A 72,089-nucleotide genomic window follows, 5' to 3' on the forward strand; every position below is an offset into this window, starting at 1 on the left:
ATACCCAATTCAGAGACTATTATGGATCGGGATGCTTCTAGCTCAAATGCCACATTTACCATTAATTTAGCTGGTAACCTGGGGCTAGCCACTTTGTTTAAATTTCTACATTCCAAGGAGTGCTATCTGATGTTCAGGTCCTTCTAAAGATGCAATTGGTTACTTCATGCAAAGGCCTTGGAACATTTAGAAACACCCAAAAGTGTGGTCTTACCTGATACTAATTGAGGTCGACAATATTGCTACTGGAGATGATTTTCAAAGGTCTTTCAGATATAAAAGGCTACCATAAAAATGGATTAAAATTAACCATTGTTTGGTGGTTAAGAGTTGACAGTGATTTGATGGCACAGATAATCAGCTGGAAAATTAGGCCTATTTAAGAATAAGTGAGGAGAAGAAGGTGGTTTTACAAAAGCATAGAATCCCCGAAACAGCTAAAGGCAAATGCTGCTCTTCAACACTGCTAAATCTCCAAGCTGGAATGATAATTTAAAAAGTGGATGGGGTAGCCTTTCTCCTTGTCTGTGACAACCCTTATTATAAACTTGGCCTATTTTGTATTTGTGCAGTTGTTCACCCATAAGATTGCTTCAACTCTCACAGTCCTCTGGATCGATGCCTTGACATCCCAAGTTTAAAATTAGTTTTCTCTATATGAGTGTCTAAACTGTAGAGGATTTCTGCCTTTTTCAAGTTCAGATTTTATGTTCCTGGTTGGCAGACAAACATAAGAGCCATCTGTGTTGATGGCAAAGAATTATTGCACATTTGGATATATAAAAAGTATATTCTGCAGAAGGAGGAGAGAAAGGGTGCACTTAATACACTTTTCTATCTGCATGCAGTGCTGCTAATGGAAGAATAAAATCTACTCTGGAATAACTTCTGCAAAATTTGGTATCCAGCTTATCACAGTAGAGTCCAATTGAGTGATCTAGAGCAGAGGTCCCCAACCTTTTGGGCACCAGGGACTGGTTACGTGGAGAGAGGTTTTTCTGCGGACTGGAAGGGGCATGATTTTGTATGCTGCCTGCGGATGGGGCTTTGCTTGTTTGTGCGGCCCCGTTGCTGGCATGCCGAGGCCTGGTACTGGTCCATGGACTGGGAGTTGGGGACCCCTGATCTAGAGAGCTGACTCTCCTCAAATAGGGCTACAACATCTGAATACAAGTAGTTGTGTGGCCACTAGATAGCAGTAGAGAAGTATAGAAAACTCTTTGCTGCCATCAAGTTGCAGCCAGACAATACATTTTAGGATCATGCTGCAACAAAATTTTGTGTGTCCGTGCAACCTCCAGACACATGGAGAAAAGGGGCAGGGCTTGGGCTGCAATGCCATAATGCTACCTTCACCAGTTTGAGTCCTTTGCCCCATTCCTACCCATGAATGGTGGTTGCTCAATTGATTCTGACTCCGGGTAATCTGATATCGCACCAAGAAGAATGTTGTTATAAATTGAATTGGTAGCATAAAAATCCAATAAATAGTCATTAAATACTTATTTGTATTCTTGTGAGTTCATGCCAGATTATCAAAGATAGAATTTCATCACCTGATTTTTTGCTAATTTACTTTTCAATCATCTTTGATTTTTAACAAGCTTCAGTAATGCCTTCACATTAAAATAGCTAAGCTTTGGCTTCATGATTAAGTGAATAAGTTTTACATAATCTCTAGCATTGAATGATTTGCTCTTTAGCCTAGCTAAGAAGAAATCTTGAAAATCCTTGGCTGCTTTATTTTCCTCATTTCCAAGAAAGTATTGTAACTTGTGTTTTCCCAATACTTTTTCTGAGCTAGTAAATTTTGCCATAACTTACGCAACTATGTAACATACAAGCTATTTCCCTTATGTCCATAAAGTACAAAACGATTAATACAAGAATATCTATTTTTATAAATACAGATCAAACTCATGCTTCTCCTCAACATATACATTTCCTGATGATGGTTCTTCAAATCCATATGCCTTGATGTAAGTTAGAAATCTTTAACAAGAAAAATAAATTGCATTGTTTGGTTTGTTTGCAGATTTTTATTGGAGAAAGGCAATAACTGAAATGTTTCATGAAAGCAGAATAATCAAATTTGTTTGTAGTGGAAATAAGTATTAAGATGTCTTTTGACAAAACTTTGGCTTCAACTTGGAAATGGAGTGGGTGGAGGGAAGAAGGGAGGGAGGAAAGAAGGAGGGAAGGAAGGAAGGAAGGAAGGAAAGAAAGAAAAAAGGAAGGAAGGAAGGAAGGAAGGAAGGAAGGAAGGAAGGAAGGAAGGAAGGAAGGAAGGAAGGAAGGAAGGACTCAGGAAAAAATTGACACACAAGTTATCTTCTTCAAATATACAGAGATAATAATCACAACTACTGTTTTGCTGAGAAACAAACTGCTAAAACCTATTGGTAAAATGATACTATTCAGCCAGAAATTCCTTGGCATATCTACCTTCTCCACTGTCTCTCCCTGTGACTCACATTAAAAAAAAAAAAAAGTCATGCAGAAGAAGGGAAGAAGAAGACTGCTTACATAAGTTTCTAATTCTAGCCATGAGATTCTCCAGCTCAGTGAACGTTGTTGCTCAGCTGGCTAAAAATCAAACCATCACAAATCAAACCAGCTATTCATTTTTATTTATTTATCAAATTTATATGGCTGCCCATCTCACAAGAATTGACTCTGGGCAGCGTACAGCAAAAAAAAAAGTGCAAAAGCAATAAACATGTCAAACACATTCATATTAAAAGAAAGAAAGAAAGAAAAAGCACACTCGTGAAATTCGATCAGCCACGGAGCCACCTCAAGCTATGCCTGGAGTTTTCAGCAAATGTCAACGTGCTTGAAGGATGGCCGAGAGCAGCATTACTGGGACCTCTCTGATGACATTCCAGGCAGGCACAGGGCATTCTCATCAGGAACACGAACCCGATCTCTCCCCTAAGTCTGATGTGCTGTTGGCAAATACAAACATTAGCCGAGGTGTTTGTGCGAGAGAGAGAGAAAAACCTACGTTCCGATAGAGCTGTCAAAACCACATCTGAGTTTTAAAAGGTCCAAAGGATGTCTTTGCATTTCAAATATATCTATAAACCGGAGCCTTCTGGCTTACATGTAAGGCAGTGTTTCCCAAACTTGACAATTTTAAGGCATGAGGACTTCAACTCCCAGAATTCCACAGCCAGCATTGCTGGCTGTGGAATTCTGGGAGTTGAAGTCCTCATGCCTTAAAATTGTCAAGTTTGGGAAACACTGATGTAAGGTACCAATCGTCCTCCTTTAGGGAGGACAGTCCTCCTTTTGTAAGTTCTGTCCTCCCTCAAAAAGTGTCCTCCTTCATGTCCTCCTTTTCGATATTTGAAGACTAATCTGCAGGGCCTTTTTTTTTCCCTCATAGAACTCTCAGAATGGCATTCTGGCACCTTTTTTTGATGGGTTTTGTTTTCAACTTTTGCATGAGCTGGGCTACTCCCACTATTGGCTTTCGGAAAGCCAATAGGAATTGCTGCTGAGTGCACCAAAACACCCGACTGGCAAACTTTGCACATGCAAGTTGTCTGTATTATTGTTGCAATGAATAAAATGTTTCTTTTATTTACGATATTTTTTTCTTCAATTTATTTGTGTCCTCCTTTTCATTGTAAAAAAGTTGGTCACCTTACATGCATAGTTTGATTTTGGGTTCGCTGCTTTAGATTATAAGAAAGTGTGTCTCTTATTATCTTGTGCAAACTATCCTGGAAGTTAAAAAGTCTGACCATTTTCTTTTTTTAAATTGATGGCTTAAGAAATTGTAGCTTGACCCCCCCCCAAGTGGGTCAGAAAACAAGCCCTGCTTCCTGAAAACTTTGGATGGGGAGACTACTTAAGCAGTGAAATAGTAAGAATTGTTATATTATACAAACACCGTATACATAATGTTTCGAAGGCCTGAGCATGCAGAAATACAGGTAGTCCTTGACTTACAACAATTCATTTAGTGACCGTTTGAAGTTACAAAGGGCACTGAAAAAAATGACTTATGACTGTTTCTCACACATATGACCTTGCAGCATCCCCAGGGTCATGTGATCACAATTCAGATGCTTGGCAACTGACTCATATTTATGACGGTTGCAGTGTCCCGGGGTCATGTGATCTCCTTCTGCAATCTTCTGACAAGCAAAGTCAATGGGGAAGCCAGATTCACTCAAGAATTGCGTTCCTAACTTAACAAGGGTGGCGATTCACTTAACAACTGTGACAAGCAAGGTTGTAAAATGGGTCAAAACTCACTGAGAGACTGTGTCTCTGTTTAGTAACAGAAAGTTTGGGCACAACTCTGGTCATAAGTCAAGGACTACCTGTGACATATCAGCAGCGCATATCACTAGTTTTGGCTTAACTGACTTGCATAATAAGCCAAGACAGAGAGCAAGTTCAAACTAAAGGTAACAAAAAGAGGACAATAAAATGCCTCCTAGGCCCAAATCCTCCCTAAATTTACTTCCTGGACATCCAATAGTGTAGTGCAGGGGTCCTCAACCTTGGCAACTTTAAGACTTGTGGACTTTAACTCCCAGAATTCCTCAGCCAGCAAAGCTGGCTGAGGAATTCTGGGAGTTGAAGTCTACAAGTCTTAAAGTTGCCAAGGTTGAGGATCCCTGCTGTAGTGCCTGGATTCCGTCTAATTATCTGCCTGCTGAGAAATCCTTTATTGCTGCCAAACAGCCCTTTGTGGCTAACAGCTGTTCGGCTTTTTCCTTCTCCCCTGCTCCCCCCCAGCCCCCTCCTTCTCCTCATGTGGAAGTGTTGTTATCTCTTTTGCAGACTTTAGTGATCCTGTCTGTCATTTCAACAGCTTTGTTTTCTTGTGCTTGTCAGATGGGAAATGGGGTTTTCCTTTTGCCGCAAACTTTGGAACAAGGCCAATCTATTTCTTATTTAAGTCTCCTCCCTCCCTCCCCCCCCCCCAAATGGCTACTAGACTAGGACAACAGCTCATGGAAAGGATCAAGATTACCCGAGTTCCAATGCAAAAGCCTAAATGATCTGATTCATGGGGGGGGGGAAGGTGGGGGAGACAATTTGGGTGGAACACCCAAAAGTGATGGCATTTCCCACTTTCTAAGTCAGAGGTGTCAAACTCAATTTCACTGAGGGCCACATCAGCATTGCGGTTGCCCTTGGGGGGGCGGGTGGGTGTGGCCAGAGTGGGTGCAGCCTACTGGGTGGGCATGGATGGAGTGGGTGTGGCCTACTGGGTGGGCGTGACCAGTTCTACATCATTCGTGTCAAGGGTGCCTGTAGGGGTCTGGGCAGGAGTGGGACAGATCTGAGGGTCTCTGGCAGAATGGGGTGGGACTGGGGCAAGTGCCAAAGCATGGTCCACTGGGGCAAGTGCCAAGATGGCATCACAAAATTGTACATTGGCTCCCAGCTGGCCAGGGCCAGGGCCAAGGCAGCGGGGGCTGTTCCCTCACTGTTTCCAGGATGGTTTCGCGGGCCACATGAAACCACTTCATGGGCCGCATCCGGCCCCCGGGCCTTGTGTTTGACATCTGTGCTCTAAGTTTTTGCTTCTATGAAAATAGCAGTTAAGGCCCATGATGGTCTTGGCACTAGGAGGGCCAAGGCCATTCTCTGTCCTCCATTGTCAAACATTTACACGTCAGTAGCTTTCAAAAGTCAATGTTTTGACTCGAATGGCATTTGAGATGTAGGTGTAGGTTCTGCTCACCCATCTTTACCATTTTCAAGTGGTCCAAAGTTTGTTTCAAAATGATTCACACTGCTACTGCAATCTCACATGTCTATGGAAGCATGATTTGGATGCTTCAGGTGAATGATTATTGTGTAAACAATGGACAACAGCTGGAACAGGCCTTCAGTATATTCAATAAAATTTAGTTTCATCTCCTTCCCTGCAGCCTGTCATTTTCCTACCATAAAAATCGCTATTGTGGGCCCCCTCTTTTGTGGAACAGATTCCTCTAAGGCTGCAGGACAGAAGAGAATTGTCTCCCTATCCATCCTGCTCTTGGAAGTACAGATATCCTCAACTTATGACCATAATTGAGCCCAAACTTTCTGTTGCTGAGACAGTTGTTGAGTTTTGCTTCATTTTACAACCTTTCTTGCCACAGTTGTTAAGTGAATCACTGCAGTTGTAACATTAGTAACATGGCTGTTAAGTAAATGTGGCTTCCGCATTGACTTTGCTTGTCAGAAGATCACAAAAGGTGATCACATGACCCCAGGACAGTACAATCATCATAAATGTGAATCAGCTGCCAACATCTGAATTGTGACCACCTGATCGTGGGGATGCTGCAATGGTCATAAGTGTGAAAAACTGTCATAAGTCACTTTTTCAGCGCCATTGTAACTTTAAATAGTCACTAAACAAATAGTTATAAATCGAGGACTACCTGTAGAATGTGATACATGTGGCTTTCACCAAGTGGATAAGCTCCTGCATTTTTTTAAACAAGAAAACCAGAAGGCACATAGTTTGCATAAAACTACAACAATAATTGTTTGCAACTATCAATCTGATAAACACATCATTTAGTCATTTAAGTATATATGTATACTAAATTTCAACTTGTCCATCAGTGCTCTTAAAAGGATAGTTGTCATACCTCTCTCATTTTTATATTCAGTTGTGACTGAGAATTAGATGAAATCTTAGTTTGCTCATGCAGATCAATAGGGATCTTTCTTTTAGGCTCACAAAGATGATCCAATTTCCACCACTGAGAACACACACACACACACACACACACAGAGAGAGAGAGAGAGAGAGACAGAGACAGAGACAGAGACAGAGAGAGTAAAAGACAAATATAACTGTGATGGACATGTAGTAATAATGATAGTGATAATGATAATAATAATAGTAGTAGTAGTAGTAGTAGTAGTAGTAGTAGTAATAATAATAACAACAACAACTCAGTAGGTAGACAAAATGCCAAATCCAGTCTGAACATCTAGCTGACTGTGCGATGATCCATAATAATAATATAGGAAACCCTATACCATTTCAGACAAATGGCTGTCCAGTCTCTTCTTAAAAACTTCCAGTGCTGGAACATTCACTGCTTCTGGAGGCAGGTTGTTCCACTGGTTAATTGTTCTAACTGTCAGGAAGTTTCTCCTTAGTTCGAGGTTGCTTCTCTCTTTGATTAGTTTCCATCCATTGCTTCTTGTCCTGTCTTCAGGTATTTTGGAGAATAGCTTGACTCCCTCTTCTTTGTGGCAGCCCCTGAGATATTAGAACACTGCTATCATGTCCCCCCTCATCCTTCTCTTCATTAAACTAGACATACCCAATTGTAGCAACTCTTGGGAGAAAGTTAACATGGTCTTCCTGCATGGTTTTCCAAATCCAGACCAACTTCTTGCGGTGCACTACTAGGGGGATGCAATATTTATTTATTTAGAAAATTTACATTGCTGCCTACTCACACATGACGACTCAAGGTGGCTTACACATGACATAAAAACACAATATAAAAGAAATAAAAATAATAAAAGAGGAAAAAAATAACCCCTCTACCCTCCCATCCCAGCAATAACACACACTCATATCAGCCATTTAATGGGCTCTGTCCCGCTCTGGGTTCCCCAGGCCCCGCTGGCAGAACCAAGGTTTCTGGGCCTTCCGAAAGAATGTTAGAGTGGGAAGCAATCTAATTTCCAGAGAGTTGATGTTCCAGAGGGAGAGACACTACAGAGAACGCCCTTCTTCTGGGTCCCGCCAGATGTATCTCCTTAGGGGATAGGACCTGCAACGTTCCTTGCCTCCCCACTCTAGCGGGTTCAGGTAGATGTGACTGACAAGAGACAGTCCCTCAGATAACCTGGTCCTAAGCCATGAAGGGCTTTAAAGGTGACAACCACCATCTTCGATTGCACCCAGAAGCAAATCGGTAACCAATGCGGTTCCCACAGGAGAGGTGATACATGTGCATACAAGGTCTGCACAAAACCATGCGGGCCGCTGCATTTTGCACCAACTGGAGCTTCCAGATGCTTTTCAAGGGCAGCCCCAGGAAGAGCACATTGTAATAGTCAAGACAGGAGATGACTAGGTCTTGAGTGACCTTGAGTAGGGATTATTGGTCCTGGAAAGGGTGTAACTGGCACACAATATACTGTGTTTCCAGTTTTACAGAAAATAACTTCATCCACAAATTGCCTATAACAATAAACATTCACAGTTAATTTTACGCACTGTATAAGGAAGAGGCAGGAGAAGGTGACAAGAGTTCTTAACCTTGCCCTAATAATTGATATGCTATTATATCCTTTAAAATGTTTCAGATGTTAAATACTCACATACTATAGGTCTGCCCCCAAGCTTAGGGGAAAGAGTTGCCTGTTATCACTAGCATGTCTGTCTGTCTGTTTATCTGTTTCATCTTCCAACTTTTTTTTTAGGAGCTCAAAGGATATTTTCTATATGATTTTATCCGGTGAACTGTGAGTCTTCCATGTCTGAGAATAGACATGGACCTGTCTGGCATCAATCCAGCACTGTAGGTATTTTCCAATATTTTGCTAGACAGGATTTGATTGTTGTTGTTGCAGTTTTCTGAACTAAGATAATGTTGCCTCTATGAGACTGACCAGACCAAGAAATAAGCTCTACAGAAGACTAAAGATTACTTTAATTTAGATTGGCTGCAGTAACATAATCTTGCAAGTCTGATTGTGCTCTCTCTCCTCTCTTTCTATAATAACGTGAATTAGAGATATCTGAGATGTTTGCTCATGCTTTCTACATGTCCTGGACTTTAGATTAAGTTTTTAAGATTAATGTTTTTCTTCTTGACTCTGTGATAACAGTTTCTTCCTCAAGGCCATCATCCTCTTTGATCTCTGCAGACATGATAAAATGCAAATACAGTTTAAGCATGTTTATCACAACTGTTGAGGAACAGTAGGAATGGAATCAGCCTTGTTTGCTAGAATGTAAAATCTGCTACATATAATCTTTTCATGGTACACTGGACTATGGAATTCATTGATGAATAAGCTGCACCTGGTCAGATCCATATCCTAATTCTGTGAACCAGAAAAGGATTTACCAGTGTTTTGTTTCAGATATTTCTATTCCTTGGATTGTAACATAATCAAGCAAAGATATTACAAACATCCGCAGGAAAATATTCAAGAACACACACACACACACATTTTCTGTTTTACTTTTTTGCATTTTAACTTGAAGTTCAGCTTCACTTTCAATTTCATTCTTACTCTACTGCATTCATTCTGAATACCATAATACCTTGAATGTTATTTATCAATGTGGCATTGGAAAACCATGAAGTGTAATATTTGTCTTGTTATTGATTGTTATTGAACAAGATAGATTTCAGTGGAAAATGAAAGCATAGCAGCAGTGGAAGCTAGGACATATGTTGTGAAATTTCTGTTTATTCAAAACAGAGTTGGGGCACATCTTTGAAAGCCCTCATCACCACCAATACACAAAACTTCAAAGAAATGAATTCTGGCATGACTAGCAAAGAACATCAGCCAAAGCCAATAAGGAACACACTACAGGGACAGTGTAAGTCATTCAAGTACAAGAGTTTCAATTGGACTCCATTGGTGGAACAACATATGGCTGACAGCAAACTCTGGAAAACCTCCAGGTGAGTTTCAGATTTCAATTGCCATTTTGATCGTTGAAGAAGCACCCATTCAACATGCTATTTGCATATGCAAAACAGGACATTTGATTGAACTTTCACAATTCACTAGAGAAAAATCCACTGATTGGGTTGTTTCTGCATCTGCTAAAGCGAATGTTAGACACTGATTGGCCCACAGTTAAGTCAGAGAAAATCTCTTTTGCTGGATTTCCTAACTGAGATCTGTTACAGTATAAATTTAATCTTGTTTGTGGCTAAAGGAATGCAATGTATATCTATATTCACCTTCCTTCCAAATTAAACACATCCAGGAAAGGATTTGTATATTGTGATACATTCTTTTTCTTCTCTGTAGTAGAAAAAAAGATTATTTCCGTACCGAGTATAAATTGTAAACTGAAAACTTATTATGAATTATATATGCACATCTATAATTCATCCTGATGTTATCTTCACAAAGGAAGTGGCCAATTAAGAACAGTTTACTAAACAATTGAATGTTCCAGATAAAAACTTATAATATTTATTTATTTGATTTACATCACTACCTGTTTTAAATGCATGACTCTGGGTAGTTTACAACAAATAAAAACTGGAAACAGAAGAAAGTGCAATTTTGAAACATACAAACAACAAAAATACAAATTAAATAGCAGAATCTATAGCTGGTCTGAAAAACAATTTACCATCAACAGATCCACTGTATGGGTTCTACCTGGATCTGGATAGTTTCTCACCAGAGGCATTGTGCTGCGTACCCATGTTTCAATTATATGAATAAATGCTGTGTGGGTTTGTTTTAGTGGAGAACAGATGTGCCACACACTGCTATGCAGCCTGCTTCTCTGCTATTCGACTCTATAAACAGCTTTGGGCATGCTTTAATGGGCAATTGTGCACAGCTGTGCTGGCAGCCATTGTACACATCTGTATTTTACCTTGTGGGCATATCTACATATATTTGTACACCTTTGAGTAGTTAAAATTGCATGTGGCTCAGAACATTTGTATGAGCTGCTGTGCATTGCTATGTAAACAGCTGTGAACAGTCATTGCATATTAGCAGTTTATAAGTGGTTGTTTGTTGCCTACATTTGCACAATCTGTTACAAATACTTGTCAAGGTTGACACTGTGCTTTGTGGACAGTTGTAGCTATATCTGTGTACCTTTTTATGCACTGAGGGGCATAGCTATGAAAACAACTGTAGTTTTGAATTTTCTGTTTAGGTGAAGTTTGTGTATTTATATAGCCGGCTACAGTTCATAGCTGTGCTTTCTATGGGAAGTTGTGAATTTGAATTTGAGAATTTGAAAAAAAAAATCCAGTGTGTAGTGGAAAACTATTCCTTGAGCCAGTGGTCAGGGTCATTAAACAATTTTAACTTGGGCTAAATGGTATGAGCCCTTAACTGAAATAAAGATGCAATATAAATTCGTGAAGTAAATTGCTAGTCAATTCTGTCCTTGATAAATTATTAGTGTTGCTGCTCATTATTACTGTTCTTAAAAAGTTGCTTGCTATCTTGCTGGATATGATCATTTATTTTAATAAAGTGCCTAAACTATTGTAATAAACAAAGACCTTATAAAAATAGATAACAAGTGCTATAAATAAGTGAAAAAGATACAACAGGGGGGGAAAGTATGTGTCATTATGTACTTGAGCAGGGGGCTAGACTAGAAGATCTCCAAGATCCCTTCCAGCTCTATTCTATTTTATTCTATTCTATTCTAGTCTAGTCTAGTCTAGTCTAGTCTAGTCTAGTCTAGTCTAGTCTATATATTCTAATGCAAACATACAAGTGTGTATATGTTTGTGTGTGTGTGTGTATACACATGTGTGTATGTGTATGTATATATGGATATAATCAAATCTTCAGTCTATTGAGTAAATGTTGCCATATATTTATCTTTTCAATGTTGCAATATTATTCTTTTATTTATAGCAAGGGCATGGAGAATTCATTTATCTTGTCCAGTTGTTAAATTCCATGTACTAGGTATATAATTCAAGAGTACATTAACCTCTGAAAAATATTTTTCTTATATATAAATGGCCTCAGATTTGATCGGGGTCAGCTGATAGGTGCAAAAAGCTGAGAAAGCAGCCGCCATTTTCAGGGCCCTGAAAATGTCGTCTGCTTCCAAGAGGCATGGGGAGAAGGCCTAAGCCTTGCAGGGGTCCCATCTGGGTGGATGGGGGAAAATGGGGTGGGCATTGCAGCATCCCCATGGTCTGTCATAAGCATAAATGACCACGGGGGTACTGTATCTGTCATAACTTTGAAACAGATTCATATGTAGTGGGGTGCTGGTCATTAAGAGTTTAGTCATTCTCAAGGACTACCTGACTGATACCTTTTCAGTCTGGCTTTCTAGGAAGGATAAAGAATTTTCTTTGCTCTCACCTGAAGGAGACAAAATTTCAAAATGTAGATTTTCTTTTGAAGTATATTTATGTATTAAACTTATTTGCTACCAATCCAGACTTTTGGGAGCGTGGGAGACCTTACACATTTCTCTCTAAACTGAAGCATTTCGAGCAGGGCCTTCTCTGGTAATCCCGTTAAAGGAGTTGTGATATGTACTTTAGGCTTACACATTTTCAGATTAAGATTAAACAAGTTTCCATGCTAGACAAACAGGAAACAATGTCAGGAATGGTTGAACATACAAGATTATAAATTTAGCTTTTTGAAAGCAATAGAAGAGCAGACAATGCAGCCTCCTTTCCCCAGAATAAGCATATATGTAAATTAATCAACTGTCTTGCTTGAGTAATGTCAACATAAACAGGATGAGTTATATGAGAGAAGCTCACACAATAAAAAAAAAAAAGTCCAAATATTGATTTGTGCTTCAGTTGACTGCTCCACATAAACCATTCATCAAACAGAAACAGTTCTGGTATCAGGAAAATTGCTTACATGTAAACATAGGGAAATTACACAATATTTTTAAGCAAATGGTTTTAAATATTTTTTTTTTTCTCAGCTCAATCGTGTCCAATTCTTGGAGACTGCCTGGACAAGTCCATGCATTTTTCTTGACAAGGTTTTTTGGAAGTGGTCTGCCATTGCCTCCTTCCTAGGGTTGAATGTGTGTGACTGGCCCAAGGTCACCCAGTTGCTTTGTGCCTAAAGCAGACCACTGTTTTCTAGCTTGATGCCTTAACCACTACACCAAACTGGCACTCTTTATTAATACAATTTAAATAATAAGAATTTGGGCTGATCTGCATGACCAGCTTGTCTCAATACCACTACAGACTACTGATAATTTCTTGAGGGCAGGATTGTCTTTACCAGCCCACCATGCATTTCATTTCATTGCCTTGTATTTGTTGGCACTTGTACAACATCTGCCCAACAATTTTAACATTGACTCCCAATGGAAAGCCAAATGGATCACTGAATGGAAGACATATAAATGAAAAAGACATGTAAACAAAAAAAGTATCAGGCTTTTAACTACCATGCCAGCAATAGGCAATCCTAAATAGAATTTGCACCAAGTATGGAGTTTGCCAGGACTCACTGTATAAATGGGGCATAGTATCCTCCCCTCAGTGTGACTGTGGGGTCCCTGAAGCCACATACTAATCCAGTATGATTTTTTTTTATATAAACGATGCTGCATTTCAGTGGTTAGATGGCTAGACATTGGTATTTGAACATAGATCTTTTTAACATTTACATTTTATTGTGTTTTACTAATCTAGGTGAAATGTTAATATATATTGCTAATCCACATATGATATGCCATACACTAAATAAATAAAAAAATAGCCAATCAGGAAGGGAATCCTTTTTCTGCTAAGTTTTTTTTAAAAAGCGTTTCACTGTATTCATATTTTCCTTTGAAGATTTGGGGGGGGGTTAATAATTTAAAAAAATTAATGTACTTAAAATATTTCTCTGATTCAGTTTCTCTAAATTTATTAAATAAATCCAGAATATCTGGTTGCAAGAATTTTCCCCAAGCAGAAATGGGTTATAAAGAAGAATAAAGTTAGGCAAGAAAATTGGAAACACTTAATAGAATCATATTTGGACTGAATTTGAACTGGGAAGAAATCTATGGGGAAAGAGAAAAGAATAAGCAGAATAAAGTACATATCAGAAACATGAAGTTATAGCTGGTGATTAACCACATAAAAGCATACAATAATAGAGGAGGAAAGATAAAACGTACTTTTTATGAAAGAATCGCATAGGATCCCACGAAACTCTAAGAGATAAAGGAAAAATTAGATTAAGATATACTTAAAATACATTCTAAGGAGATATGTTAATAATGACATAATTGAAAACATCATGAAAGTAGATAGGATCAATGCATTTGTTCATAGTGGTGGGAGACAAATAAGGAAAATGACTGCAACAATCATTTAGTACAAAATCCAAAGGGGATGAAATACAGGACGAATAATCAGAGAGGCTTTCTCCCATTTGCTGAAGGCCTAATCTTTGAAGAAAGAACATTTGGAACAGAGAAATGGGGGTAGTAACACTAGATTTAAGAGGTCAAGATTAGTAATAATCTTTGAAGGAAAAAGAACAGAGGAAAATAGAGGAGAGATATATAAGAGATAAAAGTAAAGAAACCAAACCAAAAAGAAGGGATTAAAAAATAAGAGGGTTGTGAAGGAGACAAAACAAAGTTAAAGCATACAATATAAATTGGATATAAAAAAATATCATTTGGCTTTTTAATAACTTGTATATAAACTTTAATATTTTATAGATTGCACTTTTTTATATCTCTTTTCTTCTTTCTCTTTTCTTTTTTTTATTATCTCTTTTTCTTTTAAGTACTTTTTCTTTTTAATACTTATGCTTTTTTCTTACATATATTTTATTGTTAATTACTTTATAAGTTGTTTATGTAAGGTATTTAGATATATTTATGATTTATACTTTTTCAATTTTTTTAAGATTCTTAAAAATTTTAATTAAGCCTATATTCAGCTCTGGGAAGGTCGGGGGGGGGGGTGGTGGAGAGGGAGAGTTGGGGTGGGTGGGTTAGGGTTGTTTTTTTTTGTTTTTTGCTTTTTGTAAAAATATTTAAAAATTTTCAATAAAAAAAAAAGTTAAAGCACAGAAGTATGAAACAGGAAAGATTGGTTTTAATAATATTATGAAAGAATTGTGTAACTAACTAAGAAGACACATTAAAAAGGGAAGGTAATTAACTGAACATGCATCTTGGGAATAAATACTAGAAACAACAAGAAAAGCAAAATAAAATTAGAGTTAAAGAAAAAATAGCATTGTGACAGGTATGCAGATATGTGTGTTAGATGGGTATTTTCTTTGATTTAGTCTGATGTTTTGGACTACTGATGTTTTTTTGTCACAGAACTTAAAATGTTTAGAAACAGCCCCATAGAATGAAGATCTTGGTTGTTCCCACATAAATTGCTAGCTTAAATGTTCCTACGTCTTTTTAAATAGCTCTTTCCATTCCAAAGTGTGGTAGGACCTCTTTTTAAATCTATCTTGTAACATTTGCATTGTAGTTGTAGTTTTATAGTAATTATACACACTAGAGGGGAAAGACTCATATAAAAGTGAAATAAGCATGCATAAGCATTAATTTTCTAGTTTGGACTGATCGACAGATTTCATCCTATCATCACATCTTTTGGAATGAGTTCAGACATGTGGCAAATAGCAGGAATCTGTTGGGAACTAGCACAGCCCTGCAAGACATTCATTCCTGTGTTCCAAATAAAAACCTTGCCGATTGGCTGTCAACATTTGGCTCTTCATATGCCCGACATTCATCACAGACTTCACCTTCAAATGACAACAAGGGACAGATAGCAATAGGTTTAAAGCTATTAAGAAAACCACAAAAAGACAAAAAGAGAGAGATACAAGTAACTTCAGCTGAAAGGGTTTTTTTCTGATGCTAGATTGTCTTGCCTCTTTGCAACCATTCCCTCGTCCTACCTCCAATCCCTGTAATTTACAGCATTTATATCCTAAAAAAGCAGCATATTGGCTTCAAATAAGTCTTTATTTTCCCTCCTTAGCATGTTAAAGGATTCTATGAAGACAATTCAAAGAGTCTTATTCCCAGTTGGGCTATTATCTTTTAGAACTTGAAAATTTCTTAAAAGACTGTTATATTGATGTTAATATTAATTAAATATATTTAAATAATTTACATTCTAATGTAAACTTCTCTAAGAAAAGGTGGCATACAGATATTAAGTGAATAATTTGTCTAATTGTCCGTGTGTTTTCTCTGTCCCTCTTGAAATAGACAGTACTAGAAACCTCATTGCAGGCTGTTGAAAATCAAACTATTTAGTACTGTAAAAGAATCCCAAAGGTCAGAAATGTGCATGAAGGGACTTCACATTTGATGCCAAATATATTCCTAAATGAAATTTCTATTTCAAATAATAACCTTCACCATGCCAGACATATCGGAGAAGTTATGTTGGTATACAGTAAATGCAACATATAAACATAAATGATATTTTTGATGACATTACCATGAATGTGTTTTTCTCAAAAGTATTTTATTTTAAAAATTTAATAAAAAGTGTTTTAGATACACACTTTAATTTCCATTCTTTAGCTTTAAAAAAAGAAAAGAAAAAATACAGCAAAATGTAATGATAGATATGCTGCTTATTTGACATTATATTCCATAAAATTGGACTTGGTAATCATGTAACGATATTTTAAGTACAAAAGGAATTGCATTTTAAGAAAAAGCTGTTTTAATACAATACAAACTTTCATATATTTGAAAAACTACTGCAAGGCAGGATAATGAAAATTCAAGAGTTACTGTTATCACTAATGCATAGAGCCCCAGTAAATTCAGTTGTATCACACTTTGTATGACTGCAAACTCATTTGCTTAAATAGTGGCTCTTCACCTGAAATGTCCCTTAATATACGAACATAAAACCTGACATTTTATTTTGAATTGTGTTAATTCTAAGCTTTTCAGAACTGATTCAAATTTTCACTTCATTAAGATCTCTTACAAAATATTCATCAATATCTCTTGGGACACTTTTAATTCCAAATCAATTAAAAGGATTAAAAAACACAGCAACATTTTTCCAAGTTGCATCCAGAAGTCCCAAATCTTTACTGAAAGAAAAATATATTTGACAATATTAGGTTTGCTATGTTGTGTTTATGTTTCTAAGCACTGGCATTAACACTTATGTTATAGCAGCATATTATAGCCCTGAAGCTTCAGAGGAATCCCACTGAAATAAAAACAGTACTGAAAGGGAAGAAGCCAGATTGTTCATTTCATTGTTTTTACATTGCTGCATTCTTTGATAATTCCTAGATTTACCATACAATCATGTGGGCAACAGAATAGTTTCCAACATAAGAAGCAAACTTTTTCAAACAATTATGTAATATCTGGGTCACGAGTGTGCACAATACACTGTACTGGCCAACAGCCAGAGATGTTTAAGTTTGTAAATACTTTGAATTTTCAGTATGTCAGCATAAATTAAGACATAAAACATGATCTGCTCTCTGCACAAATCCTACAACTAGATGAAGAGAATATAATTAAACAAATGAGTAAAAAACATAACCCTTCTTCATATTTGGTTCATGCATGGTAAAAATATGTGAACCTTTGCTTTTATTAAATGGTGTGCAATTGCCCCTCACCTCTTGGGGCAGCAATAACTGCAACTAAATATTTCCAGCAACTGTTACTAAGTCCTGCTTATCTTAGAGAAATTTTAGCCATTCCTCCTTATAGAGCAGCTTCAGTTCAGGGATGCTGGTGAGCTTTCTTATATGAACTGACCGATCCCTGTTTCTATTGGCTTATGGTCAGGACTTTGATTTAGCCATTCCAAAATATTAACTTTCTTCTGCTTTAATCATTCTTTGTCATACAGTTTGTATATTTTGGGTCGTGGTCTTCCCAAATGACCCACATACACTTGAGCTTTAGTTCACAGACATTTCCCTGTATAACTGCTGATACAATTCTAATTCAATCAATGGCAGGGCATCCTAGGCCAGACACAGAAAAACAGGCCCATGATACTGCCACATTTCAGATGGGATGTTTTAATGCTGGAATCCCATCCCACATTTTATTCAAGTCAGAAAATTCTAGTTCAGTCTCATCTATCCACAGAACATTCCTCCAATAATCTTCTAGCTTATCCACATGGCCTTTTGCAAACTGTAGATGGGCAGCAATGCTCTTTTGGAGAGTAGTGGATTTCTCCTAGCATCACTGTAATCAGTACTCGCTTGATGGAAGTCTCGTAGGTATTGACATTTATCTGTGCAAAAGAGGCCTTTAGTTCCTTCAATGTTAGCCTGAGGTTCTATGAGACCACCAAGAATATTACAAGCCTTGCTCTGCGATTTTGATTGATTGACCACTTCTGGAGAGGGTAATAATGGTGTTGAATTGCCTTCATTTGTATGCTATCTGTCTGACAATGGACTTGTGGAATCCAAACACTCTAGAGATACGTAAAACTTTCCAGCCTAATAAGCAACAACTTGTTTTTCAAAGGTCCACAGAAATCTCTTTTGTTCAAGCTATAACACACTTCCACAGAGCTGTGCTGAAAAGATCAGCCTTTGACAGGGAATATTCAGAATTCTGTACTTTAAATAAGGCAAGACCTCCCACACTCACACCTGATTAGCATCTCATTGATTGAAACACTGGACTGTAATTCCCCCTTCAAATAAACTGATAGTTCTAGAGGTTCACACACTTCTGTTACCCAATAATATGTAGCTTTGGATCATTTTGCTCAATAAATGAACAAGTATCATGTTTTTGACTCATCTGTTTAACTGGGTTTTTTTCTAGTTTTAGGATTTGTGTGAAGAACAGATCACATTTTAGGTCCCATTTATGCAGAAATATTGGAAGTTCAAGATTCACAAACTCTGAAGCTATGTAACACATTCCACTTAAGTTCCACCACAAAATCCGCTGTACTTTGTTTATTTAGATTTCATATTTCTATATAGCCCATCTCCCTCAAAGAGGGACTCTAGATGCCTCTCAATCACAAAAAGTCATTCTCGAACACTAATATATAGTCCAAAGTGGGCTAGAAGTATATAAAGAAACGTTGAAAAACAAAATTTTTGACAAGGCTATGTTCATATAGAAATCAAGGATAATATGCTTGGACCTGAACCTATATAGCAGACTGTGCCCTGAGAATTCAAATTACTCTAGTCAGAATTTGGAATTTAGATTCAAAATAAAGAAGCAAAACCAGAATAACATATGCACTTGGCAAGATTTATAATTAAGACAAAGAGCCTTTATTTTGCTTTTAAGTACAATCTGAAACATTGGAGAACTGATGCAAATGGCCAGTCATTTTACCTATTGGCCCAGATTAGGTCTCCTTGTTCCGTGTATACTATACTGGAAAACAGATAGCATAATAATTTTGAATTTTCCCTTGATTTTTTTCCAAAATTGTAAAGATTGCTTTATAGAACGTCTGTCCCCTGGCCTTTTATTTTATTAACAGTTATAGTCATTCAAATAAATATTTCATAAAAAATAAAACCAAGTGTGTTTATACAATGCAGTCTAATTTATTCCAACAAAGTTATATTTGGGGATAAAAGTTTTAAGGATTTGCACATTGCAGGAGATGAAAAATTAGCGCTGGGCAAAGTTTAAAATTTGATTTCAAAAAGTGCTTCAGAATACACAGCAGCATGAACTAAGCCCGTTGGCAACAATTTAAAGCAATTACATCTTTTCCTGGGATCAGATAGCAATTGCATGGTCCTAGAAAAAGATACAGATAGTTTATATAGCTGCTGAAATGTACACTTGTGCCATTACACATCCTGAAGAATCTTTTTGGAATTAAATCTCTAGTACAGTGGTTCTCAACCTGTGGGTCGGGACCCCATTTGGGGTCGAACGACCATTTCACAGGGGTCGCCAAACAACGCAGTCCGCCATTTTTTCCCCCTTTTCCTTAGCTGTGCTACTCCCTTTTATTCTATTGGCTTTTGAAAGCCAATAGAATAGACTCTCTTGAATAGAGTCTAATTCTATTGGCTTTCAAAAGCCAATAGGAATTGTCCAGGCTGTCTCTGCCCTGCTGAGCCCGCCAAAAGTCCCATTCTGCAAACAGTGCTGCACCAGTTGAGTAGTCCTCGACTTACGACCAGTTGAGTAGTCCTCGACTTACGACCGGTTGGGGGTCGCGGCATTAAAAAGGTTGAGAACCACTGCTCTAGTAGAACATGTTCCTAATATAAAATTTTTGAAAGGTTGATGAATGGAAGAACTGCTAGCCATAAAAATGGGGGAAAAAATGGACCCATTGCAGTTATTTTGCTGCACAATAATATAATTTCAAAGGTCATGTACATAATTTTTAGGAACTATCAAATCTACTGAGGTGTGCAGCTTTTTGTATTAATACCTGATTTTAATATCCAGTCAAAATTTGGAAACAACTTATTAATACAGTGCAAGATGTTGTCACTGGAATAAAGTTCAAATCATCATCACAATTATTAAACACCATGTTTTGTTCCTGGTAAATTCAAAAGAAATTAGCATTCAAGTCTAATCACTTATACTGGGAGAAAAGTATGTGGGTAAATTTTTGCAGTTTTACAGAATGGTGTGAAAATACACCCAACTGCCTTATCATCTTGAAACATTATCCTCAACAAGAAAGATACAGAAAGGTTTAGAAATCTTGTCTTGTTGTGTTTCTAGTACTATGTTCAATAATTAAAAAATAGAAAATCTATATAGAAAATCTTTATACTTTCTTCACATGGAATAAGTCTTCTTTAAATTTATTTTGTACAAAACATTACATATTGCCCTTTCACTCCATAATTTAGTTGTCACACTACATCTGCAATTTGATGCAAAGCCAGCAGATAGTCCTATGTTAGCAATGCATCATAAGGACAAGAGCACAGCACAGAATCAACTAGTACAGTGTTTCTCAACCTTGAGAATTTTAAGGCATGTGGACTTCAACTCCCAGAATTCCACAGCCAGCATTGCTGGCTGTGGAATTCTGGGAGTTGAAGTCCACATGCCTTAAATTTGTCAAGGTTGAGAAACACTGAACTAGTACATCATAAAAGCTGAAAAAGAAAATGATCCTGTCTCTTTGTTTCGAAAGCATGATGTAGCTTGACGTCTAGATTAAGTCTAATCAAGGTTGGTTATCTCTCTTACAACAGAGAAGTAATGTACGCATTATGGCACTGGCTCACCGTATTCAGACTAGTTTGTACACAAATATATAATACACAAGTACATCGTATACATGGTGAAATGTTTTTTGTTTCATCTACATCAGAATTGAGTGTTGTTTTGTTCCTTAAAGAAGGAAAAATGTGGGAAAGAGTGCTGGAGGAAGTCCTGCTTAATTTGTTGCATATGGCCAAACGTGTTATAAAATGAAGTGCATGCTACTCAGAAACTAAATGGACTATTCCGATAACTAAATCAGATTAACTCAGATGCCAGAATCTATCCAAATATTTGCCCACAGGCAAATCAAAAGATTCAAACTATTTTCTTTTGTTGTTATTTATACAATTACAAGTCATATTAATCACCTTGGCATTTTTCCAAAAGAGGGGGGTACACTGTAAAAAGAATTGCACTGTACTTTTATTTTGGAAGTATTTATCAAACCATATGTGCAGATACTTGAGATGATGACAGTGTTAAGCTTCCTAGGGACCTAGAGTCAAAGAAATTTTGCTGCCCCCCACTGCTAAGTAAGTGCACTCCTTCTACAGGGGGCAACATCTGCCGATCAGTCATGGTTCCACTTGGTGATGACCCCAAGAAAGTTCCTTGGGAAGAAACAATTTTCTCAGGACTTGCAGCCAGTTTGGGGGAGGTGGAGAAGTTGTATCCATACAGAGCACAAGGGCTATGCAGCCTGAAAGCGTTGTAAGAGTTCGGATGGGCTTGATTTGCTGGAAAGGCATTGCTAGATGGAGGAGGTATAATGTACTGGAGTTGTGGAGACATCCCTGAAATTTGCATCGATAATCCCGCCTGCGGACAACTGAATGCATCACCGTCACTACCTGCCACAGGCATATTCACAGCTGAACCGTTTGGTACGCCAACGTAAGAGGGGGTTCCTGGAGTGGCAAAGGTCTCACTGGTTTGATTTGCAAGCCTGTTGTAGGTTTCAGTCAAGGAAGTACTGTACCTGTTAAGGGTTAGACCTGAGCGAGCACAGGCCGTATAGTCAGCCGAAGCTAGGCTGCAGAACTGGCTAGTATTGGGAGTGAGATGAAAAGCAGGAGAAGAACAAGGTGACCCAGGAAGGAGATGTGGATGAGTAGATGGTACCCCATTGGCAGATCCTTGGAGCAAACTGGAAGAACTAGTGTTTCCTGAAAGGAAATATCAGAATATTAAAGAAAGGCATTTATCTATTACTGTTGCATTTTGCCCTAAAGTAGCCAAAGTTAGATTATATCAGGTTAGCACAAAAAATGGCTTTTTTTTGTTGCTACCGTAATCAAAAATTAACAGACTAGTGGTTCAATTGCTTCAAGATTGCAATATAGCATCTACTGCCACATCTGGGGACAGCAAGCTAACATTAAATGCAAGAATGTAACTTTTCCTTCAATAGGTAGTAATGACAGGGCAGAATGGAGTGGGAAGAATTCTGCTGCCCCTTTTATACTCCTCAGACTTTGCCATCTTACATCAGCTTCCCACTTTATAATAGAGGTTATATTAAAATTGTTTGCGATTCTTAGTTAAAAACAGTTCTAAAGAAAGAATTTTCTTTATATAGTTGGTGAATAAAATTATATATTATAGCTCAAAATTTTATTTATCATGGGCATTAATTTCCTGTTGTACCTCATGTATTTTACAGAATAATCTTCAAACGGCATTACAAGTAGAAGGGGGAAGAAGTAATGAAACATGCATTGCAATGTCAAGACCCAAACTCTATAAACAAGTGAGATGGGTGGTGTAGAAATTTAATAAAAATAAAAATCTAGAAAATGAGAGTTGGGAATTAAATAAATGCAACATTCATGTTGAATCATTTAATTAGAAGGGATGTTGAGTTGCCTACCTCTACCTAAACACATAAAGTAGTTGGACTTGTGCTTATATTGGACAGTCGCTTGTCTGAAATGATATAGAGTCTCCTGCTTGAGCAGGGGGCTGGACTAGAAGACCTCCAAGGTCCCTTCCAGGTCTATTCTGATTGACTGATATTAGCCAAAGTCTTCACACTACTATAACTATTGTGTATTTATAGAACTAAACACCTATTATTTATCCTTAGTGGATCAAACATTTGCTTCACTGTGGAAAGGCATGCACTACTGTATTTGAACAGCTAAGTGCGTAGCTTGCACAAGAAATCTTCCTCACTCTTGATCAAAGATTGAGAGAACTCAGATTAGAATCTGTTAGTACACAATAACTGTGGGTGAATTACAATGTGCACAGTATAGTTTGTAGTGATATGTTGAAGAGCACACTGTAAGGAGAAGGGACAGAAAAAGAAAGTTGTTATAATTACAAGCAAGATCTGCTCACATATACTACTGGCTGGTTGTTATACAGTAACTATACAAATCACATAAAACATTTAAAATCAATTATGTTGAACATGTTTTTCCTGTTAATTCTATATCTGGACTGGTGTCCTGTCCCATAATACGATATCAAAAGTTCTTCTCTTTTCCTGTGGAATCAGTATAGGACTTCAACTTCTTTAAAATTGGGTTTTAGCTTCAGAATTTACTTTTCTTCACAAATATTTCTAACACATAAGAGTTTCATGTTATTCTGCAAAAACTGAATAAACTCTTAAGTTTTGTTGCTCATACTCTTAATTTCAGGAACTCTGGAACTTCTGAAAGAAATGAATCTAAGTATTTGTATGAAATCACACTAGAAGAAAAAAGTTACTGTTTTTCTAACAAGGAGATGTATCGCAGATTCAATCTGATGGATGACAATTAACCACTTTTGGGGGGGGGGCTAGAGAATCTACAGAAGGTCTAATAGCAAGGAAAAGTCTGATTCTTAAATAATTGCAATGAAGGAATCTTTTGATTTCTCCCAGATCACTTCTGCATGTGGTATGGACTGTATTTTTTCATCTTTTTCAGTATCTGATGAAATGGGGTACCATACGATATTTACTAATAATTATTTTTTCCTTAATAGTCCTTGCTGAAATTCTCTAATATATTTTTATTAGATTTGTTTGATTTCCTATTATTTAAAAAAAATGGGTTCAATCTATCAGTCTAACTATTAAAACAAACACAGGATTCTATAGCCAAATATTTAAATAAACAAAAGTTATTACCTAAATGAGAGAAATAAAACACAGATTATATTCAGCATCATTCAATCCATAAACAACAGTTACCTTGTTTTGCAATCCCAGGTATATCTTCAAATGTAAGTGTTCTCAGTGATGGTCTCCAGAATGCATAAGATTCTACTAAAGCTTCCAACCCCATCCTAGACAACACAACAAGAATATTTTGTGATCTGAATTACCTAAAAGTTGTTCACATTTTCAGGACGGTATAATTTCACTGAGCATGATTCACAGATAAAACTGAAGTGCACTGCAGCAAATATGGAATAAAGGCAGGTTACAAATGTTGTTGGAGATGCAACTCAAGATAGCTCATGGTTTCATTTCGTCCTATTATTATTACATATTGCATCTATAGGTTTATTAATATGACACGGGAGTGACTGCTGCATGTGATAATACATTCTTCTTCTTCTCTCTAAATTATAGATTTTAGGGCTTAAGCATAGCTAAAAGAATTATTGTATGACCCCAGGGAAGAAATAAATGTGCTATTAGCCAGCAAAGGATTGTGTTTTTTTTTGTAAACATCTGAATTAGGATTTCCTACAACATCCCATTTCATCCTGAAAAGTGGGAAATAAGGCTTTCAAGCAATATTTACTTGAATTTATTTTTTAGTTTTGTTTATAACCTTCCAGGGATTTAATCTTTTTCCTTCCTTTTTATTATCTTCATAATTAATTTTGAAGTTACACAATTTTGTTAACGATATACGATCTCAATTTTTTCAGCATAAAGTTTTTTAAATGTTTAAAATGCGTGAGTTTCTGCAAACTCAAGCAAAGCTTTGAACTTGAGCAATTCTTTTGTACAATAGGAAAAAAAACCATGACCCAATTTTAATTTTTTTAAATTCATGGTTTGTCATTTAAATCAATCCAATTGTTTTAATTTGTCCTGTTTTGAAAGTCAGTTTATATTAAAACAGTGGTGTGCAAATCACACTTCCAAAGTTGCAGAACTATACTGTAACACCAATCATTTGTCACCAGCGGTCACGTTGAGGGTTTGCTGGGAGACCACATTCTTTATCTCTTTGTTTTAAACCATGATGATTTGGCAGAATATCTTACCCAACAAGGACATGGAGAAAGCTCTATCACTTACTAAACAAATGAAATTCTCAACTTGGAAGTCTTATTCAGGTTTGAAGAATTTCCTGCATAATCTAATATTACATGGTAATTTATTTGATTACTCATATATTTGTAGTATAATGTTCCTATTATAATAATCATATCCACCAGAATATTAATACCAATACGGCACCCAAGTTTTAGTTCTATGGACCTCAAAATCATTTCTAATGAACTTGCTTGTTACCCATAAAAAAGATAAAGGATGTTGGTTTTTCTCTTTTTGGCTGCTACTAAATCAAATATTTTAAAAACTAAAAATACATTGTCTCCCAATGTGTGAACTAATTTTCAGTGTGAACTATTTCTGCAATTGCCAGAATGTTAGTTTGCTTAAAATTTTTTACTGTTTAAATGTATGCAATTCAATAGAGTAACACAGTTATACAGGTAAGTGGGTCAAGAATTCTAATTTGGGATGGGCTTGCATGATAACAATTATCAGCATATTCCTGAGATATATATTTTCTCTTAAATTACATGTTCCTACCAAAGACAGAACACTTAAGCCTACATATAATTATGATTTCCTTACTCTGTTCATCTCATACAACTAAAAAAAAAAAAAATCACATGTAGGAAAGGTATAGACAATTGCAACCAAAATTATCCCTGAGAAAATACTAAAATAGCTAGATCCTTTTAATTTAGAAAAAAATGGGGTAGCAGTTTCCAAAATGGTAAGTGATATGCAGAAAGATACTTTTTTTAGTTTGTCTCATACCACTAGAACTTGAAGTCAACCAATTAAATTGATTGGCAATAGAGTCTGGAGAGAAAAGACAAAGCACTTTTTTTGTAGAATACATAATTAACTTATGGAATTCACTTTCTTTGGAGACAGAATCAAACCAGAATTGCAATTTAGCTTAACAATTTGAAACAATCAGTATTCTCCCATGACATTGCTTTTCTAAGACACTGGTGCCAGACTGATCCCAAAAACACTGGAGGAAAGAATTATGAAATAGTATGATATGTGAATTTCAAAAATAGCCTTATTTTTTTTTATCCCTGTGGTAATAGGAGAGTTTTTATTTTTTGCTAAAGTACAGATAAAAGCCCATCTCCTGAGGAAGTGAAACCAATGTGATAATTTATACAAGATGCTTTTCAGAAATGTCCTACTTGTTATCACCATCATAATTTATACTTCCAAATGGCCAATTTTATTAACTGTAACCTATCATATTTTTTTCTAAGTAAGGGAGAAAATATATGTTTTACTTTCTGGAGTAAAGATTTTTATAACATTCTTTTCTAAAGTTTGTCCAAAGAACTCTATTTTCAATAAAGCCTATTTTACTTCATAAGGTTGTCAGTCATACACAGTATACTTTTCACACACAAAATGCTGATTTTTAGAAACAATGTCTGAGGCTGTAAATAATGTGAGCAAAGAAAAAAGGATAAATATTTTTTTCACTAAATAGTTTTGCTAAGCATCCCAAAAGAAGAATTGCAGGTTTGAAAACCGGCAATAAATATGACCTAGAAAGTAGAAACAAAGCTCTACAGCTGAAGATTTACATATTAAATATTAAGCAAATTGAGTGGGGATATAAGACTGCTCTTCAAATACCTGAAAGGCTATCAAATAGGAGACAATCAAGAATTGTTTTCTATTGTTCCAAAATATAGTACACAAGTGACACCAGTTACAGGAAGACAGATTCCAAAGGAATATTGGGGGGAAAACTTATCAACAAGAACAATTCCAAAATGGAACAACTAGTGAAACAGACAGATTTCATTTCATTGCGTGGTTTCAAGCAGACACAAGATGCTTTAATCTGATTTATATACCGAGCAAGGAGTTGGCCTTAATGGCTCCTTCCAACTTTATGAATCTATACCAAATTTTAATTCTCAAATGTGACACACAACTTAGATATGCTACTTTTGCACCCAATACTTATGCATCTTCCTAAATAACTTGTAGTTTTACAATAAATGTCAAAACATTTACCTGTTGCGCCCTGAATCTCTAAATCCTTTTGCAAAAGGATTTCTATCAATCTTGAGTCTGGTGATCTGTAAAGATAATACATAGAAAATGTGGAGACCTATAAAATGTAAGATTTTAGAACCAATAATATAATATTCACTAATTTTTAATATAACACACAGAAAATCTACATAAAAATTGAGTTACCACTATTAAATAATAATGCAAGCATATTCTATAAATAAATACCAAAAAACCACTGTTTTCGTTATTATATGTTCGATGAAACTAATTGGACATAGTTCAATGGAAATTTAATTCCTGTAAAAATCATGGGGGAAAATCTAAAACAGTAGTAAATCTCATTTTGATTGAATTGATTTTTTTTACCTAATAGCTTTACTACTATCCTGCTTTTTTGGAGGCTGCAGATGCATTGGTAGGTGTATAATACCCTTGGCATGTACATTTGTCAACAAAGAGGATTAAATGCAGTCTTTTGACATTTCAGCCAGTTATTTTAAATAATTAACATCTAATATGTTCAAAAGCACATTGTTCGATTGTGTAAATCAAACCTAGCCATGTCCAGGTTAAAGGGGTTGTGGAAAAGGCAACAAAGCATTTGCATTTCCCTATTCTTATAGCACCGGCAGATCTTATCCAATAGCTTTGTACACGGTGGCTCACACCTGGCTAGGAAAGAATGTACAAGATGTTGATTAGGCATTTTGCAAGTATAACCATTTATTTGTGCTTTGAGTGTGCTATGGTGTCATCCGTGATGTATTTGAGTTTGTGGAGTCTGAGGAAGTAGACAAGAACATCTTACTACCACTAGCAGGTTGGATATGTTTCCCATCTACTTCCTCTGGGTAATCAGGAGAGGGGTAAAGAGTTGATTCAAGAAGTGAATTGGGGAAATGGACAGGTACCAGCAGCCTTGAAGGAGGCAGTGTTGTGTTTATTCCATATAGTTTTCAATCTTCTCTTTCTATCAGCCTTTCCAAACAGATTAGACTAGGAATTCAATATTATGTAGATCAGTACTGGTTTTATTGTAAAGCTATAGTATAGTTTTTTGCTGTTTACCAGTATTTCTTTCATTTGTCTAGACCAGTGGTTCTCAACCTTTTTAATGCCGCGACCCCCAACCGGTCGTAAGTCAAGGACTACTCAACCAGTCGTAAGTCGAGGACTACTCAATTGGTGCAGCACCGTTTGCAGAATGGGACTTTTGACGGGCTCAGCAGGGCAGAGACAGCCTGGACAACTCCTATTGGCTTTTGAAAGCCAATAGAATTAGACCCTATTCAAGAGAGTCTATTCTATTGGCTTTCAAAAGCCAATAGAATAAAAGGGAGTAGTACAGCTAAGGAAAAGGGGGAAAAAATGGCAGACTGCGTTGTTTGGCGACCCCCGTGACATGGTTGTTCGACCCCAAATGGGGTCCCGACCCACAGGTTGAGAACCACTGGTCTAGACTTTAATGAATGTCTATCCTAGTAAGCCATCAGCATTAAAACAAAATAAAACAAAAGTTACCTGCTGATTCTGGTATGCTGTGACAGTAGTGAAAACAGTTTCAGGAAAAGTGAATGCCTTCACGCCATCACCAGAAGGAATGGGTTTGACTGGGGAGAGATCATCCCCACAGTCTTTTCGAATGACATGGACACGTGGCTGGTATTTGTGCATAGAATGAAGAATTATCTATATTGAAAAAGAGAAAGAAAGAAAGAAAGAAAGAAAGAAAGAAAGAAAGAAAGAAAGAAAGAAAGAAAGAAAGAAAGAAAGAAAGAAAGAAAGAAAGAAAAGTGTTCTAATTTTCTTCCCAGTTCTTCTACATAAATATTTTAAATATAATAATATGAATTGCCCAACTTGCTTTATTCCGGCCAAAGCAAATATACTGTGTTGAATCTCAAAACTACCCTGCTTTAGTTCAATAGAATGGCTTTGGATGATAATTTTTAAGCTATCAGAAGCAATAATCAAAGATTTTAAAAATGGATTGTTAGCCTGAAGCTGATTCTGTTCAGATTAGACTAAAGATTTTCAGAAATACTCTTGAACTTTCAATTTGCTGAATCATGAAGAAATCATGTATTCATCATCCACTGAATATACCCATTTACAAGGAGTAATTTTATCTTTTATTTATTACACAGTATAAACACAAATTTTTTTTAAAAAAAAACTTATTGCTTTATAAGAATGATAGTAAACTGTCATTCTGAAAATATTTGCATTAGGATAGCATAACTTACACCACAGCAAAGAAAATCTTAAGACTTTAATTTTATCAGAATCAAAGATATGTCACTGCTACATTATACACTAATGGAATACTCATTGTATCTTTCAAATCCATTTAGACCAGAACTTAAATCATGTTCTTAGAGTATGTAGTCACCAGTCCAAAACATAATACAAATAGTGCTTTTTTTTGTAAAAAAAAAAAAAAAAAAGTGCCGGAACTCACATATTCATACAACCCGCCTTGCCTACCCTACAAGGTTCCATCCAAAAAAGGTGCCGGAACTCCGTTTTGGGCGTTTTATGACAAAAAAAGCCCTGCAAATAATATTCACACAACTCCAAAAGGTGGAGTGTCTACCTATACAAACCAAAATAGAAGGATGCTCAATTGATGCTATGAGAAGCTTGCCAAATATTGCAGGCAATCCTGCAAAGAAGATCCTAATTTCAAATAAGTATGCATAGAAATACTCCTGACTAATGTTTCAAACAATCTAACCATGATTATTCATGAAACTAATTCCTACCCACCCTGCAACTGTGTTGACTATGCCAGTCTTCCATGCCAGTATTCAAATAGGATTTATCTTTGTATACTCATTGTTCTTCCCCTATTCCTACTTGTTCATTCTGTCTCCTAGGTCATTCATAGAATCTCAATGTATTCATCCAGGTAGCAAGTTTTTTAAACAAATCCTAAAGCCCTGAGTTGGCCTTCCTATATTATGTTTCCTTCACAATGCAGCAATTTCCCCATCTAATAACACAGAAGTGTTCAATCTCAGCATTCATAATACCCAGTCCACTTTTAAGAATTGTTGGAATTCAGGTGCAAAATGCCTAAAGACTCTTGAGTTGGGAAAACTGTTGTAAAAAAATAGAATAGCCACTGTTCATAAAGCTACATATTGTATGTGAATTCATTGTTAACACACTGGTTAGCAATGTGAACTCTGAGGTTGGGCAAAACAAAAGTAAATGGAATTGGAGTAGCAAAACTAAAAGCTCAATGATCTAGTTATAAACTGAAAATACAACAGGCATCCAAGGGGACTAGAAATATTTTCACTTAATCTATACAGATTCTCAATTGCTAATGTTTGTTGTATTTTTCTAACCACCCATCTCCCTCAGAAGAAAAATATCTCTGAAAAGGAGTTGTAAACACACTGTCCATCAGACTGTGCGATGTCTACTACATCTCTGAAATGTCATTTTTTTTTATTCCTTCCCAAGTTCAAAACTGTTCATGTGACGGCTCTAGAACGAACATGGGAATGTTTTCATAATATCTTATAAACCATAATTTTCAAAGATTTCTGGAAAAAATATTACATCAGTTTTAGGATGCATCTGAATTTGCTTCAGATCAAAAATATGTTACTTTTGGAAGTTGTTTTGTTTTATTTTGAAGTTTCATGTCTATCAGCCAATAGTCTATCGATTTAAAATGAATACAATTTTTAATTTCCTGTTTCATTATTGCCCACAAAATATTAAATTCAGCATTGCATGTCATCATTCCCTGGTTCCCATTTTATCCCTATTGAATGCCAAATACCATAAAATCTTACTGTGCCCAAAAATGGAAGGATTTTATGTTTGAAAAAAATAAAAATCTTGGCTATCATTAGGATACTTTTAAGTGAAATCATTCCACACTTGAGAAAGTGACAGTCTTTTCGATAAGCAAAATTCCACATACGTAAACTTCCATTACACTGAACTCTGATTTTTGACAGTTTTATCAGATGCACACCAAACATGCTTAGATAAGTTTCCTCCAAGTACTTTCCCCAACATCTGTATTTTTATCAGAACAAGATATCAACAATCATTCTGCTGAAGCAAACATTTCAAAAGTATTCTAGATATTTTGGACACTTTGTACTGCTTTGGTAAAAACACACTGAAGAAGAAATCACTCCATAATTCTGAAAATGTTAATATACTTCTTTGTGTGTGAGAAAGAGTAGAGTGAATGAGTGAGTGTGAACGCTTTTGGCACTATCCATATGGAAAGTTATTTAAGTTATTTATTTATTTTTCCATCTAGAGACACTTTTGCACAATGAGGGATTATTTTTTTGTTGTTACTCATTTGACAATAGACTTCGGCTTAAAAAAAAGTCTATCACTACTAGTTGTCTTACAGAAATAACTGGCCAAAGATTTTGACTTAACAAAACAATGTTAATAACCCAGGGTCTTCAGATAATGCAACGTTGATGAATGATTTCTTTGTAGTACAAGAGAATTCAAGGACTGGTTGGAGAAATTAGAAATAAAGATATAATCTTCCCTTTAAGAATGAGAGACCAATGCATTGTGGATTATGATTTCCAAGAAGAAACTAAAAAAAATAAAAGTTACTGTGGAACTTTTCCCTTCATTTTCATGAAGGCAGTTCCTTGGATTCAAGCTTCAACAAAATTAATAGGGCTTAGACTTTGAACTTAACTTTCATGTCAAAACCTTTTGGATGAAATTAATGAATTGAATTATTATGTTTCTTTTTTATGCTAAAAAGTACCGGGCATACCAGTAAATGGTCTGTTACAATTACACAAAGTCACTCAGGATTAGAATAATATTCAGGATTAGAAATAATTATCTCTCATTTCAATTCAATATATTTTCTTGAATGTGTATTCCTGGATGTGACTGAGATAAAAAAAAAAATTGCGACTGTGAAATAATATTTTTTTAAAGTTCACCATGAAAAGCCTAAGAGTACTTTTCGATTTTTAATACTGTATTGTAGCTTGAATACTAATTATATTTCAAACTTGCTCCTTTCCGTTTCCCCTGTTTGCAGATTCTTGAAACTCTTTTATTGTGTTTGGTTATGCTTAAAAGTGCTGCAGATGAAACACAAATATATACTATTTTTAGTGATCTAAATCAGTGGTTCTTAACCTGGGCGATATTGCCCCCAGGGGGCGATTTCATTTTTCAGGGGGGCGATGGAATGAAAAGGGGCAATGCGGGGGCGAAGGAACGAAAAGGGGGCGATATGGGGGTGATGGAGCGAGACGTTTGGGGGACATCTTTGAGACTTTTTCATACAGTAAATCGCTGTATATCTGTCGTACAAAAACATCAGATTGCTCGCTATTAGTGGATTGAATTGTGTTTTCAAATGTTCCTTCAGCTAGCTTCAGTACAGAACGCCGTACATATGTGAAGACGCATCGCTTATCTTCATGCGTGTTGTGCAGCAGCCTCTACCCATACAGTGGCACGCCATTGGCCAGAATATGGGAGATATGGGAAAAAGACTGGAAATAAATTATTTGCATCGATATGTCCTGATGACAATTTTAAAGAAAACGAAAAAAGGGTTTGCATAAATTGAAGAATTATTTCCTATGTTGTGATTGAGAGGTTATGTTGGGGGGAGGGGGGCGATGACAACTTCCTCATTGGCTCAAGGGGGCGATTCGTTCAAAAAGGTTAAGAACCACTGATCTAAATAATGCAAAGCAACATAAGAAAATAGATTGATAAAAGATCCCAAACCACACTAAATCTTTTTCAAGCAAGCAGCACTTAAGTATTTATAAAACATCCAGCAATAACCAGAAACCAGATTTAAGCAACATATGTGTGACAACAAAGGCCATATCATTATGCTATATCTGTCCTCCCTCATGGATTTAGAATTTCACAACAGTGAGTCTGTATAGATAATAATAAACGAATTGCTGGAATTTCTAGCCTTTCTGCAAAAATAAAATAATCAGTATGTTAGTATGTTTGGAGTGAAATTTTAAAGCTTTCAAGAGATTTTTGAAAACTATACTTGCAACCTGTATTTGTGTCCCTGCTTCTAATTTTCATTGCCATGACTGGTTTGTTAGAAGACATTCACCCTCACTGTAAAAAAAGTGTTTTATTCAAAAGTATTATTCAGGACTATGCACTCCGAAGTTCAGTTGGATTCACTCCAAGGAACTAAATCAGGATTACAGCTAAATTTGGATTATAAATATTATTTTAGGTTTCTATAAAACGTATTCAGCTATAAATGATTAAGTATAAAACATTCATTTATACATCTCTACTGTGGCCAAAACAGTGTAGGCCAAACACATTTTCTAGAGGTAGACATCTCAATTGGGGATTGTGGGTAATAGAATATTACATTAGAGGACTTTTTGGTCATCTAATAGCATTCTACTTTAATCTTTTTATCCTAGACATAATTTCATCCTTGCTCTGCAATTTCTAAATATGCAAATCTGCACGATCAATACTAGTCATTATTTCATATTTACATCCATTGAAACAGTACATGCAGGCATACATTTTAAGACAATGCATGCCATTGAAAATTAACATTTGTTTTCAACCGGAGGCCATCAAGTTGTCTAATTATGTGTTGGACTGAAAACTTATCAGAGTCTTTCCTCACTAGTGGTCTTCAGAATAAATCAGCCCTTAATTTGCCAACACCCTAGTTTACTTGGAGAACAAAATGAGCTCCTGGCTACAGTTAATATCTTGTCTTCTGAAATACTAATTGGTATGAAGAGGCAATGTTATGAATTGTCCAAGCTTCTGCCAGGAATTTGTCAAAGATGCATCAAGACATAATTGGTCACATGAAAATATCTCCCCTAAAATGTCTGAAAGTGGGAAACAGTTAACATTTATAGAGATCCAGCAGGAACAGCTGGTTATTTTTCTGAAAGGCAAAGGTAAGTCTGCTTAAAATATGGGTTATGGTGAAGGGGAAACCCTGAGATTGCCAGAGCATTATAGTACTGATCATAACTGCAAGTGAAGAAAGGGCGTAATTTAAATATATAGTATATATATACTCAGCAGCACTTTTTCGTGCGGCTGCTGATAAAAACAGGATCACCAACTTGATCGCCAACGTCCGATAACGGATATGGCACAACAAGAAGAAGAAGATATATACTAGTATGTTGGTATTTTTATCTTTTTTCAAATCAGTGCTTCTTTTATGCTTTCAATTATATTGTCATAACCATAGAGTTAAAATTTGGGAACTATTAAAGAAAGAAACAGAATGCAGAAAAGTATTTCAAGAACAAGTAACATAATTTTACTAGTAAGCATGTTAATTGTTTACATTACAGTGAATAAACAGCTAGATTTTTAATACCAGTAAAATAGTTTGTTTTATGTTGGTTGAAGAATATAATAAATCTTATGATAATTAATAAAAAATTACAGCAGGAGATAAGGCAAACTTGAATTTAATTTTTTATACTGTATTTGAGAGAAGAAAATAATGTTTCAGTAAGTACTATAAATACAAAGAGATAACAACATTATCCTTCGGTTTAGTAAAATGAGAATAAGAATATTTACTCTAATCTGTACCCTTTTAACTTCATTAGTTCAACTATGAATATGCACTATATTAAGAATGGTTCAGGTTTTTGTTTTATGGAAATTATAAAATTATATAAGGGGAAAAAACTTTAGACGTGACATTTGGAGAACATTTTAGGAAATATGGTTGATATTACAAATAATTTTCAATCTATATGAATGTGAAATAAATTCAGTTTAAAATTCTGTTCTACTGGCATTTTATTCCAATAAAAGAAATGGAATAATGTAGGAGTATACAGGGATTTTAAAATGTGGTATTATGCCATATTTTCTAAACCTATCCCAAGGTGCTATTATATTTTACAGGATTAGATTGCTTTGTAAGTATTATTACTTTTATTAACTTAAATCAACAGGAATTCCAAATATAAAGAGATAAATGATTTGATCTCTGCAAAAATATCTATGCAAGACATTGCAAAATATCCTAAATCCCAATACTAGGAAATACCTCTTGAAAGTATTAAATTTTTATCAAGATGAAATTGATGTAAGTGGTAAATATAAATATTTAAATAAGCAATTTAATCTGAATTATTTTTAAATTCCTATGGTTTGGCAGAGGCAAAATTTATATTTTCAAATTGAGAATTATTTATGTATTAAAAACTGTCAGAAGCTTTCAGTATCAATATACTGTACTTAAATGTCCACAGCATGGTTAGAGACATTGAAAGTATAAATGGTAAGGTATAAGTGGTAAGAATGTATTTATCAAACAATCTTGTTTCCCTGACAAATCTGAACATTTTTTATTTGAAGTATTTTGGCACTAAATCCATGTACACTTATAACAAGGTATAAAATATTCTATTATTTAAATAATATATTTAAATGCTCCAGGAAAATTATATAACATTTAATATATCTGCAAGCTTACAATAGCATTACTATAAAAATATTGTATCAATATTCATCTATTTATATAAGACACATGATTTATTCAATATGTAATAATTCCACCATTTCGAAATATTTTCTGATTCAAACTTGGTGGCTAAATAATCAAAGCAATATACTTTTGAATGATCTTTCTCCATTTTATAATTCTGACTGGGTAACAATAAATGACATTATTTCAAATCTCTTTTTTTAAAAAAATATAAACGTTTGACTCAAATTTTCAATTTGTTAGTTTTGAATCATTTGAGTGTATATTTTTTCAATTGATCCAGAAGACAGATAGTTGACTTTGTTCCAAACTGAAGTATTCATTAATGTACAGCACTTCCTTAACTTTAAAACTACAACATGAATAATAAATAGCTAAGTTTATACAGTTTTAATTCAGAAAGGATTGAAGTAAATCTTCTAAATAGAAGATTTAGAAGGTATAGAAAATTTGCTTTTTATACTTTTCATGAAGTGTTGTTATCCATCTCACAGAGGTGTGAATACTAGCTGCTTCTGAATAATTTAAATGGACTACAGTAAAAGTACTATTTGATAAGACTACATACAGCTTTCTTCTAAAAAATATCATTGATATCTGAGGCCTCTCTCTCCACTCCTGTTCAAATGAGATGCGGAAATCCAATAGCCCTTCCAAAATGATTGGAATTTCTATTTCTTTTTTATTTGAGTCTCTTGATTCCTTTGAGTATCTCACAGGACTACTCTCCTTCATCTAGGAATAAACTATCTTAAAAATGATTTAACTTTAACTGTCTTACAAAGTTGAATTGCCATCTAGAAGATAATTTACAAAATAATTAAGTTAACAGGGCCAATTTTCAGCTGCACTTAAGCTTGCCTAACACTCACATAAAGATACAGGTAATAAATAATAATAAAAGGAGGAAAAACAAGACACAATCATAATACCGTATGAACATAATGAATATCAAAGTTTCATAGATTTTCCACAATTACGTAAAAGATTTTCCAGATTAATTATTATGCAAAACTAGAAAATTTAAACACAATTTAAAATATTCAATGTAATATTCAATCTAAACCATATTTCACCTAGAATTGCAAGCTAAAGTAGATTTAGGATAACACACAAAACCCTACTTCCACAAAGAGAGAACCTGCATTCTTAAAAAGGCCCTTATGTATCTCCAAAATGCAGTCTATTTTTCTAAGTCCAAGTAGCCACCTATTTCTGAATTTATGAAAATTATCAAAATAAAGTTATTTGTATATTATTGTTGTTATGTAACATGAGATGTATTTTAAGCATTTTAAAGACACTTATGTATATTCTGTTTTTCCTTGTTTCAAAATAATGGAAATTTTCCTATAGCATGTATTATCAAATGAGCTAATATCATAACTAAACAATTTAGAGCTTTCAAATACAATAGTTAAACTATACAATTCCCTTCCAGTTTTGCAGATGTAATGAGCTTCAGCTGTGAAAAGATCTTGTTGTATAAGGTAGGTAATAAATCATTATCAAAGTGAATACAGCTCTCATGTTGTTCCTTTTGAGTATAGCATAAACCTCATGGGAGCTTTGCAAAAGTTATCAAATCATGAGTTACATTTTCTTTAGTGCACCTATGCTTCCTCTATGTTGAGAACACTTATTTTAAGGATTTATAATCTATGTTTTTTCACTATTTTTTAAAAAGATTCAACAACTACAGAGAGAAAGGCAAAGTATACTGTTTGTTCTGTACTTTCAGTTTTGATATTTTTCATATGTCCAAAGGCCGGAAACAAACATCTGAAGCAAATTATTACTAATTCACTGATGTGACAAAATATTTATTAACAAAGCTGACATAAATCAATCAATTTTTGTTAACGTTAAGTCCAAAGCTTTATTGATTTATTTTTAAGAGTGGCTGGTCTTATGTTAATGTTGCTGAAAAACAAATATATTGATAAAAAAACTCACATGACCCTGATCATCCAGTTCATTGTTTGTAAGCTTCAGTTTGTCAAAGCTAATCACTTGCCGCATCCAAGTCTCTCCTGAGGCAGGTGAATCCGGATGAATGTACACACGGGCAGGCACAGGTGAGTCAGCATTGCCAGCTACCATCCATTTGGAACTATGATAAACATACCTATGGGAGAGATTTATGATATTCACAATGAAAATATTCTTTCGCAAGTTTGCTATAATAGAAGTATATTCTATAATCCCCCATTAGACTACTTAATGTTGTTTTATATTGTTTTAAGAAGAACTCATTATGCATTTTACTTCTGATCCTACTGTAAATTGCTTCAAGATGCTTTGGCATGGAAAGCAATGTAGTAAATAAATTATTATTTATTTACTTTCCAAGGCTGCCTACTCTCCTAGAGATTCTGGGTGGCTTATAAGAGGGTTAAAAACATCAAAACACTAAACACTAAAACATCACAGAAGTAAAACCACCACACCAAGGAAGACAGATATTCAAAGTATGCTATGTGCTGTTGTGTTCAGGCACTGTCTAAGCCCAGTGTCTTCAAGAAGACTCCAGTCTTAAGGCTTTCCTAAACGCAGCAGAATTGGGGCCATGCAGACCTCTGTGTGTGTGTGTGTGTGAGAGAGAGAGAGAGAGAGAGAGAGAGAGATCTGTTCCAGAAAGTCAGGCACAGCAACATATTTACAGAAGATAAAAGAGAGGGATTGTTTTCCTGGTCTGCATTACTTCTTTACCGTAAAGAAAAATACAGTTATAATATGATTTAAGCTTAGTGGTCATATTTCAATAGAACAGTTTCATTATTGAATAAATTATTCAGTATTTTTCTATCAGTAAATTGAACTATAGATAGAAAAATTTGTTCCAAATCCCTCACTGATAATTAAAGCAATTCAAATATTATAATTTGAATCAACAAAAACTTTGCTTGGAAAAACAGATCAATTAGGCTTGATATTTTAGAGGTGAAAATATGTCCTTAGTACAGGAATAAACTACATGTGTTTTATAAGAATTACACCCAGGTAAAAGTGTTAGAACTGCAGCCCACAAAAAGAAAGGGTCTTTTGTTAATGGGAAAGGCTTTTGACCCAGCAGTGCTTTTCCCTGGTGAATGAGAAGGGAGGACAGAGACAGCTTTTATCAATGGTTCCTCCTCCTTACAATCCAATGATACATACCTCTATTTCACAACAGACTGCACCCTTAGGAATTCACCAATTCACCACAGTAAGATATGATGATAGCCATTAACCTGCACAGTTCTAAAAGAGGATTCATGGAGGTAAGGCTATCATAGGCTTATTAGTTTTGGAGAAAGTTGGGGCAAATAGCTTACAGATAGCAGATACAAAGGACTGTGGAATGTCTGTTTCATGCCTATAAGTGTAGAGAAGTATCCAGTTTTAAGAAATGAAATGTTGGATTAAGATGGATTTTGACCCAATTCAGGGGGATGATTTGTATGTTTTTTTTTTAAATCACTGAGTTGATAGGGCTGAACAAGAAGAATAAATCAGCAAAATCAACATCCCCTCCTTCTGCCAAGACAACAGAACCATCAACTCACAAAGACAATCGATGCAAAGTCTATGTCTCTATTTCTATCTCATCTTTATAAAAAGTAAATTTATTTTTTTTATTTCCTATTTCTAAACTGCCTACTCGCTTAGAGAAGGGCTTTGGGTGGTGTATCCAAACATTAAATCTGTATATAGAAGATTTCTTTCTTTATATTTAGGTAATCATTTAGCAGAAAGTTTATTCATAATACACTATTTAACATTCTTATTTCTGTGCAGAATTAAATGCAGATGAGAAATTATCTGCATGAGTTGTAAATTTAAGTTTCACTAAAGCTAGTAGTAAAAAAAATAAATATTTTAAAATTTAAATTAAAAATTAGGCTGTTATTTTAGAAATATGGTCTTTTGCATAACACCTGCAAATATATTTGCATTCATGGTGAGTAGAGCAATTTTAAGCATAGAAATCCTATTGAATAAGATTACTTAGAAAACTTATTTAAGATCTGCAACTGAAGGTGATGAACTGCAATTCAGATTCATAAAAATGTTTTATTAATCTGTCTTTAATTATATTTATTTGAGCCTTATATGATAACTGAAATTTCTCAGCTGTTTTAATAAATGACTGGGTCATTTATTAAAGTATTATCACAATATCGTGCACTAGAATCAATTAGGATGACGTTTCAGAACATATGAAATGCAGAATTGGGCCTTTTTATAAATCCAAAAGATAAACCAGAATTGGAGAAAGGAGAATAAATATAAGGATGTTATGTTTCGTAACTTGGATTTTTTTTTAAAAAAAATACATTAACACATTTTCAAACAGTGGTTTTAAAAGTACTTCCAGTAAATAAAACCACAATCTTTTCCTCAGAAAAATAGCAAAGATATTATGAAAACAAATGTCTAATTTCTTAAATTTGCAATTTTCTGAAAGCATTCATTATGTTTCCCTTCCTACAAATTTAGGAATTCTAGTGGGAATACTTGTAGATATATACCACCTTTGCAAGGATCTACAAGATTGAAATCTTACATTAACATATTTAACAAATGTTACTAACAGCCATTTAGTGATTGCAAACAATTGTACAGAAATAACAGCACATATTAAATAGCTGAACAAAACTTTTCCATACTATGGTTCATCATAACTTCGAACAGTCACTAAGCAACCAGTTGTAAGTTGAAGACTACTGATAACCAGCCCAAAATCACCCAACAAATAGGTTTCATGGCTAACATGAAACTAGAATTCACAGTCTCCTGATATCTAGCCTGGCATTTCCATACTAAAAATCAGAAAGGAATATTAATTCTATATAATTTAATTCTGTATCCAATATGGTTCACAGTTATATTCCTTGATTAAAAAACAATTTAAAAATCAGTACAATGACATAAACATATAAAGACAAGAGCCTGATAAATTATTATTAAATGAAATAAAGGTTTAAATACAGAGCAGCAAAATAACCCATATTTGTTTGAATGAAATCATATATTGCCTTGAGTAAAATTATTTTTGCATGTTAGCAAAAAGCTATCAACCAAGATAGGTTTTCTTCATTGGTGACTTCCAAATGTAGTACAAACCACTGAAAAAGACTCCAATTTACACCAAATGCATATAAAACCTGGAAAAGATAGAGAAGGAGTCTGCTTGGAAGAATCTGACAGCTGAGCATCTCACCTCAAAGAAGACAATTCTTCAATAAACTGATCTTATATTATCTAAGAATTTATAATAAACATTCTGAACTGTACCCATAAACAAATTACCAGCCATATAAATTGTAGTTGTTATACTCTTTCTATAACTGGTCTAGGTCTACAGTCTGGCTACGGCATTTTAAGATGGCTGAAGTTTCCAATCTTCAAAAGTATGGAAGTGATCTAATCCAGATGTAACTATACTGTCTTACCAGTGCCAAGGCAGACACCTTAACAGGCATATTTGGAGCCAAACAAAAGACTCCTGGCTACCAATGAAAGGGAAGTATCCAAACTATGATTAAATCTAGAGATATCCTCAGACTAAGTATCTTATCTTTTTATTAGCCAAAAGCAGCTAGATGCTTTCATTTTGTTTGCTTTCATTCAATCCATACCAAACTGTATTTCAAAAAAATCAACATTATCTTTGGATTATGACAGACAGGACTAGGAATCATCCAATTTGTGGTAACACCAAGGTGAAAGGCAAGGGACAATCTTCAAAAGGAATCTATATTTCATGCTGTTTAAAACTGATAAAAGGTCAAGGGGGGGTCACAAAAAATTCACTCTCCTATCAAGTTCCCAATTGAAGGGCATGTACTAAGACAGTCAAAATAATTTCAATCCCGTAATAACGATCAACCCATATTCAAGTGAATCTCAGTAAACTGTACAATACTCCCAAGGGAAAAATGTATATTGCATGTCATTATATGCTCCTAAACATATTTTACAAAAATCTGAAAATTACACAACATAATGAAATTCAAGGCTAGCTTCCTTCTTTCAGCTTTTATAAATGAAAGAGAATATGGTTGAACCATTCAAGGACACACATGATGTATATTACTTTTTCAAGAATTTTATCCAGTTCGTTGGACTGTTTAAACTGAAAAATATCCATCAAAATTGGAGAATAATAGAATTCTATTAAACTCCTTTAATGATAGTATTCAGGTCTAGCGGGTATGAATGAATTTATCTGCAAAATCCTTTGCTTAACTGGATGCAGTGAACTACTAAGCCAGCCTCATTATTTCTTCGAAGCCCAAATATAGACCTATGTATACAAGCAAAACACTCCATTACCTAACTAACGCACATACTATGATAGTAGAGAAAAAAACAATTGTCCCATTTCTCTTTGGAATATTTTTAAAATAGGCTTCTATTCTACATTCTGTCAAAATTTGTCAAGTCTTTCACCAATGTCTCTTCAACTTTCATTTTAATTTAAGAAATAATCTAATCTAATCTATCTATCCATTTTAGGGCATTTGTTTAGCTTCATGAAGCAAGCATACACAGGAATAATTAGACAACTATCTTTGGTACATCTTTAGAGATGGCATGAAAATCAACTGCTACATATCTACCCTAACAAAGAAATAACCAAGGAGAGAAAGACAACCAATATCCAATTGAATAATCATAATTCTAGTATGGCCATGTAGCGTCCATCTTGAAAATATATTCAGTCCAGTAAAATCTATACAATAATGTCCCATCTTGAAATAATTCAAAGCAGATCTAGGGTATTAAAATTGTTGAGTATTTCTTCCACTTCCTTCTCTTTTTAAGCGAAAGACCAGGTATGAGTTTTAAAGGGATGCTTTATCATAACTGCTTTATGAAGCAAACTCCATCCCACCATCTCTTTATGGCTGAAGCAAAGCAAGTACATTTCTTCTTTTAGCTTTGTAGTCTTCTCCAGCATTTCACTAGCTGGAAGAGGCTTCTGTGCTGTCACTAGTGGACCTGCTAATCAAATTTCAAGATCTCAGTAAGGCATACCACATCACCTTTGTCTCTCGACTAGGTAAAGACATTGTTTCCATGGCAAAACAGAAAAATTACAGCTGTTGTAACTTTAGCTATCGAGTAGTTCCATATTCTTGCACAGTGTTCTTAATTGGGCAAGCAAAGTGATTTGCACCGTAAAGACAATCCTCTTCATTTCAGTCTTACTAATTACAGTGAATCTATTTGCAAGTAAGGAGCTGAAGGACTGTTGCTTACAGGATAAGAAAAAAAATTGATACAGGGTATTCAATATGTGAAACAAATGTATAATGCTCAAATACAAAAACAAAAAACAATGATCAAACTTGGGGCTGTTCATGGGCAAAAAGAACATAGGAATTTGGAAGGGAATTAAGCACAATTTTGTTATTTTCCAAATAAACAATATATTTTGCAGTTCCCTCATCCCATGTATTAAATATTAATGCTACTTTACCTGTATCTTTTGTTGTCTACAGGGACAATATCCATAGCAATGTAATACTGCTGATGAGGATCTAGGCCTGAAATTTTCACTCTCATTGCAGGAAACATTCGTCTGAATATAGAAAGAGTATTTAATAAAAAACAGATTTGGGACACAAAATCAGGAACAAGACTGAAGTATAACCCTCAACTCTTTCTCATTTAAAGTTATCTGCAAGCTTTTTTTCCTTTTTAAATCATTAGAGCTAATTCACTCACAAAACCCTAACACAGGGGTGTCAAACTCGTGTTGCAACATATCGCGACTTTTTCCCCATTGCTGGACCTGAGGTGGGTACGGTTTCAGCATGATGCATCTGGCCCCTGGGCCGGCAGTTTGACACCCCTGCCCTAATTCGTATGTCTCAGTAACTTTTACATATATTTTTTGTTAGTGAAATTCCTTCAAACAACAAACTCAGTATAGATGTGAATTAGAAAGCTATTTTTTGTTTTTAATTTGTTGCTCTGTTTAAAACTCACATCACAGGCTGAAGTAGCAGCTGCAGCTACTCATAAATACGATTTTCAGTTTGTCATTCTGATCCTCAAAAATGTTTTCTCAAATGTAAATAGGTACAGCTCATTTTCATGTTGCAGTTCCCCGAACATAAACATTTTCCCTCTAGGATTACATGCATACATGTACACACACCCAAATTCATATCTAAACAGATGATCAAAACTATCAGTTTTGTCATGGGAAAAGAAGATTTATGACTTTATCAGCTGCTTCTAATAATTAGCATAGTGAGAGATTATAGCATCTGTCACCTTTTCAGCAGTGAATATATGTTACAAAAACAATAAGCATGGTTTTAGAGGTGAATTTCCCAGGACAGGGTTATACTACTTAAAATATAGTATATTTTAAGGTAGTAGGGGGAGGTATATATGCAGAAGTGTGTATATACATAAACTCCAAATCATCTAAATGATATTCATATAGTATATAGACAAATACATATATGTCCAAAAGGTACCATTCTAAATGTATATTTAGAAACAAATTCCAATAATACAAATGGGACTTTTGTATAAAGATAATTATGAATTATTTCCCCCATTTTTTAAGTAAAAAGACTTAAGTATTTAACAAGTATTCTAAAATGTATTTATATTTCATATTTCTAAATTGCCCATCTCCCTCAGAGAGAAAAAAATATTTCAAAAATTATCTCAAAAATTACTTCATTAATAAAAAATCCACACAGCAATCACTACATGGAAATCTATGAAGTACTGTATTGTATTTCTCAAATTAGCTGTTGAGTAAAAACTGTCTTCGTTTTAAAGGAATTTCATAACAAAGATATAGTATATTTTTACTTTCATATAAGGACCATAGATTCAGTTCTATTTTCCTAAAATTCTCAGTCTTTTCTAAAAGTATGAAATCTAAATTACACTCTAGAAATAATAAACTAACATGTTTAAAATAAGCAAGAAGCAAAACTATGGCCACCTAATTGTTAACATTTTTTTAATCTGTAAAATAAAAAAGAAAAATTGATAGGAGCCAATGTTAAGCCAAATGTTGCATTTCAATCATTTCAATCACTAAAAATAAAGAAGGTAATATACGGTTTCAATAAAATGTGTTTTTGTCATTGTTAATACATTCAAATATATTTCTATAATGCAGATTTTTATCATGTATACATTCTTTACAGAATAAGAATAAGCTATCTTTAGGATAATGTGCTTTTGTTAAAATAATGAACAGGAAACCTACCATTTCTCACGTTCTGCATCATTTATAATTCTAATGGCCTCTCCAGCTTCATAATTTGCTGAATTATTTTTACATATCAGCAATTTGAATTCATACCCACCATTCTTAAATATTATTATGTTAGAGATAATTTAAATTTCTAACTTTCACAGTAAAATGTAAATATTTGTATCTAATTAGTATAATGGTGAAAGTTTGAATATAAATAATGTTTGAGACAATACAAATTATCTGAAACAGAAAACCAAAGGCAACCAATGGTCTATCCTGAATATTTTGCTTCTGATCTAATCTTTTGATTTTCTATCAGAAACATCTATTTGACTCATACTTCAGGATGCTAGAAATGGTAAATGAAATATTTTCACTGTTAACAAAAAATAGATACCACAGAGAATAACATTTCAAACCGTATATAACATATATTTTAAATAAACTGATCATTATTAATAAACACTTTAATTTCAAACCAATAGCCTTTCCAAGGAATATATTGAATATCAGTGATTAACTGGGGGAAAAAACATCGTTTTTAGGGCCGTTACTAAAATTGTGTCCCTTATTTTAAAATATCTCTCTAAGTATGACAATATCAGAACGTGGTAATTAATTCAAATAATTTACAACCAATTCCTGTAATTCTGTATGTATGCACATGGCCGTAGTTTGCATTTCGATTTGGTATGTCATTCCAAAACATAGTCTGACTTTTAAGATTTACTTCCAAATCAAGACGGAGGGGATGGATATGTTTTTCATAACGTTATTTAAAACTACTTCGTGATTAATTATCCATTTATTTGGAAACACGCCCACCAGCAAAATATGTTCGGGTGGAACGGGGTCGTTTCTGTGACCGAATTTTGAAGAGCAACATGTAACCACCATATTCTAAAGTAATATAATTCGGTCGTAAAACCTTCTACCCAAACGGAAATCCCATAGTGCGTTTCAGAGCTGCGCAGATTCTCAGACTTAGCGGCACTGCCGTTTTTGAATCACTGAGTCGGACAACTCGCCCTGCCTTTTACCTTCCCGCCTTGGTAATAATCATCTCGGTGCCGATCTCGTGGAAACGTTTCCAGAGCTCCGCGCCCTGCAGATCCACCCGAGGCACTTGTGGGGAAAGTAAAGGCGAAGCAGCCTTGGCGGAGCCTGCAGGAGTCAGAGGAGGCGACGCGCCGTTTAAGAAACTCTCTTCACACCCACCTGTAGGAATCAAAACAGAGGGGGGGGAAAGATATGAATGGGCGGTAGGGCAAATAAACGGCCTAAAAGCGCTAAACCTAACCCGAAAGGAGAGGCGACTAGGAGAGCTACCTCTACGCACCCGGGTGGGAAGAGAGAATTTTAAAAAATCCCACAGAAACCCTAACCACGAAAGTAGCGGTTTTTTTTCCCCCTACGGAAAAGGCGCCTGAAGCGTGACTCGCTTGTTCTTCACCGACTCTCCCGCGCTTCATGCGCACGTGCCTCCCTTAGAAAAGGGGCGCGTGCTTTTTGGTAGGACAACACCGCTCCTCGAGCCTAAATTCCACGCGGGTGTCCGTGAACGGGCATCAATTAGGGGGCGACGAAGCAAAGTGAAAGGCTCAGAAGAAAAAACTCGCTGGGAAAAGGCGGAAATTCATTCCCCTCCCCCACCTCGAGCGGTCCCTATGCAAAAATAGCGCGAGGCCCACCCGGGGCGACGAGATACGTTTAAAGAGCCGGCGCCTCCGTGCGATCGGTCTCGTGGTCCCTTGCAGCAAAAGGCATTGGAGGCTAACGCCAATTAGGGCTGCTTCCTGGAAATAATAAATCGCCTTCATCAGAAGCAGTCTAGTTGGTTTCACATTCACTTTTTAACGGTTATTATCGACAGCCGTCCCTTTTCCAGGGCCATTGGAATTAAAGTCAGCCTCAATTTCAGGAAAGACAGTTCGCCGTGCTGAATACTTTACATGTCTTTTAATTGCGGGCTCTTTTGGGGAATGGATTGGAAGCTGATTTTGGAGACTTCACCGCGTAGGCCTAAATCCTATTTAAAAAGCGGCAGAAAGGAAGTATTAACTGAAATCCAGAACCGCTTTCTTTCTGCACTGACTGTACCTGGGTGTATTGATTTGGAAGTAAATTGAGACAACAAAGAGCCCTTAGTATTATTTCATTTTCGGATGTATTGTAAAATACAGTTTCATGGATTTTAGGCCTCTTTATCGGATGCGCCCACAAAAACGTCATCACCAAACAAATAAGCAAAAACGCCACAATCAACTTTGTTATTTTGCATGGGTAGATTACATCGACTATTTGCCTAAACAGTTCAAACAAAGAATTTAGCAATCCAATCCAAAGTACATTTGAAGATAAATCTGTAAATTTCAATTAACTTAAATACCAAATTAATGCTTGTAAGAAAACCTGTGGTCACCTATATCTCGAAAGTATGTAATATTTTATCAATTTAAGGGGGGAGGGTAAAAACTAGTGAGATTCAGCCAGAATTGGTATCTAATATTTTGTTGCCCAAGCCCAGACTGGACTTCTGGAAGCAGCATGCATACAGAGAACCAGTTCACATATTTGAATCCCACCCCTGGTAAAAATATTACTATATATTCAGTATATTTTAATTGATTTGCATACACTGAACAGGACCATAATAAATTCAAGGTAGCTGTTGGGGGAGTTAAAAATATTAACATCTACATTTTTGAACTACTGTAGTTAACTATCAAGAGAAAATAGTTGTCATAAATAACACTTCAGTCCAATTTAAAGTGAGAAGCTGAAAAGTAGTAAGGATTATCTGGTTAAAGTGGATCCTATCCATGTTTAAGTTAATATAAATCATTTTTCCTAGTAGTGATTTAGAGTAAACTAAATTATTAGAAGAATGTCTATCCACAAAATGTAAAGATCTTGTTTTAAGTCGAACTAAATCAGGTTTGAGAATATTATATGCAACTCATTTGAGAAACCCATAAGTGAATGACCTTCCTAGACATGTCTATGGGGTGTTCAATGGAGCTTATTCCCATTTAGTTCAATGGTATTCACCACCAGATACATGTTTTGAGGACTGCAGCCTAAAATCCCTACCCCATCAGTGATGATAATATAATTCTTTCCTCCATTACGCAAAATGCTTAACTATGTAAGAATTGGTAGATTCTAAGCTTAGACAGTACAATATTAAACCTTCTGTAGCTTAGCATTCTGGGCCAAAACATCAAATTTGGTTACGTCTGCATTGTACAAATTCAAGCAAAAGGGTTTATTCAGTAACCAGGTTCATTTTTAGGGTGAAGGCAACTCTTGTGTGATTTTTAGTTCCATTTATTTCCAATTGGATTTATGCTTTTTTCCTTCTAGAGTGCAAAGCTCCTGGGGACTGAGTCCCCCTGAACTCCTTGGACTGGAGAAAGAAAGTTGCAAAGTACTGGAGCTGAAGCATACTAGTACTATATACCTACTGTGGGCTAATCGCACAGAAACCAATTCCTTCCAGAAAAACAGAACAAAATAGAATAAAAATTACACTTCACTTCTTATCATTTTACTGTGGTATTAATGCTTTACTATTATTAGTAAAGACTGAACAGGGCATTAGCAGTAGAACTTCGCCCAGTTTTTGTTTTTAAAGTCCTGCATTTTCTGCTACTTGGACTGGACTCTGTTGATGCTTCTGAAAACCGCAGGACAGCTCGGTCTGATTTATACAGGGTAAGTTGAAGGGAAAGGATAGGCCGCTGAGCCAAGTTATGACAGCCTTCTCTCCGTCCGAGAAGAGGCATCAGTCTGGGGATTGGGACCATTGGAAGTCGCGTTCTTTTGAAGGGAAAACGTCCCCATTTTTTAGTTATGACCAGGCAAGGAAAATTTGGGAGGGGGGGGGGGAGGAGGTCCTTCTTAAGTGGAGAGCGAGTTGTGTAAGCAAGAAGACGCAAGAACTTACCGGGAGCTACCTCCCGGCCGCCACAGTTCTTCGCTGCTTCAGGCGCGGCCGAGCAGGTCTCAGCGCCGGAGGGCGAAGCGGCGCTTTGCCCGGCGCCTTCTCTGGAGTCCGCGTCGCAGCTGCTCCCGTGGCCGCCGCCGCCGCCGCTACCATCGGACGGCGTCTCTTCCCCGTTGGCTCCAGCCAGCTTTCGTCGCTTCTGCGGCGGCGGCTGTTGCTGCGATTGCCGCTGCTGCTGCTGCTGCTGTTTCTCGGCTCCGATCAACGCCTCCACCGAGAACGCGTGAGCCTTGAGGCTCAGCACGGTGGAAGGCGAGGCTCTCCGCTTCTCTGCCATGTCGGACCGGCGAACTGGAACCCTCCCGTCTTCTCTCTCGCCCCCGCCGGCTGCTTTGCTTTTCCAGGCCGCGCCGCTCGCCTTGGCTTTGCTTCGCCGCTCCTTTTGCATCCACCTTCTAGCAGGCTGAAGTGGGTCGCCGAGCGTTCCCCCCTCCTCTTCCCTTTGCAAGCCCAGACGATCCCTGTATGCCAAAGCGGGGCTTCCCGTCCTCCCCTCCTCCTTCTCCCGCAAGCTCTGCCTCGTCTGAGGGGCCAAACAGCTCTGACATGGGTAACAAACGCTCTGCGGACACAAATTAGGGCTTGGAATTGAAATTTGTTGCCTTGATCTGTCAGCACTTCCAAGCAGGAGACCGGTGGGAAGAATTTGCTCATTAGCGTCAGTAGAGTGGCTGGGGCGGGGCGGAGCCCAGCGAGGAGGAGGGCTGTCAATCAAGGGGGGACTTTGGCCAATCAGAAATTAGAAATAGCCTCCCCCCCCCTCCCGTTGCTTCTTCCTTAGAGGGTACTAAAAATGCCTGATTAGAGAAGCTAGAGTGTGTACTTCTTGCGCTTCTTTGATTGGACCCTCAAAGCAAGACTTTCACTTTCAGGCTGTTAGAACCTTTCATCTTTCTCCTGACCTAAACGGCAAGCAGACAGGAGAACTGAAAACAAGTTCTTTCTCTTTCAGGGACTGGGCGACGTCCTATCTTTCCGTCAGATTCTCAGTTGTCCATCCCTAAAATGGGAATAATGCAAACAGAAATACCAATAGTTTTAAAGTAAACTTTTTTTTTACTTTACCTATAAAGTAAACTAAAGCAAACATTTCAATTCTGTATGTCATTGATAAATAGTTGAGACCAGTAAGTTTTAGTTTTGCCTGCCTGCTCAAGAAATAGAGGTTGCTGTTAATAACCTTTTCCCATAATGAGCACATAACTGAGTTCTTCTAGTAAACATCTCTCCTACAAACAATTATTTACTCGTTTCCAAAGCCAATTTATCAGTGACCTTTATGCCAGATTGATAGAGGATATCATGGTCTGTCTCTATATATGCAACATCCATCCCAAACTGGCCTGAGCTTCAAAGATTCTTGCCGGAATTCATAACTACTAACAGTGGTGATGATAAGTATATGCCATAACAAACTTTTAGAATAAGATGCCACCCAATTCTTTGTTGTTCCTCTTACAACAAAATAACATGATGCTTGCTTGGCAAACTAATAGAATGGGATTCCCATTATTTCTATAGGTATTCCTTTCATTTCAGGTCTCTAACGAAGATCAAGATATCCCAAAGCAATAGGGATGGGATGCCGCCCATGGCCTTCCAAGTCCATATTCCTCTTAAAACCATAAGGGGTAACTATGCTCCCTCTAACCTGCCTGCATTCCTGTACATGAAACTTCTGACATGCTATCTGAGCTGACTAGCTTCTTCCCACAACCTTGCAGCTGACAGTCAGCTTCAGGTACAGTACTGTGAGCAGCTGCTGCTCAAAAGCCATCTTTCTGCAGAGGAGAAAACATAAGAGGCCTCTCTGTTTGTGTATGAGAAAGAGATATATCAGGGTCCCTTTTTATTGACCTGCCCCCCAAATATGGCAATTCAAGCTGGGGAACTTTGATGTTGGGAATATCCCCCCCCCTTAAAAAATCCACAATCTTGCAGACCTGCAATACCCAAAAAGTTCTTCCTATGCAACTGTCCAGTATCTATACACTGGGACACATCCATGCTTTCCCCCACTACCTCCACCCATCACAGAAAAAAAGCCTCTGCCTCTGCCAAGATCCATACTAGGAAAGGTAAGGGACTGTTCGCTGAGCCTTCCAGGGAACTTCTGCAGCTCCCATCCCTGTCCCATGTTGGTAAGGTAGCCTTCCCCAAAGAGCCCTTCCAAGGCATGGAAGCATGAGCTTTGCCTATAAAAAGTGGCTTTCTCCAATATTGTAACCCAAGGCTGGGACTTGACTGGGGCCAGAATTGGGCTGAACCACCTGCTTGCAGAAGCTTTTAGCTGGTAATGCAGGAATCTCATCTGCAACTCAAGAGGCCAGCAGCTTTGCTCTGCAGCTGCTATCCAGAGCTGCTCCTGTACATGGAAGATCAGTTTAGCTAGCAAAGATCAGCGTTATGGAGAGGCTTCTCTACACAAAATGTAGTTTTCATTGGGTACACACAATGCTTGCATGTATTTTTTGCTCACATCACATCCATAGTGTCCCTGTTTCTGGTCCTCCCATGTATTTTCTTGCCTTGTTTGACTCCAGATAATCCAGATACACGCTGTAGAAGCAACCGGAGGCCCAAGGCAATCCAGATGCTGCTCAGAAAACATACTTCGTGCAACTACTTTTGCAGCTGGGAGGGAGCACTGATTGCTGGTGTATTTAATTGAATGATCAATATCTCCCTTCACTTCTTGGGTCTTTTGATAGCAAAGTATTCAATGATGATTTCCCAGATGGTTGAGATACATATCAAGCAAAAAAACAAAAAACAAAAAACCGCCAAATGTGCCAGATTGTAAATACTTTTGCTGAAACAAAATAATGGAGTTTTGGGTATTCACTTGAAATTGAATTCATTATGTCAGCAAATGTTCTAAAAATAAACATGGACGCCTTGTGGAACTGTTGCCAAGTTAATTTGCCTAATGAATGATGCATCCCTTGAAAGAAATTCATCATTTCCAAAACAACAAGCAAAGAAACGAAAACCATCCCTTGCTAATACTAGACGAGCTTGGCAACTTTGCTTTGCTCTGAGGGGGCTCCATATTTTGCTCAGTTTATTTATCATTAACAAAAGATTTTCACTGATATAAAGCATGAACATCAAAACTTCATCTCAACATTAATTTTATAATTTCACTCCACCCTGATCTGTTCTTTTTGGTTTTCAATAAAATATATTCTTTTTGAGGGAGTTGAAATACTGAGGTGTCATTCCAAAAAAAGCCCTTTGAAATAGGCTACCCCAGAGTAAGCAATCTAGTTGCTGATTCCAAACAACCAACCTGAATATACTCAATTTGGTTGAACTTTGAACTAAGTGCCATAATTCGAATTCTATAAATGCGAACATTTCCAGAAGAGTCGCTTGTCTTAATCTACTACAGAAAAAAAAAAAAACCAGAAGATTTAACAGCAGTTAAAATTAGCAGTTTATGATACCACAAGATATTGTAAATGTGAATATAATAGTGGTCTCTTAAAATTCATTTTATTCTGTAATGTAACTCTTCATTTGTATATTGCAATATAGTTTTGGTGCTAGTCCCTTTTGTAAATTACTGATTGATTTATTTTACTCTCTTTGAGTGAGGAATCCCTTTGCAATGTGAATTTTAAAATCAGTAACCAGGAAACGTTCATAAGTTTTATATGCCTGTTTTGCTTTTTGGCTTTTGATTTGGGGTCCTGGCAAAAAAAAAAAGTGCGTTTTCTAATACCCTGCAAAGAAGTACGTTAAAAGTTCAGAGACAGCATTGAACACCAGCACAACTCATTTGCAGCTTCAGTAGCAACAGGGGTGAGTGATGGAAATAAGAAATGCACTAGGAAAAGGAATACACTGGGGGGAAAAGCTAGAAGTTCAAATGTTTTGAAACCCATTGCTTTGGTGTTCCTTTTCCTCGTGGACAGGCTCTCTTAACCCACCTTCCTATTTTGGCAATAAGGACAAGGCAGGATATGTGTCCAAAATCAGACCAGCCAGCCCCAATCCAGATCTCTCTCTCTCTCTCTCTCTCTCTCTCTCTCTCTCTCTCTCTCTCTCTCTCTCTCTCTCTCTCTCTCTCTCTCTCTCTCTCACACACACACACACACACACACACACACACACACACCAGAAAAAGTTTCAAAGCTATTCAGAATCCCACCACAAAAAGCTAGAAAACTTTACAGAAAAGAAAGGAGGCATTAGGACGCATTCCAGTTATTCTGCCCTTCCTATCTCACACATTCGCTTAGCCTTATAGACAATCTTCTGAAGGGTCCAGCCATCCTACTCTGACCCCTTCACAGATGCTAAGGAGCCAGGTACTGAATTTAAGGAATGAGGTGACCTATCCTCAGGTGAGCTGTTGGATCCCTGCAACCCCCTTAAAAAAGAATGGGACTTTTTCTCTTTCGGAGAGGATAACTTCAAGTGAGAGGTCCTTGGTGCCCTTCTGAGCTTGGTTGTTTTCTTGCAGAGGTTTCATTATCCAAATTAGGTAATGAAACATCTGCAAGAAAACAACCAAACTCAGAGAGTACCTAGGATCCCTCATTTCAGCCCTGAGCTACAAATATCCCCTCAGTAACTTCAATGAGTTGTCCACATTCTACCTTCTTGGGTGAGAGGTGGCTGACAAGAAAGATTGTTCTTCTAATGAATTCTCAGCTGAGTTTAGTTATTCTCACAAGCCATCTGCTTACTATAGGTTTGGTTCTGAGAAAGCGAGCGCAGTTTTTTAAAAAAATAATTTAATGGCCAGAAGAATGATCATGCTTGAAATCATTGCATATGTGCAATTGATTTACTTTCCCTTATTTAAATTGTCCTCCCCCAGTTCTATATTATTTGGGGACCAAAGCATAAGATAGTGCGGAAAGAAAGAGATAGGGTTTAATCCCATTTACCTTTAAGCTTTCCCAATCTGGCATCCAAAATATTACAAATGTATTACAACTATGACTCCTATCACCCCCCAACCACTATGTCACTGAGGATAATGGACTCTGTAGTCTAAGAAGATAGCTTCAATTTAATGAAGGCTATTAGGAAGGCTGGGGATGGTAAGAAGTTAGTAGTGTAGCATATTTGAAGTACCAAGTTGGGAAAGATTACTTTGGAGTATCCAGTTCCACTTATCTTCATCTTTGCAACTTCACCATTAAGTATCTTTCAGTGTTCCTTTTGGTTCTGTTCTTTAATCTTGGAGCTTCTATGAAAAGGCAGTAGAACATGTTATGCTCAATAAATAAATAAATTTCTCAAGTAAATATGTTTCTTCAGTTTGGAAATGCCCTAGATAAGAAAAGGTAGGGCTATTAAAGAAAAATAGGGAAAAAAACTAAAATTGGAAACCTTTTGCACATGTTCTTGAAAATAAGCCTAATCCAATACAAGGAATCTTCCTGAAATATTAAGTCAGTTCTGAATGCAAAATTGTGTGAGGGTTACAAAGATTTTCTTGGTATCACCAACAAAATTCTGTTCCCCCATTTTTTATCCCTATATTTCTGGATTTCATAGGGTGCTTTGCAACTACATGTCAATATTGCTCATTGATTTTTTTCTCACTGAAGAAAGAAAAATAAGAGTTATTTTCAAGCATTGTTGTTGCCACAACTTTCTACACATGCAATGGAAGTGAATTCCAACCATTTCTAAATAAGCAAGGGTTTAGGATGCTAAAATAATGAAGATAAACAAGGAAGGATATTTGTTGGATGGATTTAAGATTGGGTCATTGTAAATTTATTGATGGGATTTCGTGCAGATGGGATTAAAAAGTTTCACACTGGTTTAAAATAATTTCCCATGGGTAAGGCAATAGGAGAGATGTTTTTAAAAAATTCATTCTTGATCTCTGTTCTGCAAATAAAGACCAATGTTCTTTCTTTTTATTTTTATTTATTTCAGCTATCATCAAGGATTGTCTGCCTGGGAAAAACCGCCCAATACCATTTCTCCCCTTAGGGACCCCTTTCGTCAGTTGTCTACCATCTAACTGTATGAAAGACAAGAGATTAAAACAAATCTTTGTAAAAGATTGATCTGTCCTATACGAAGGCTGAATTATCCCTTTTCTTCTACTTCCCATTTTGTGTTATCGGTTTCTGCCTTTGATTCTAAATGAAGTAGATTTACCTTGGGACGTTTGCCTTCAAACCAACATCTGATGCATTTCTAGAATAACAGAATACGCCACCCTTGACTCAAAGGGAGGGGGGAAAGGAGGAAAGTAGGCAGGAAGGAAACCACTTCAAAAGATAGATGTGTGAGATTCAGGTAAACCGCTTGTTAGAGCCTTTAGGGATTTATGAGAATATTCCGCATTAGCACCATCTATTTGAGTTTTGCCCAAAAAAAATGGAAAGAACTCTTTTATAGATCGCTGTCCAGTTGCCTCGGTTTGTTAGCATAGGAAAATAAATTTAGCCGCTGAATGCCTGGGAATAAGCCCCATAGTGACACACACCAAGCATTGCCAGCAAAATTCGGGATGAGAGTTGAAGAACGCCCTGCTGCAAGCAGGCAATCGGGGCGATTCCTTCGCCCTCCTCACCCATCCATGTCTCAGTCTGCTTTCAAGTAACTAGGGAAACGGTTCCTTCTCAACCACTCAAACCCGTCCCTCCATCCCGCCTGTTTTCCTGCTCCTGTCGCCACTCCAAAAAAAAGGGGGAGCAATTTTAAGTTAAAAGGTACTGAGCAAACAAATACAGGAGATCGACGTTTTAAAAGGAAGAAGAAAAGCGAGGTCTTTCTCTCTGGGGGGGTCTGTGCTCCCCCAAAGGCGGGCAAGTAGAGGGGTGCGCCCAGTTCCAGATCTGCGGTCTAGTGGAGCCTATTTATTCGTTGCTAGATCCCGGTTTACCCCCTTCCCCCCCAAAAAATCCCAAGCCTATCTCAAACTTGGAGGTCCGGCTGAGTTGCGCTGGCTTGCGGAACGGCTAAGTCCGACCCGCGCTCACTGCGCGCTGCAAATTTCCCCGCGTCCTCTGCATTCGCCAGCGCCAGAAAACTTCGCTCTCAGGTTCGATTCTATTTGGGCGTCCTGTCGTTTGCCTGAAACTCGGCCGTGGCAATACGTGGATTCGTTGCAATAATTCCATCTTCCAGACAGAAGAGGGTAAGCTGAAGGTAGGAAAAGGAAAGACAAGGCTTGCTTCTAGCGGTGGCTTACTACTGAGCCAGTTTCGATCCACATTTGACCCAATTTCTGACTAACGCGGGGGAAATAAAACCGAACTTCCTGAATATCACCACCACCCTTGCCTCGGCCCAGATCGTCTCCTCCGCAAGCTATTGCCTCAGTTGGTCCAACGTCTCGTAGTTGCTTTGCACACATTTACTTGGGGGATCCTTCATTCATTGAGAATCGGCACCTAGTTTCATTAGGAACATAATTCTCTCCCCCCCCCCCTTGAACTTTAAGAAGTAAGAGTTCACACCTTTTGGATAGCAATTTCCATCGGGCTCGGACCGCGTGGCTATTAGCAAGGATGTACCAAGCATCTAGAAACGGCTTTTTTCCTGACTAGATAGTTCGCGGCGCCGTTTCGCGACAGTGGTGGTGGCGGTTGCGTCCCATGCACGACAATGCATAGGAAAGCCGCGCCGCGCCGTCTGTTGGCGAAGGCAATTCCGAAAGAGTTTTCGCTTTTCCATGCGTGAATGTGCATTGCTCTGCATGCCTTTGAAAGCGTTTCTAAAAACTCAGTCTGAAGCCCAGCAACCGTTTAGGTAACAGTCGCCCTACTTAATCGCAAAGAAAACCGAGGCACCTTCACTCAACGGCTGGGGGATAAAGGGATAACTTCAGGGTTACACTGCCAGCCTTTTTCTCCTCGCTTGGGGAAGTATTGCAGACAAGCCGAAAGTCACACGGCGAACTTTACGGCTAAGCGAGGGTGAGGCGGACTAGAGCTTGACTCACTCTTATTCCTGCATTCAAACTCTCCCCACAAACCAAGTCGTTTTTAGAACTCCAGATGGTGGAGAGAGCACGCTTCGTTTCCGGAAAAAAAACCCCACCTGTAAGCCCAGGACCTGAAGTGTCATCTAGGCATTTCCTTGAGTGTTTTGTCCCCGGTTGGTATGCATACACACGTGCGAGTACATACGGCAGCTTAATGTTAACATGGCGCCTTTAATTTAATGGCCGCTGTGTCGCTTTCAAGGGCAGATGCGAGAGCGCTGGTTTTCCCGCCCATTGAAGTCATTGCGCAATTCTCCAGAAACCCAAGAAACGCGCGCCAAGATTTGTGGTCCCATATTTCGATCTGCGTCAGACTTGGTGTGTGAATATTTTGCTTGCTTCCGTTTAAAACGAGCACCCTGTGGATCTCAGGCTTTGTGGACAGAGCACTGTGAAGGTCACAGGTGGCCGTGGGAAAGGGAGAAGGCGCTAAGTCAGGCGCTGGTCCCAAGGAACAACGAGTAACTGGGCCAGGCTGCCCACGGCTAGAAGCAGAAGCAGCCCAGTTTAGCAAAAGGGAATGTGAGTTCCTGGCTGTTCTGAATCCTCAATTGCCTGAATAAAATTTGTCCAAATTTGGGGATAATGTTGAGCTGACATTTGGTGGGATTCAGTGGGACTTCACTTCTAAGTTGGCCCTACTTCCTGGTTCTCATCAAAATTGAATGGAGCGAAATTGCGTTGACCCACCAGATTTCAGATAGGCAAAAGGAAAGGCGGAAAGATCAGGGTCTACTTCTCAGGATCTGGCCAAAGAGTTTGAGGGAAAGGCGGCTTGCACTTCCTCACACGCAACTCTTGATTTTTACATATATCCCAAGATCCCTGGTTCAAATAAAGTCTGGGTCTATAAGAGTGACATTTTCCCACAACCTCATGATCAGCACTTTGTGCCAATTCCAAACTCTGGGATGAAGGGAGAGAAAAAGACTTTCAGAGATGGGAGAGAGGTTCTTCAAAGCAAAGAAAGTTGCTGTTTAAAAACACTGGAACTAAGGCCTGGCCTTTCTGTGATGATTCTTTAGAGCAGTGGTTCTCAACCTGTGGGTCCAACAACCATTTCACGGGGGTCGCCAAACAACGCAGTCCGCCATTTTTTCTCCCTTTTCCTTAGCTGTGCTACTCCCTTTTATTCTATTGGCTTTTGAAAGCCAGTAGAATAGACTCTCTTGAATAGAGTCTAATTCTATTGGCTTTCAAAAGCCAATAGGAATTGTCCAGGCTGTCTCTGCCCTGCTAGCCCGTCAAAAGTCCCATTCTGCAAACGGTGCTGCACCAGTTGAGTAGTCCTTGACTTACGACCAGTTGAGTACTCCTTGATTTACGACCGGTTGGAGGTCGCGGCATTAAAAAGGTTGAGAACCACTTCTTTAGAGATAGTGTGGAATAGTAATTACCAGGGGTCTTCAAACTTGGCCCTTTTATGACTTGTGGACTTCAACTCCCAGAACTGCTCAGCCAAGCACGCTGGCTGAGGAATTCTGGGAGTTGAAGTCCACAAGTCATAAAAGGGCCAAGTTTGAAGACTCCTGGCAATTAGAATGTCAGGCTAGAAATCTGAAGACAAACTTTAAGTCTGTTCTCAACTATGGATGCAGACTGAGTGTGAGTCAGTCACAGCCCAGCCTTCTTCATAGGGCTATTGTGAAGAAAAATGGGACAATCAAGAATTATATTGCCCACCTTGAGCTCTGTACAAAAGGCAGGATATCAATGTAATAATGTAAAAAAAATGAATAAAATGAAGTCCACTAGGCATCATTGGGCATTTCCCACGTGAGATAAAGCACAGCCCCCTCAAGCCATATTCTACCACAGTATGTTTATGATCTCCTTGGCAGTGGAAGTGTGGGGGCTGGGCTGGGGGAAATTGGCCACAATTGGCAGCATTTCTGTATTGGGAGGCATTCAGCCTTTGGGGATGGGAAGTGGGGAGTGGGGAGTGGGGGGGTATTGGCTCTCAAGGGAAGGAGCTGCAAGAAGCAAAGAACATTTGCCAATCTCCTCTATGAACAAATTTCTCTCCTCTCTCCTAACCTCCTCTGAAATGGACAGTTTCAATTCTGGGCCCTCGTAAAAAGGAAGGCCTTGCAAGCCAAGTGAGCTTGTTTGAACTCCAGAGTGGGCTGATTCTGCCTTGAACTAATAAGATAGTCCAAATTATGCTGGGCTCCTGGTGACTTCATGGATCGGCTGAGGCAGTTTCCCTGGCAAATTTATGGAGGTGACTTTTACCATTTTAGCCTATGAGCTTTGGCTTTTTAAATGATTGCCCATATCTGCATTTAGCAGATCAGGCTCTGTTTAGGAGGGGTGTCTGCAGGGCAAGGTCAAAAAAGTCAAAATGATGTTCAGGATAGGGCATCCAAAGCTCCGCCTGTTTTTTTATGCACATCTTGACATTTTGATCACCCCCCTGTGAAGACCCCCTCTCACTCAGCTTTTCCAAAAAGGAAGCACATTCCCTCCCCCCCCCCCAAAAAAATCCTAGTGCTATTTCTTCCTATATAGGTAGCCAACAGGGCTCTTGGGCCATTGCCAGGCATGATAGATAGGCAATGATGATGGGTGTGGTCACTAGAGGGTGCTACATTAAATTTCCTGGCTTGTGAGGATTGGAGTGATCCCCTCTGGCCCAATGGGGTGGCCATTGATACTGGGAACAAGTGTTGCACAAAGCTAGTAGAATGACATCCAAGATAAGCACTTCCTGGCTCAAGTCAATGCATTTCTGAGTTTCCTGGGAGCAAACATAGTCTCCTCCCCTTGCTTTGAGTCAGATGCTTGGAGAGGCTGGTCACTCCATGTACCTTGCCTTAGGGAGGCTTGACATATTTCCCCATGGTTAGTCTGACTGTGTTCAATCTCATAGCATGCACTGCCAGCCAGCTGTGCCAACCAATCTATCAGTAATGGGGCTTACAATAGTGCAGTGGTGGAGGTGAGTAATGGGGCTTACAATAGTGCAGTGGTGGGGGTGATGGCACCCTTGGATTGTTCCAATTCACACATCAAGCCTGCCTTAAACAGCAAGGGGAAAGATGCAGATTTCAGAGACATCTGAAAGAAGAAGGGCTGTTTGTGTGTCTCTCAATTAATCAGGGCATCAAAGAAACAGTGATCCACCTCTCCAATTGAAATTCTTAGAATGGCAGTTCAGAGAGATGGGGTTTCATATCTCATATTTACAATAGGGTTGCCCAATAGATTCTCTTGAAAGTTTGGCAATGAGCAAGAACAGAACAGACTCACTGATATGAGCCTAAAGTTGTGGAAACCACTTTTCTGTTTCTCCTTCTCTCTTAGGTTTCTGCACCAAACGCAACAACAGCACTTGACCTGGCGACTGAATCCATTTTCTCTCTCCAGCTTTCACAATCCATTGATCTGGAAACTAACTTAACAAACTGCCTTTATGCAACAGGTTAAGCCACACTCCCCCTGAGTTTAACACTAACCAAATGTACGGTACTATGCTATGTACAAGTTGTGTTTAGGTTTTTATTTTATCCAGCTAGGGCCTAGGCATATTGTGTGAATACTGTAAAACCTTTAAGGAAGAGAACTCCTTAGGCCCTAAGGGTTAGGGCTTAAAAAACCGGGATATGAAAATCTACATCATTTATATAAAGGTAGCAGGTATCAGTTTGTAATTATTATTTTTTAGTCTTCTCTCACTCCATCTCCTTCTTGCTCCCTCCAAAAATACCAGGCTTTGACTTGCACTCTGCTCAGAGGAAAAGTAAATTGAGCCGAGGTGGCCCAGCAGTTAGAGTGCAGTACTGCAGGCCACTTTAGCTGACTGTTCAGCAGGTCAGCGGTTCAAATCTCACTGGCTCAAGGTTGACTCAGCCTTCCATCCTTCTGAGGTAGGTAAAATGAGGACCCAGATTGTTGGGGGCAATGTAAATATACATATACATTGCTTACTGGTGTACACCGCTTAGAGAGTGCTTACACTTAAAAGCGGTATATAAGTCTCATAAATAAATAAATAAATGAGACATTCGGTAGCCAGAGGGATGACTATATCTCCATTCACTGGAGGTATGCCTGAGTTTAATGCAAACTTCAGTCTTCAGGTACCAGTAGGGGTCTCATATTACATGTAATATTCCTTTAGGACAGTGGTTCTCAACCTTTTTAATGCCGCGACCCCCAACCAGTCGTAAGTCGAGGACCACTCAACCGGTCGTAAGTCGAGGACTACTCAACTGGTGCAGCACCGTTTGCAGAATGGGACTTTTGGCAGGTTCAGCAGGGCAGAGACAGCCTGGACAATTCCTATTGGCTTTTGAAAGCCAATAGAATTAGACTCTATTCAAGAGAGTCTATTCTATTGGCTTCCAAAAGCCAATAGAATAAAAGGGAGTAGCACAGCTAAGGAAAAGGGGGAAAAAAATGGCAGACTTTGTTGTTTGGCGACCCCCTGTGAAATGGTCGTTCGACCCCAAATGGGGTCCCGACCCACAGGTTGAGAACCACTGCTTTAGGAAGCCCTATCTGCTCCAGTTGTGCAAAAGGGGAAAAAGAACAACAACAAAACAAAAAGTGAAAGAAAGAATTGAACTACACATGGAGGATGCATGTTGCCCTATAAAAATATCTCTACTTGATGTTATAAATTTTGTTTCTAAAGTCACTATTATAAACAGATCTTAAGGGCTTTCCTTAAGATCTGTAATAAGGAAACCTGCAACTTTAATTTTTACCTTTTTTGAAAGATAACTGGGCCTGATGAAGTCCTAGGAGGGCATGCATTGATGGGAGAATGAAAAGAGCACAATAGTTAGATCAGGCGAATATAAATAAACCCTTCTTTTTTAAATTGTGGGGGGAAATGGGAGGGAAGTTTTAATCCCAGATTTTGCCACTGGGAGACGGTCATCGTGTGCCCCCTATTGGCTAAAGAATTATTTGCAAAAGCAATGGGGTCAGGCTCTGGGGACTGTGCCTCGGCTCTAGTTAAGACAAAAATGGGAACCATCCTGAATCTGAAGCAACCCAAGTTAAAACTAGAGGGCTGAGCCCTGGGGCTGCGCATTCACTTGCTTAAGAGTCACCTTGAATTTACTTGAGGTATTTCTACATAGAGGCTCCATGCAAAAAGCTGATTTAATAAAGGGAGACGAGAACCTACAATTCTGATTTACTCGGAAGTAAGTCTCGCTAAGTTCAATGCTAGGATTGCAGCGTGAAATATCCGCCTGGTATTTCAAATGTAATTTCAGTTCGCTTTGTTTTTTTGTTTTCAAAACGGCTAAAGGATCACATCGTTGGAACTTGCAGACAATTTTCACAGAGCCAGAAATGCGGAGACAAGGAATATTGTATGCAGGTTTCTTCTAGCTTTACCAAGCTTCTCGTATTACCAGCCACGGGACTCCTGAAAGCAGCTTAAATCACAATGTTTCCAATTTTAAAAAGATGTGGGGGGGATTCTGTCAATGTGAGTAACAAACTGCTTACATCAGGCCGTGCCGAGTTATCGGTCCTATGCCGAGTTAAATTAAGACAGTTTAGTTTTCGCATTGCCAGATTCCCAGCCACTTTGAATCCATATTTGACCAGATTTATGACATTTGTAAGTCTAAAAAGTTTAAAGGAAACTTTAAATGATAAAGTTTAAAGGAAAAAGGAGAAGCGTGTTTATTGTTACGGATTTGTCCCACTTGGCGGCTTAGATGTATAGGAACGATCTTCCCATCGAAATAAATAGCTGAGCTCTGTTCAAGATCCTTGCCATATTTCTGCTGAAGCAATTAACTGCTTTGGGGGCTGGAATGTCATAACGCGTTTTCCCACATTTTCTGCTCACCCCCCAAAGAAATGGAATATACTTTCTCTTGGTCAATATCCTTGCCCTTTGCATCCAGCAAACTGTTCCCCACAAGCGAAAGTCACCTTCGAATAAACTCGAGGGATCTCTGCAGGGAGGTTCAGTGCAAAAAAAGCTGATTTAAGAAAGGGAGTCCACAATTTTGGTTTATTCGGAAGTAAGCGTCGCTTAGTCCAACGCTAGGCTTGCAGCCGTGAAACAATCGCCGCAAAGCAAAAAAAAAAAAAAAAGGTCGCCGAATTCGTCCGAAGCGAGAGCCTGGCCACCGGCTTTTCAGGAAACAATAACTTAGTTGTGATCCTTGAATTTAACTCGGGGTCAGCCGTCGCGTGCAAAAGGGCGGAAGAGCGAACCGGGCGCCGTCGGCGGAACGCGCGTAGCTCTATTAGGCCTGAGAAGCGAAACGAGACGCGATTTTGGGAAAGGCGGGCGGCGGGTCCGAGGCGGGAGAAAGCCCGAGGTGCGGGAGCAGCTGGGACGGCGAGGCTGGAAAAGGCCGGACTCCGCGCATCGCCCGAAGACGGTGTCAAGCGGAGTCTCCTGGACTTCTTTCCTTGGCGGAGCACGGCGGGGTGATTTTTTTTTTTTTTTTTTTGCGCGCGCGATCTGCCAAGTTCGTACGCGCAGATCGACGAGCGGGGTCCTTGGTGCTCTCTGAGCTTGCTGGTTTTCTTGCAGGCGTTTCGTTACCCCAAACTGGGCGACACCGCCAGCGCCCGTGGTGTTACCTAGTTTGGGTAACAATAGCACGTCTGCGTGAAAACCAGCAAGCTCGGAGAGCAGCAAGGAACCCCCCCCCTCGTTTCAACCCCGAGCTAGAAATATTCTCCTTTTATTGCAGTGTTTCCCAAACTTGAGGACTTCAACTCCCAGAATTCCACAGCCAGCAATGTTTATAGATATATTTGAAATGCAAAGGACCCCCCCCCTCGTTTCAACCCCGAGCTAGAAATATTCTCCTTTTATTGCAGTGTTTCCCAAACTTGACAATTTTAAGGCAACGCTGGCTGTGGAATTCTGGGAGTTGAAGTCCACATGCTTTAAAATTGTCAAGTTTGGGAAACACTGTTTTATTGAGATCGACCAGCGCTCGGGACAAGCGCTGGGGCTGGAAAGCGGCTTGGCGGGCCAGGAGAATCTGAAGAACGGGGGCCGTCTGCGAAGGCCGCTGCCCTGTATGTATGCGGCGAGGGGGTGGGTGGGTAAGGGGGAGAGTGTGCCCGATGCCTCCCAATGTTTGTTTGTTTTTTTTCCCGGAGATGGGTGGCTGGAGGTCCGTGGCTGGAACGCGTTTCCCTGGGATCAAAACCCGAGATTGTTCTGAAAACATCTGGTGGTCATCAAAGGTGATCCGAGCGGGGATGGCTTTCCTCCCGCTCCCTCTTCCTTTACCCTGCGCAGAGCTGCGTCATAAGGCAAATCTTACCTGGGCTCAGTATTTGTGTGTGTGTGTGTGTGTGTGTGTAGTGGGTGGGTGGGTGGGTGTGGGTGTGTGTAGGAAAAATATGCTCAGTAAAGTAGGTTGTCCTGAAAGAAGAGCAGAAAACACTGATGGAATGGGGTTGGGGAAAGGCCAGAAGGCTGCTGGAGATGAGACGATTATCAAACAGGAATGGATAATGAGGCCGCGGGTGAAAACGCCCGTCTCCTCCGGGGGGTTAAGTCGGGCAGGGTAAAGGGAGGCTGGGGGTGCCTTTTGAGGGGAAAGCGTTGCAAGCGTCGCTGGCTGGAGAAATTGGGGGGTTGGGATCGCCCTGTTATTGCGCCTGGATCTCAGGCGGGGAATAACCTAGTTCAGTGTTTCCCAAACTTGACAATTTTAAGGCATGAGGACTTCAACTCCCAGAATTCCACAGCCAGCAACGCTGGCTGTGGAATTCTGGGAGTTGAAGTCCACATGCCTTAAAATTGTCAAGTTTGGGAAACACTGACCTAGTTCTTACTGCGTCCTGGGAGGGAGAAACAGTGGGGAAGGAAGAGGAAGGACTCTCGCCGCCGCCCCGGTCTTCGTTGTTTTTGGTTTCTGTATCCCGCCAACGAAAAATTCTGTTTTTTTATTTTCAATTTATCCTTCATCGCCATAGGTACAGCGATTATCATACGAACGGCAGGACATCGAAAGTATGTTCACACTACAGTGCCTCCTTCTTAATATGAATAAGTGTTGAGCGTTTTTGGTCCTTCTCGATTCTTAGGATAACTCTCCCGCAAAAGAGCCGCGTTAATACTCAGTCATCTATCGGAGGTGGAATTCCTTTTTGATAATCGTCTCATCTCCAGCAGCCTTCTGGTTTTCCCCCAACCCCATTCCATCAGTGTTTTCTGCTCTTCTTTCAGGACAACCTACTTTACTGAGCATATTTTTCCTACACCCCCCCCCCCCACCCACACACCACACACACACACTCTAATACTGAGCCCAGGTAAGATTTGCCTTATAACCAATCTCATCTAGGCCCAGTATTAACCAGGACTGGATGGATGGGAGACTACAAGGATGGATGGACGGGAGACCACAAGGATTGAAATCCAGACTTGGAAGGTCCAACAAACACTCCAGAAGAATGTAATGGCAATTATCTCTGCCCATTGCCAAGAAAATGAAATGGAAGTGTTCATGAAGTCACTAGAAGCCAAACTCAACTAGAAGGAGAGCTCATTTATCTTCTTTTATTTGGGAAAGGCAATGTGCCCATCAATGTTAGATGTTGAGTCGCTCAGGAAAAGAGATGTATGTGATACATTGCTTAGCTCCCTGGGCTCTAAAATTGATAGCCTGGACTTAAGGAAAAGCACAGTTAGCATTTTTAAAGATGGGTTGATTTAGTTTGGAAGTTTATGCACCAAACCGAAACTTGTCCAATAGGAAGTAGGAATTGGGTTAAGCTAGACATACCCAATAGGAATTGGGTATGTCTAGTTTAACAAAGAGAAGGACAAGGGGGGACATGATAGCAGTATTCCAATATCTCAGGGGCTGCCATAAAGAAGAGGGAATTAAGCTATTTTCCAAAGCACCTGAAGGCAGGACAAGAAGCAACGGGGTGGGGGGGTGGGGGGGGAAACTAATCAAGGAGAGAAGCAACCTAGAACTAAGGAGAAACTTCCTGACAGTGAGAACAATTAATCAGTGGAACAGCCTGCCTCCAGAAGCAGTAAATGCTCCAACACTGGAAGTTTTTAAGAAGAGACTGGACAGCCATTTGTCCGAAATGGTGTAGGGTTTCTTGCCTGAGCAGGGGGTTGGACTAGAAGACGTCCAAGGTCCCTTCCAACTTTACTACTATTACATTACAACTTCCTCCATTAGTTGTATCACCAGTCCCTCCCAGTTGATTTACTCTTAGAAAAGTGGGTATTCAAAGGTAGCCTAAGGGTGTTTCTCTTCTTTCCAAGACAAAAAAACTCAGGGCTGCTACAGTATTTGGCTAGCTTTTGTGGAGTTACTCCACTTCGGCCCCATTTATAATCTCTCCGAGCCAAAGCAGATCTTGGCAGTTTGAATGGCTTTCCAACATAGTGAAGGATAAGGCAAGATACTTAGTTTGATGAAGCTGAGAGCACTTCTATCATTGGATATTTTAGCAAAAACGCTTCATTTCCAACACTTGATCTTTTTGCATGTGAAAACATTCTCACAATTAAAAACAATGTGCTCCTCATAACTGATCTAAATTGAATTTGGACTCTATATAGATCATAGCAGAATAGACAATGAGACAAAAATGAAGTTAATCAATACTGTATTAAAGTTAAGTTTAGGACATTTGGAAGAAAGTTCTGCTGCATCAGACTGAAGTTCAAAATAGAATGTATGGATTCTATGTCTATAAGTAAATCAAAACTGCCATCTGGTGCTTACATATGCTGGGTAGAAATTCTAGGAATTACACTGACATCCATCACATCTGGCAGGCACCAGGTTGGCAAAAGCTGCATAGAAATAGACGGTGCACACATTCTGAACACACTGACTGACACAGACCAAAGGGGTAATGGTGGGTGTCATCTAATCCAACATGCCTGTAGAAGAGTGAACTCACCACCCAGACAGATCCAGAGTTTTGGTGCTGTCTGGGAAGGAAGGTTCAAACAGCCCCATTGTCTCCTTAATTGAAGAGTTTGTCCCATAAAATGGAACAGGAATCATGCACGTGTGTGTGTGTGTGTGTGTGTGTGTGTGTGTGCGTGCACGCGTGCGTGAGGAAAAAGGGGTGAAGCCAGAAAGAGCAGAAAAGAAGGAAAGAAAAACCTCCAACAACAAAGGCAAGCATCTCAACTGCAGGCCCCAGTAAACAAGGAAAACTGCAAACAGTGAAGTAAGAGTCTGCAAATCCCAAATGGCCAGGCACAGAGCCCCACAAGTCATAGGTGCTGAGGTGGGAGAAAAAAAGGCCTATAGAAGAATGAAAAGGTTTTTCACATGCAAATGGCTGAGACTGGCTACAGGAGCTGAAGAGGGGATAAAGGAAAGACTTACAGAGCTAAGACGTATTGTAGTTATGTTATAGTGTACAAATAGAGAGATAGGGAGATAAGAACATAAAACTTAATTTATAGATTAAATAATATAGAAATAGTTATATGTTTGGAGTAAGAGGAAGATGGTAGATTAAGGTAGATAGGAAAATAGAGGAAGCTTAGAAGCAGCATTAAGTTTAGAAATAAGGAATAGTTTAATTTTGTATACTAAAACCATTTCTGTGAGATAAAAAAAAAATGCAGTCTTGGTGTCTGATCTGTACCAGATTAAGAAAAACTCTAACAATGTCACACCTGTGTTTTTTCTTTTATAGAACCCAGTTCTTTAATCTGAATTTAAGAACATTAAACTTGTCATAACTTCATGGAATAAAGATTACACACACAGACATACACACACACCATCCTTAAAGATAACCAAAGTTACTATCCTGCAATCAGTCAGCTTTTCTCTAGACATTTACTAAGGTACTTTTGCTGCCATCCGTGTGCGCTAGATGGAAACTCCAGAATCCAGCCTGGCCAATAATGGCAAATGTGGAGGGCACCTGGATGATGAAGATTGCTCTGGAACCTGTGGTTAATACTTCTGTTTCACTAATTTGAAGGGCACCCAATGGCAACTGAGCACATATTTGACAGTTGTCTAGATTTCCGGTTTGCCATCGCGGCCGCCATGGACATTGGAAGGCGAGCTCCGTCTTTTGCGTTCAATTTTGTACCTCTGGGAAATCCTGGAAAGGGTTGAAAGTCGCTCTGTAGGGGCGACTAGCAAGGAGGGGATCCCTGCTTGATCGCAGGAGGGCAGTAGCCCTTCTGCTCAATCTGGGGCAGCCTTCCAAACTGGTGGATGAAAGACCGGCCATAGAAATATGGCTCGTCACTAGGCTGCAGACAGCCAAAGTCAAACTTACCACCAGTCACTCCAAAGCAGCACGGATGAAACTGGGTGAGATCTGAACCTTTCTTTAATCCCAGGTATTTTTTTTCTCCTGCAAAAGCTGCCCAAAGTATCTTCCCCTCTGTGAGGAGAGAGGGAAGGGAACTTTTATCGCACCCTCTAAGAATAGTGGCGACTGACTATCCAGGGGAGTTAAAACACTGAAAGAATAACCTTAATCTAACTGGATTTATATGCTTCTAGAATTTGGGGACTAAAATATTTTTTATTCTTATCAAAGACCTTGGTTTTTATTTACAAAAAAGAAATAAAATTGGGAAAAGGATTATAAAAATTTTGGACTTAAAAAAACCTTAAATGGCATTGGTGACATCTTGTGGCTAAGTTTGATATTACAACCTGTTATTGTCTAAAGTAAACTTGGCTGGAAGCCCAGACTACAGATAAGACTTTTTTAAACCTTGACAATTATCAGCTGTGAGAAGCTCAGCTGTGTTCTATACTCAGTTATTAAATTATTTTCACTCTCTGACTTTAAAGATCTTAATTTAACACACTACTAAGAGAATATGGATGAAGATCAGGAACAGATTCTCCTTCTGTTAAAAGCAATACATGAAACCATTCTTTCAGCTTGTGATGAAATAATATGCTACAGAAAAGAACAAGATGTCAGCCTAGATATACGAACTCAAATTTTGACTACAGCTCAAGAATCAACTACACAAAACATAACAGAAGACATGGAAGAATTAAATACTATGACAGAGGATTCAACTGACCAACAAATACAGTCAATGGAAAGTCCAGAAAAGGGACTGACAACATTGAAAATGGAAAAGACTTTCCATATAAACCAGAAGAAACTTGAGGAGCAAGAACAGACTGAAGGGAAGATAAACATATCAGGACAATTATGGGGATCTGGAATAATAGAGAGACAATTTATTAGCCCTTCCAAAAAAATGGTGACTGGATGGTCTCTTTTATTTCAAATAATATATATAATAACAGAGGGAGATCTATTTGATGACCTAAAAGCACTAACATGGAGGGTGAAATGGCAAAGGAAGAAAGCTAGAATAAGGCTGAAGAAAATTGGGTTTTGATTTATCAGTGAGAATTTTATATTACTAATTAAAACAGAATATATTTAAATAGAAAAGATGTGTATTTTGAACACCAGATTTTGTTATGTACTGAGATAAAGAAAACTTTGGTTATTTAAAACTTGAAAGTATATAAAGACTAAAAGTTGAATCTGAATATTGATGGGAAATTAAAAATTGGGGAAAACAAAAAAATAGGATATTGATTGTTTATAAAGATTTTATGTAAAAGTAATTAAGATACCTAATAAGCTAAAACTTTATTGATAAATGTAATAAATATGTTTTTATTTATAGTATTAGGTTCTTTGCCCAAGGACCCCTATTAGTAAGGTAGGTACCAGCTGGGATTAGAACCCCAGTCTGCCACATCAAACGGTGGCATTGTAACCATTACGCTATCCAGCCACTTATATATAATAGGGTTTCTATTTCTCTCTCCATAGGCACATTGACACTGATGGAAGTTATGCATATGTGTGTTAAAGGAAGAAAAGAGAGATTGAGATTCTTTTATCAACATTTACTTAAGATCAAAGAAAGGCTCTTAAAGACAAGCCAGATGGCATTTTGTTTAGGTTTTATCCAATGGGACAATGAGAATAGGGACAGATATTTGGCAGCATTTAATGGGCACCTAAGCAAGCAAATTATCTTTCAAGAAGCAAATACAACCTCTCTTCTCTGTCGTTAGAAGTGTAGTATGGATCTTGGATGCAGTGCTTACTTTGGTTTTGGAAGAAAAGCATTCCAGGCTGTGAAATACAAGGATTGTTTTGTTTTATGCAAGTATTGTGTATGTCTGTGTAAGTGTGTATGGCTGTAGAGAAAGAGAGAAAAGAAGAAGAAAGAGAGAATGTGAATGTATCAGCAAGTATTATAGTTTTTTTTAATAAAACCTGAAAATATGTGAAAATTTCCCTCACAATCTCAAGAAGCATCTGATGGATTAACCTCTGCATAATAAAGCCAAAGAATCTTTGATCTTTCTCCAAACTGGTTTGAGATGTTACGATCTAAAGAACCCAGATACTTTGGAGGTGTTTCCTGCTTTTGAACAATGACCATTTGTGAGCATTTAAGGCAGGCGCGCACAACTTGAAGGTTCAGGCTTGGGGGCAGTTTTCAGAGCCACTTTTCCTTGTTTGTAATGTTTAAAAATAACAACATGGGAGAATTATTAACTATACAGGGAGTAATATGAACAGTACGTAGTTTAATTTTAATTAAATATACAAAAATTCACATTATATTTGTGTCTCAGCCCTGACTCAGATTTGTCTTGATCTCACCATTGACTTCTTGGAGCGTTGCTTTAGCAGGCCACTTAACCACGCTAAGTGCAACCTCAGCTTATAAAATATTGTGAACCCCAGTTTAAAGACTACTGGGCACTTCACTGTTTGCTTCACTGTCCTTTATGCACCGGGCATCATTAATAGGCATGCATTTAATTCCACTGCAAAGCTTACCTATATTTCTTTTCTTTTCCTTTCCTTCCCACTCCCTACTATGCTTTCACAATAATTTCTACCTTCTGGATAAGTTAGAGCAAACCAATTTTATTCAACAATTTGTTTTCTTTAATAAACACGCTAAGCATATGTAAAAACAGAGGATTTTCAACAGGGTTGAAATTTGCATTGAATTATAAACTTAAAGAGAATTTTTATAAAATTATATATTACTGGTATATGGCACCAGAAAAACTGCCATAAAAGTGTAAGGGAATTTCAAATATTTGTTGGAAATGTAACCAAGTTGTGGCCATTTTTTTTCAGAGAAAGAAAGCCAGAAAAGTGAATGTACAATTGAAACCAGAGACCTTTCTTTGGGTTTAATTGACAGACAAATGGAAATGGATTTTTGCTTTTATGATAACAGCAGTGAGACTTTTATACAGGTAGCTCTTGACTTACGACCTCAATTGAGTTCAAAATTTCTGTTGCTAAGCGAGGCAGTTGTTGAGTGAGTTCTGCCCCATTTTATGACCTTTCTTGTTTTTAAGTGAATTATTGCAGTTGTTAAGATGGTAACACAGTTGTTAAATGAATCTGGCTTCCTTATTGGCTTTGCTTGTCAGAAGGTTGCAAAAGCTGATCACACATGATCCCTGGACATTGCAACTGTTATAAATATGAGTCAGTTGCCAAGTATCCAAATTTTGATCACTTGATCAAATGCAACTGTTGTAAGTGTGAAAAACAGTCATAAGTCACTTTTTTCAGTGCCATTATAACCTCAAATAGTCACTAAACAAACAGTTATAAGTCCTGGACTACTTGTATGCACAAATGCAGAAGGATCTACAAATACATCCATCTACAATGGAACAATGGATGGTAAAGGTGATGGAATAGGTTGGCTGGCTCAGGAATTCTGGGAGTTGAAGTCCATGAGTCATAAAAGAGCCAAAGTTGCCTACTCCTGGAATAGGTGATGCTGAAACTCAGTGTTTCCCAAACTTGACAATTTTAAGGCATGTGGACTTCAACTCCCAGAATTCCACAGCCAGCATTGCTGGCTGTGGAATTCTGGGAGTTGAAGTCCACATGCCTTAAAATTGTCAAGTTTGGGAAACACTGCTGAAACTGATAGCTTTGATTGAAGAAAAAAACTGACTAATTTTGTTTCCGCTTGGAAACCACATTTGGATTTTTTGAGAGATGCTGAAAGAAGTAACATATCTATGTTGGGATTTGATTTTAGAATTGTATGAAAATTAATTAGCTCATGTACTCAAGTTCTTTTCGATGACCGAAATAAATGAACAATCACATTCTTCTTATTCTATGTGAACGCTTTAAAACACAAATCTCATTACAAAGAACCCAAATGTATGCCTGCTTTTTGTCTAAAAATCTTTAGATGAGTACTAGTATAATGTTTTTCTAATGATTTCCAGGAATCATAATATTTT

General features: G+C 37.8%; 1 protein-coding gene across 1 annotated transcript; it reads right to left on the reverse strand.

The window, feature by feature from the left end:
• Nucleotides 1-20,969: 20,969 nt before the first annotated feature.
• On the reverse strand, nt 20,970-49,610 carry TBX18 (T-box transcription factor 18). Its single transcript, XM_039343059.1, has 8 exons — nt 48,810-49,610; nt 45,901-46,078; nt 43,106-43,207; nt 37,591-37,762; nt 28,653-28,820; nt 27,129-27,193; nt 24,066-24,160; nt 20,970-22,044 (listed from the first exon to the last, which is right to left on the reverse strand). Exons 1-8 carry the CDS (start codon nt 49,255-49,257, stop codon nt 21,320-21,322), a joined length of 1,953 nt encoding a protein of 650 aa, XP_039198993.1. The 5' UTR covers nt 49,258-49,610; the 3' UTR covers nt 20,970-21,319.
• Between the last annotated feature and the right edge of the window lie 22,479 nt (nt 49,611-72,089).

Source organism: Crotalus tigris, unplaced genomic scaffold (assembly GCF_016545835.1).
Source record: "Crotalus tigris isolate CLP2741 ecotype Arizona unplaced genomic scaffold, ASM1654583v1 scf7180000017833.3397121, whole genome shotgun sequence".
In the NCBI taxonomy this organism is placed as follows: domain Eukaryota; kingdom Metazoa; phylum Chordata; class Lepidosauria; order Squamata; family Viperidae; genus Crotalus; species Crotalus tigris.

Coding starts and splice junctions, on each gene's coding strand:
- TBX18 (XM_039343059.1), bottom strand. CDS start 49,257: ATGCAAAAGGAGCGGCGAAGCAAAGCCAAGGCGAGCGGCGCGGCCTGG. Junction 46,079..48,809: donor CGGCCGGGAGGTAGCTCCCG/GTAAGTTCTTGC, acceptor TGATTCCTACAG/GTGGGTGTGAAGAGAGTTTC. Junction 28,821..37,590: donor AACTGGATGATCAGGGTCAT/GTGAGTTTTTTT, acceptor TTTTCAATATAG/ATAATTCTTCATTCTATGCA.